Raw genomic sequence first — 72,089 nt, 5'->3', positions numbered from 1 at the left:
TTCTAGCTTCTACAAGCCACCTGCATGCTTTAGCTCATGGCCCTCTCCCTTCATCTTCAGAAGTTCATCACTCCATCCTCTACCTCTGTTGTCACATTATCTTCTCCCTCTGACACCTCTTGCGTGCCTTTTAAGAGGACTCTCGTGATTACATTAAACTCACCCGGATCATCCAGTATGGTCTTGCAATCTCAAGATCCTTCATCATATCTGAAAAGTGCCTTTTGAAGCATACTCACAGTTTCCAGGGATTAGAATGTGGACATGTTTGGAGGGCAATGTTATGTCTAACACATCTCCTCAAATTCACCACTGGGAAGGAGTGAATAAAAGAGAAAAAGGGTAAAAATTGTTTCACTAGTGTGGCTCTCTTCAAATGGTATCATAATATTAGAGGAAAGAGATTCCCTCCCTAGTCAACATTTTGTAGTGTGTGGTTTCTTTCTCAGTGGATTTAACCACTAAACTCATCCTTAATCAAAGCTAGTATTGTTTCTCTCAGAACAGGAAGTCATGAGTAGCTTTTACTTTATCAACCCAGTTTCCCATTGCCAGATAAGTTGCTTCATGTATCTTTTTGGAACCATTAGCACTTATTCCATTACTAAATGTGGGGTATTGAAGTTTTCAAGTATTATAGTTGCATTGTGTATTCACCCTTTTTAATTCTATAAGTTTTTGCTTCATATATTTTGGGTTCTGTTAGGTGTACATATGCTCATGATAGCCATACTTTCTTTTTTTCTTTTTTAATTTATTTATTTATTTTTGTCTGCATTGGGTCTTCGTTGCTGTGTGTGGGCTTTCTCTAGTTGGGGGCTACTCTTCGTTGTGGTGCACGGGCTTCTCATTGCGGTGGCTTCTCTTGTTGCAGAGCACGGGCTCTAGGCTCAAGGGCTTCAGTAGTTGTGGCTAGTGGGCTCTAGAGCACGGGCTAAGTAGTTGTGGCGCATGGGATTAGTTGCTCTGTGGCATGTGGGATCTTCCTGGACCAGAGCTTGAACCCGTGTCCCCTGCATTGGCAGGTGGATTCTTAATCACTGCACCACCAGGGAAGCATGATAGTCACGCTTTCATGATGGATTGACCCTTTTCACATCATATAATACTTTGTCTCTCTCTAGTAACAATAGTTACAAATTGCTGAATACTTACTATGTTCCAGGCACAGTTCTAAGCAAGTAGTATTTGTGCTTCACGTACAATTGCATTGTATTGAGACTATAAAACAAATTCTATTTTTTTCTTTGGTTTCTTACTGAAAAATAATTTTCAGTAGCATTTTTATTCTTTGAGCTATTGAGGATAATATTAAACGTTTCCTTGTGCTGAAGTATTTTTCATATGTCTCATTTTGGATTATTTGTTTACTGATTGTTGAACAGTCTGAGGTCTATCCCAGACTCATGTTTTCCATCAAGTGAAGAATTGGGCTTCCCTTAAGCCTTGGTCACTGTTAACTTGTATATGGGCATTAGTCCCAATTCACCTTAAAAATATAGAAAATTTAATGATAGGATGCACTTCAAAACCAGTGCTATTAAACAGACTTCAAGATTACTTTTGCTTGTTTCAGCAAAGTTCTTTTCTGATAGATTTGGTCACTAAAAAACTGCCCAATTTGCACAAACAAAAACTACATTTCCCATCAAATACTATTATCAGTTATATTTCTCTTATTCTTTCCAAACTATGAAACTTTCTTTAAAAATCAACATTTCCTGTCCCTCATCCCTTCCAAATAGGAGTAACACCACAAATCTACATTTAATTTCTAATGTGTGCGTGTGAGCGTATGTATGTTGCAATCTAAAGATGAATACCTATGTAGAGATTTTGATGGATGTGAAATGGGTGAAAGTAGAGAAAATGATATTGTTCGTACTGAATGAAAATGAAGAAGAGGGATGGTTGTTCAGTTCTCTGATTATTCTAAGACTGTAAGCTGGGAGACAGAGGTGGAGGAAGCTCTGAGTTTTCCAGTAAGACTTTTTCAATTTTGGCAATTCTGGGTCCTCTCAGGAGCAAAATAAGTGTTTCCCACTAACTGTGATTTTAAATTCAGTTCTACATATCTCCTACTTCGAGAACGGTTTGCTAATAGGTTTACTTTCAGGCTGATTTTTCCCCCAGTCTTTCGCAATTTTGTCATGTTCTGTCCTTTACAGTTATTTTAATGCACAGGTTTGTGAAGCATTTTTTGTCCTCATTTTTGAGATTCCCAAATTATTAATTTACCATGCTCAATTTTACACTTAATTTTGATTAGATCCTTTCTGTGGTAATAAATACATTTTATATATATATATATATATATATATGTGTGTGTGTGTATATATATATATATGATTTATATAAAGTTAATATAAATTAATTTTTTCTACATGTAGAACAGAGAGAAAAATTGTATAAATACAGTTTTATTTCACACTTCAGCTCTTTTGGCAACCAAATAGAGTAAATAATTTTAAATACAGTAGATCAAATTCATTAGGAAATTATTGTCTGTTTCACCCAGACTAAGAAGCCCTACATTAGTATTTTTGTATTTCTCAATATTCTTTACTTTTAAAAAAAAAGAATGATTCTTTTCATAGTATTGCAAGATGCAGCTCTCTGTCATGTATTATTTTTTGTGTCACAGAACAATAAAGCAGCATTCATCGGCAAACATTCATATGCCTGCTGCTGCCTCTGTCTTCTTTTCAGTACTAAAATCATCCGGAGAAAATAGACTCCAGGGAGAAAGTAAACAAATTATAGAGGAACGACACAATTCCTCAGTGCAAGCTGGCAGCATGGATTCTACATGCCAGGCTTGTTGCAGTCTGGTGAGAAATCTCCTTCTCAGGGATAGCATGAGCACCATGTAAAAGGTTGATAATCAGCCCTGAAAAACTGAACTTACTATTTTATTTAAAAATAGCATTGATCATAGTAGGAGTGGATTTTCAGGGGGATAATACACAGGGTTGTCACTTTGTTCATATGGGGCAAGAATGAAAAAATGAAAGAATCTGGATTTGAATTCATAAGCTCTAGATTTGAGTCCCAGATCTTATATTACTAAGTAGATGGGCAACATAATCATTCTTGATATTCAGATCCCTTTGTTGAATAAAGAAAATACTGATACCACATCATTGTGAAGACTAAAAACTCCCAGATGATGAGGGAAATAAAGAACAAAGTACTGTTTGAGCTCCATCATGGGTGTGGTGCTATTGACAGAGAGAACATGCAAGAGTGAATATTAATATGGGGAAATTACATAGTATTGTTAGAAGAAAGTAGCCATTTAAAGTTGTTTGGATTTAAGTTACAGGTAATAGAACTATAGCAAATAAATTTGGAAAAGAACATAGGTCCAGATCGTGAGTTCTCTTGAATGCTAGACTAAAGAATATTGATTTCATTCAATAGGAAATCAGAAATGGAAAGCTTTTCTGAAGAAAACGGGAAGCCAGAGACAGGTGTGGTAAATAGGAGGTTAATATGACAAAAAAGGGAATCAGTCAAAAGGTTATGGTTGAGGCAAAGAAAGTTCAAGTGATCTTAGTGCAAGTGGGAATGGAGGTTTGAGAAAAATACTGAGGAGTCTGGAACTCAACTAAGATAATCATTCTCATTTATTAGGTGATTACTCAGTGCCAAGAACTCCACATACATTATTTAATCTTATCTTCATGACAAGCCTAAGAGAAGAGCTGGGGCTCTATTTCAGAGAAAGGTAACTGGGGCCCAAGACCACACAGTGGGGGCCCAGGGGAGCTGAGATTTGAACCAGGTCATCTCTCTTCAAAACTGGTACTCTTAGCAATTGTGCTATTCTAGAACCCCATCACTCATAGGGAAGCATGAGAAAGGCAGAATTCTGATATCACAGCAGATGTTTTCCAGCCTTAGTGACTGCGAAGATGCAGATGATAATCACAGAAGAATGGCGTAGTAGGATAAAGGGAGACAAAGTGATTCTGTTTTTGACATTCTGAGTTTTAGTCCTTATGGATTATAAAAGTGGAGATGTCCAGCAAGCAGATAGAAATGCAGGATGAACTAGGAAATGGACATGCTTTAGAGTTTTCTAAAAGGAGGTGATGGATGATTCCAAGAAAGGGCTTGACAAAAGGGAGTGAATAGAGGAAAAGCAGGCCAAGGGCAGGTCCTTGGGAAAAATCAGAAAGGCAATTATAATTTCAGCATGAAACATAAGCATAATTTTAATCAAAGAATCTAAAGATCTTCTAAAGTAGCAATTCTCTCCTACTTGGAGAAGCCACGGCACTGCAGGGCACCATAAGTCTGTGAATCAATTAAACTCGAATTACAAAGTCAAATGGCATCTGTTCCCATCATGACATAAAACCTGCTAAGATGAAAAATCTCTGGCAAGAGTAAGCTAAATCTTTTATAAGTTGCTGTTCCACTGAATGTTTTTCTTCACATAGTTTCAATAACATACAAGTAGATTTGGGGCTTGGAAGTATCCTTAGAGATTACCTGGTCTAACATCCTTATTTTAAAAATGAAAAATCTGAGGCTCAGAGAAGTGATCCCAGGTCACGAAGCTAGCTTTTCTAGTGGGTTCATATATATTTACTCGCTAAATGTTTGGGGACCGAGCAGTTTGTATTTCATGATACTTACCTGAGAGTATTATTGAGAAGAAGTACTTTATATAAGGTGTGGGCACAGAGTTTATTGAGACTTTAATTTGTGTACATTTTCCTCTCCCTTTACGAAGAATATAGCCATCATTTTGTTTTGTTTGTTATTTTCCCCCAAGGACATTGCAGTTGCAGGGATTAAAGCAGAGACTGCCTACAAAACAAATGACTTTCATGTCTTTTCAGAATATTCTGAGGGAAAAGGGCGTGGTATCTTCAGTTGAGAGAAGAGAAAAGTGAAGTAGGGTAGGGGAAAAAAAGACTAGGAGGTGAGGTGAGAGAAAGAGGTAGGTAGGTACCTAAGTTCTGAAAGCACCTGTCCTCCACTCTCCTGAAGACCCCCACTGAGTCTCTGCCCAATAAGAAATGATTAATATATAACAATTCTTCATTTTACCAAAGTTCCTCTCTGCTATTCTACATGGTCTCTCCAGACACCCTGCCCTCGATACCTGTTATTCCATAATCTAGGAATAGAAGTTACCTTTCCAAACCTCATTTTTTCTTCAAGAGGATTCTATATAGACCCAATAGTATTAATCAGGAAACCATAGTGTCTGAAAAAAATTCATTCATATCAGTATTCCTTTTGTTGTTGATGCAATACTAATTTTATTTTAAATACCTCTAATTTTAATAATCTTTTATGAAATTTATTATTACCATTAATATTTCTCCCAAATATTCAGGGAAGTTTATGTTTTATGAAAGTAAACCATGTACTGTGGTAACAAGTATCCACACCCAGGATTGTAGGCACATCTGTTCAGGAAGAACAGGAAAGCAATCCAAGATACAAGTCACTTCTTCTAAGGTGTCAAAACAGTGTTGTAAGCAACTTCCTTTGAGTTAGGGAAACTGAATTAATGGTTATAAATAATAAGTAAGTATAAATTTGGAAGAGAAAGATAATACTTTTAAAAGTTTCTATAAAGAAAGTTTTGCAAAAAAGATGGGGCCAAACTGGATTTGAAAATTAATATTTTTAACCAAGGACAGATAAGAATGCTGAGTTTATGTTCGCACATTTAAGAGAGATCAACTTTTGTAAGACTGGTTAGAATAACTGAGTTATTGAGGCAAAACTGAACTATATTTGAATACACTTTATTCTTAGGAATTAAATCCATGGAGAAGAATTTGAGAATCATTCAATACTGTATAATAGACATGGTTCTTAACAGAGGGTGCCAGTGGGAATCTTTCAAAAAATATAGATCCCTGGGCCTCAACTCTAAGCCAATTAAACCAGAGCCTCTGGAGATGGGATGCAGAATGGGTAGTTTTTAAAACTCCACAGATCTTTCTCACAGTTAGCCAGGTGGAATGCTACTCACCTGGAGACATTGAATGGAGAATGAGGGTGGGATCACAGGCAGAGTAATGGCCTCCAAAGATGTTCACAAACTAATCTCCCAGAGCCTAGGAATGTGTTACCTTACATGGAAAAAGGAACTTTACAGATGTAATAAAGTTAAGTGTTTTGAGATGGGAAGATTATCCTGGATAATTTAAGAGAACCCAATATAATCCAAAGGTCCTTTTAAAAAGGAGTGTCAGAGCCAGATATGTGACCATGGAAGCAGAAGCTGGCGTGATGCAGGGCTATGAGCCCAGGAATGGCCTGTAGAGTGTATAAAAGCCAAGGACATGGATTCTCCCCTAGAGCCTCCAGAAGGATGCAGTTCTGCTGATTCATTTTAGCCTTCTGAACTCCAAAACTGTAAAATTATAAATTTTGTTGTGATAAGCAACTAGCTTTGTAGAATTTGTTGTAAGTAATTAAAGGAAACTAATACCTGTGGCTGCTTAAAAGAGTGAATACCTAAATGGTCATGCTTCATGGTAAGAGAAGAATAAAGATGAACAGACATTGCTACTTTGAGTCCTTTGTATCACTGGTGCTTTACCACTTTCTCTTCCTAGTCATTCTAATTCTTTTTTCATGTATTGGTATTTTCTGTTTTAGGTAAATTGAAATAATTTCCTGTTTATTTCTAGTTTCTGTAAACCCAAAGTGATTACTTGTGAAAATTTAAAAATATAAGCAACATGGATGGACCTAGAGATTGTCATACTGAGTGAAGTAAGTCAGACAGAGAAAGACGAATATCATCTGATATTGCTTATATGTGGGATCTTAAAAAATGGTACAAATAAACCTATTTACAAAACAAAAATAGAGTCACAAATGTAGAAAACAAACTTCTGGTTACCAAGGGGAAAAAGGGGGGTGGGATAAATTGGGAGATTTGGATTGACATATATGTGCTACTATATATAAAATAGTTAACTCATAAGAATCTACTTTATAGAACAGGGAACTCTACTCAATACTCTGTAATGACCTATATGGGAACAGAACCAGAAAAAGAGTGGATATATGTATATGTATAATTGATTCACTTTGCTGTACAGCAGAAAAAATTAAATGTATATATTAATATATATATTAATTTTATATAAAATATTAATTATATATATATAATATGTATATATATAAAACAAGAATGAACCAGGAAGAAACAGAAAGTATGAAGACGCCAATCACCAGTAAATGAAATTGATACAGTAATAAAAGACTCCCAACAAACAAAAGCCCAGGACTAGATGGCTTCACAGGTGAATTCTAGCAAATATTTAACGAAGAGTTCACACCTATCCATCACAAATTATTCCAAAAAATTGCAGAGGAAGAAGTGTTTCCAAACTCATTCTATGAATCCAAGATCACTGTCATACCAAAACCAGACAAAGATGCCGTAAAAAAAGAAAATTACAGACCAGTATCATTGATGAACATAGATGTAAAAATTCTCGACAAAATATTAGTAAACCAACTTCAACAGTACAGTAATCCCCTTCAACAGTAGGGGATGGGGGGGGCATTGGATGAAGGTGGTCAGCAGGTACAAACTTCCAGTTATAAGAAAAATAAGTACTAGGGTTGTACTGTACAACATGATGAATATAATTAACACTGCTCTATGTTATAAGTGAAAACTGTTAAGAGAGTAAATCCTAAGAGTTCTCATCACTGTGTTAACAACTTTCTTTTATCACAAAATATTTTTTATTTTATTTTTTTATTTATATGGGATTATGGATATTCACTAATTTATCATGGTAATCATTTCATGATGTACATAAGTCAAACCGTTATGCTGTATACCTTAAACTTATCCAGTACTGTATGTCAATTATATCTCAATAAAAGTGGAGGGAAAAAAATGTATGTATATAAAAGGAAGATCTGCTAGAAGAATAGATCCACAGAAGAAGGAATACAAATAAGAGCCATTACTTTGCTGAAAGCCTTTGAGAATTTTCTCCTCATCTGAGCTCTTATCTTGGCAAAAACAACAAAACAAAACAAAAACAACCAAAAAACATACTAAGAGGGTGTCTGATGTGTAAAAGAACTAGAAAATGGTATTTTTTTTTATAGGAGGCTCTCCAGAGATATCAGGAAAACTATCTTGGAATATTTTCACTGCCGAAGTATCTATTTCTCAAATAGTTCTATTGTAATACGGTATGGGGAAAAAAAAGATTTCAGTTTGGATAGGGCATGAGAATTATAAGTTTAAAGGTTGATGAAAAACTCTAGAGTGATGTTTTTAAGTTATTTCTGTGTAATGCAAATAGCTATTTGGAGGAAGAGTGTAGCTGACTGATCATTCCCACTTCTTGTGCTTTTTAGTCATTTTCTTTGCTGTATTAGGAGTTGTTTAACGCATTGTGAAAGGTAATGGGGTGAGAAAGCTTCCGCATGATGGAAAACAAACATCTCTCCTCCCCCGCATGCAGCAGGTTTCAAGAAACTGTGTTTGTAGGGAACAATCCTTCTTTGACTTAAGATAAAATAAAAGCAGAGCTAGTTCTCAGAGGTTAGTAATGGCATGAGTTCCAGATCCAGCACCAGAAGGACTGTGGAGGGAATGAAGAGTAGGTTTTTGTGTAAAGAGACAGGTGGAGATGTAGAAAAAAAAAACACTAAGGAGAAAAGACAGATAAAATACAGAATCTCAAGGTTCACTAGCCAAGCTACTGGTCCAAAAGGTGGGGCTGTTGCATAGGAAATGGCATATATGTTGCTTGTAGAGGGACCATGTCTAAGTATCTAGGAGCTGGTTGAGCAACCGTCATCAATAGATTCATCTGGTTATCTTATGTGCAAGGCCTTCATGTACCTCTAATTTTAGGTTTTCTAATAAACCATCAGACTTTATGTTGGTGAGCACTCTGAACTAATTGCCTCTGAAGACCTCTAAAATGTTCTCAAGTGGGGGAGCAATGGTAAACTAGAGGGGTTTTGAACTTGAATTAGGGGATTTTTATACCTTTTGTAGGGATCAGAGCCTGCTAGGTATAAAAATATAGATATGCGGGCTTCCTTGGTGGCGCAGTGTTTGAGAGTCCGCCTGCCAATGCAGGGGACATGGGTTCATACCCCGGTCCGGGAAGATCCCACATGCCGCGGAGCGGCTGGGCCCGTGAGCCATGGCCGCTGGGCCTGCGCGTCCGGAGCCTGTGCTCCGCAACGGGAGAGGCCACAACAGTGAGAGGCCCGCGTACCACAACAACAACAAAAAAAAGATATGGATGTTGGTATAGGTATAGATATTTATTTATAACTATGTCTAGGTCTAGATCTGTATTTATATCAAAATATATAATGTAAATAAATTTATATTAAAATTAATATAAATTAAAACTTTTATTAAAAGTCTTATGCAGATGGCATAGGATTTCTCCAGAATCCTTAGTCTATCTTGGTATTCTCATATTGGGGGTTGCCATAAACTCCACATGATATCTTTTTCTACCACAGACACTACTTATGCTTAGAATCTACTGTGTCCTATGAGTCCCATTCAAAGTTGCAAGTTTTTCATGCCACCAGTTATATACGATTTAGCTGTGGAATATGCTAACAGTATAGATGATGCTGCTTCCACAACCCAGGTAAACCGACCAACCTATCAGGGATTGAACTTCCTTCTTTATGTCGGCGTGTGAGATGAAATGATCTGTTCTATACTTTAGAAGCAATGTTCCAACATGCTCCAGACCACCAGCCCCCTACGGTTTCACTGATAGCAAACCCATGAATCATTGTAGGGTTTATCTCCCACCTCCTGGGTCACATATGCCCTACCAAGCCTTCCTTTGTTCTCACCACTTCCTGCTTATATAGGTTTATCAGCATGATGTCTTCCACATAGTGAACTGATTTGATGTTCTATAGGATGCACACATGGTCTGGGTTTCCTCTGACCATATTATAACAGAGGATGGGAAAGTTAGCAAAGCTTTGCTGCAAAACCAAAAATGAATACTGCTGTCCATTCCACGTGAATATTAACTGTTTCTGTTCTTCCTTTCTGATAGGGATGGAAAAAGAATGTGTTCAGGAGATAAGTGGCTAAATGTCATCTACATAAGATGGTATCAGTCTTCTCTAGCCAAGCTAACATATCTTCCACAGTAGCTTTAATTGGGGCTACTTCTTGGTTGAGTTTGTAGTAGTCTACAATATTTTCCAGGCTCTGTTAGGTTTTTCGGGCCAGCCTAGTGAACCAAATGCAGATATTTTGGATATACCACCTCTGCCTCCTTCATGTCTTTAAGGTGGTACCAATCTCTGCCATTTCTCCTGCAATATTGTCACTATCTTGTCTAAGTTGGTAGTGGGGGGGATGTATCAGAGACTTCCATTTTGCCTTTTCCACCATAATAGATTTTACGTTATTGGCTAAGGAACTAATATAGGAGTTGCACTAATTGCCAGGAATGTTTGCTAAAATTATACATTTGACAATTGGGGAAAAAGACCACATGCGAGTCATGGGATCAGTGGACACATTTTGAGCTGAACTTATACCAGGACTTCGTTTATTACCTGGCATCCATGTGTTCCTACCCTCACAGGGGGACTATGAAGATGGTTTTTGGCCTTGGGTATCAACGTCTACTTAGCTCTTATGTGCAATAATCCTCAGAATGTTTGGATATTCCATTTTCCCCAATGCATGGTTATTCAAGTAAATGACTGCAGGTCTCTTTGGGAAAAGATGAGGTAATCATTACAGCTGGAATGCTACAGGACACTTCCTGTTGGGGATCAAATCTGTCCTTCATTCAGTCGGTTCATAGTTGGAAAATTGGCTCACATCTGGATACTGGACAAGAGATTGAGACATTTTATTAAGATGGCTGCCTTAAGTCACCTTCCTTGATCATACTTTCTTGATTTTTGTTGTTGTTGTTAGAGAGATTGAATGATTGGGTGTGCATCTATCCTGAACCCAAGAAAGCTGTGTTATATTAGCCATATCTATGGTTCTGTGCTTGCCATGCTCCTCTGATTGTCATTACAACCTTGCTGCCCATGAGAGTCAGTGAGCCTGCCTTACTTTAAACTGTTAAGAGCAACCATCTAGACCCCATTATTTTGAGAACTTGCCATCCCCATTCTTATACATGAGACCAGTTCTCAACATCTTCTCCCCATGAATCCTAGTTTACACTTAGACTGTAGGCTCTAACACTGATGCCTCTCTCACCAACAGCATATTTTTTATTACTTTGTTAAATCAAGTATCTTCCTGGCCCTCCTGAAGAGCATATCATTCTGGTAGTTTTCCCACCCTTATATCATATAACCCCTCTGGCATGCTGCTTTCTCTGAACCATTCTTCTTTGACTATCGTTTGCCATAGCAATCCTTCCACTTATTCAGGGCCACCATTTTCTCCAAGTTTCTATAAGATATCCTAGAAAACACTAGCGTTATTTCCTTCAGTCTTTCTTTCCTTGTTTTTTCCCAGAATATTTTCCAAAAACAATTCCCCTGTGTCAATAAACCCTCCCTTATATGATTATATATTCTCTCTGAATTTAGCTCCATATGTGTTTTCCCAGTTCTTCTACAAGACTGGTTGGCTTGAAACTGCAGCTTATAGGGACATAGTCCCTTTCTCCCTTCACAATCCTGTCACTTCCATTGCCAGATTATGGTGTGGAATAATTCTAGCTATTGACCTATTTCCTAAGAGGAGATGGAGGTTCAGATCCTGAGAAGGGCACATGATGTCTTGCAGGAGAGAGGTTTTCTTCAAGACAAATGGTAACACTAACTTCTAACAGAGAGAAGTGGGTGAGTTCTAGGGATCCAAAGAATTCAAAGGATTCTGGGGAATCAAGATTTTCAAGGGCATGAACCCAGATGATCCCATATCTCAGAATCCCGTTTTTCCCCAATCAGGGCTCTAAACTTGGCATATTAGACTTCTCTAGTTTGAGTGTTTAACCTTTCCTGGAACCAAGCCATTTGGTCCTGAGCTTTCTGTGTCCTCAGTATCTGGGAATAAAGGCTGTTATATGTTTCCAAGGAGCCCCTCTAGCTTTCATGGTTAGCTTCTAATTGACAGTTAAGAACCCCTAGACCTTCATTTACTTTCTTCAGAGCATCATAACCCCTAGCAATAGTCATCCAGCTCCACTATCTTTATAAATACTGTTTATCTCATATTTCTCAAACACCTGGTGTATTGCACCTGCTAGTAAATTTCCATCTACCAGTTTACCTCTCCAGTTCACTACCAATAAAATTTTTAACAGTTTCACTGATACCTTGTTTCAGAAGCTTTCCAAGTTCCATCTACCACCAGTAATTTGGATCCTCATTGTGGGCTGGCTAGCAAGTGATCCAGTCCATCTGCTTTCCTAGATACAACTGTTGCAGGTCAAGTTACCCATGAAGCAGACTCTAAGGAGATTTTCATGTAGGAGGTTTAGTGGGCAGTACTCTTGGAATTAATGCCTGAAGGGAATGGAAAGGAATCAGATTTAGGCAGAGGGAGAACTTGGACTCTGACTAACCTCTTTCCAGCTCTGAAGCTGGCATAGATATTCAGAGTTGTCATGAGTTGGGGTAATGAGCCAACTCTTAAATCTTTGTATTAACCAGTTACTATATTTAGGCTGTCTGTGCCTGGTATGGGAACATGACCTTGAACAAGAAGGTTTTCTTCAGCAGAGGGCAATTTCTGATGGATTGACAGTTGAAGATTATTTGACAGCAGCACTTCCCAAACCTGGGTTAAAATATCCTTCAGTTCTGAAGTGTATATCTGGGTAACATAGCATAGGGTCCACAACACAATGCTTGAGGCAATTAAATTGAAAACCACCATCATAAAGCTGTATCTGTTTGTAAACAGGCGATTTCAGAACAAGGAACCAAAACTACATGTTCCTTGTCTCAAGAGAAGAACTGTTGCCATAGCAATAAAACACAAATATGCCACCACTACTACTAGCTCTCAAATGATGAGTCCACTTGTGAAATGATTAGCTAGAAGAAATAAACTGGAACATCTTTCAGTTACCGTACAGTTTTCTCGTGACTAAGCTTTATCAGAAGCTGAAGTCTGGAAGGAAGGACAAATACGATTACAAATATATAGGGGAGTCACTTGCCATACACACTCAGATGTATATTTTCATTTCCTGTAGCTGCAGTTGTTACCCTCACAATCCTCACTCCCAGCCCTCTACCCTCTGGAGGTAGGTATATAAAGTTTAAAATGAACTTAAACTTGGCAAGCAATGCCATACAAAAAGCTTCAGCAAACAAAATTTGCTAAAATATTTTAACACCTGAGCATTTTAAGAAAAAGTTAACAATGGCATTTTAATTAATGACCATCACTTCAAACAAAATATAACAGTCCCTCAACTCCAGTTATATGTTTATGTTGGGGACAGAACCATCCAAGCTGAAAGTTACATTCTGTTTTCCTTAGAGGGATGTTTATAAGACTATATTCTCCCCTGTATAAAGTTTAAAAGGCAATAAAATCTCAGTTGCACTAATAAGAGTGAGAAACAGTGACATTGCTGGTCTCCCCTGAAAGAAAAGTGTCCATACATTTCATCAGGATGCATTTTTCACTTATTAAACGAGTATTTCACTCAACTGGAGATACCATGATCGCAGTCTCGTGAGATGACTTTTACCCACTTGAAATCGGTACCCTGACATTGAGTATAAGAAATAGGTATAATTTTCCTTATTATAAATTTGTAGTTTGGATTGAATTTTACATCCATCAAATGTAAAATGTGTGCCCTCTAGTAGATGGAAGCAGATCTCAACCCTAACTGCAATTAGCATCACTTGGAGAGTTTCTTGTTTGTTTGTTTGTTTTTAATACTTATGCACAAGCCACACACCCTAAATGATTCTAATTCATTTGGGCTGGGGTGGTCTGGACACTGCATTTCTCCCAGGGTGGCGAAGCACTGTATCACAGAGTATGGGTTACCCTTATAATGTGAACATTTAACCTCAAGCTTCAAAATATCTCTTGAATCCCCAAAGTCTGATTATCTAATATTATTTGAAGTCTCAATAGATAAGATAACAAAACTGCAGATTAACTGCTACAAATTATTCATAATCATGCTTTCTGCATCATTCACTCTGGCTTTCTTTGCATTTCTCAACTTGTTCCTTAATCTTTGAACTTCAAAGTAAACTTTGAGATAGAAATTAATCCACAGAAGAAATACCAAGGCAAGAAAAATGGATTATCTTCTGAAAAATGTTCAATTCATCTGCACAGTAATACAGAGAATAGAATTTGGTTTTAGAAATTCATATGGTATATAGTAATGGGAAACCCAGTTTGCTATGTTTAAAGACCCTAGTCCTCAGGGACTGTCATTTAAGTTTTACTTCAGACATATGCTACTTGGATTTCATGAAGAAAAATTTCATTCACATTCAATTGTAAGATTTTAGCTTGATCAAAAACTTTCAAAATAAAGAGTTGGTTTACTATTTAAAAAGACATCAGAGATGATGTAGTGCCGCTTCAGACTCAATTCTCATCTTAAATCTTGTTGTGAGAACCAAATTCATTGTTCCCTCTTCTCTTTAAAATATTAATATTTTTATAGGCCAGTGAAACAAATAAAACAAGGAATACTTAATTCCTAACTTTAAACAAGTATGTTTGGACAATGTTGTCCCATCCCTTCTTGTTCTCTGAAATCCACTTAGTGTGACAACTTGACACAACAATTGTCTTTATTGATAAAGTACATATCACCCTGGACAAACTTGTGGGTTTAAAATATGTTCTTGTCATAGGAAAATTTATCCCTGGTCTTCCAACTGTATGTTCAGTCATATTTTATGATTTTGTTTTCAAAAGCTGTGGCTGCTAAAATTGATGAGCTGTACTGGTACCCACAGCATAAGCATCCTGTTTCTTCAACCAAAGATCCATCACTTTATGAGGAGCATCACGGTGGGGGAGTGTGTGAATACAGAGTCTTTTTCACTCAGATGTGGGAAAGGAGAGAAGATGTGGAGGCTGGTAGGGATAGAGTATCTTTCTGACTTGTTCTCAAGTTTCCAAATCTACTTTAAACCGTTTTTCTAGTTGGTCAGAAACCAAAGGAATAGGAAAGGGCGGAATGGTGAGACATTAAGTCAGTCTTCATTTTCCCAGAGAATATGAACTTCTTCACTAGGCAGTGCTTCTCAAATGTTAACATGCATGTGAATCCCCAGGCAGCTTGTTGAAATGCACACCTGTTTTTGTTTTGTTTTTTAATTTTTCAAAATGATTTTTTAACACCTTTATTGGAGTATAATTGCTTTACAATGTGTTAGCTTCTGCTTTATAACAAAGTGAATCAGCTATATGTATACATGTATCCCCATATCCCCTCCCTCTTGCATCTCCCTCCCACCTCCCTATCCCACCCCTCTAGGTGGTCACAAAGCACCGAGCTGATCTCCCTGTGCTATGCGGCTGCTTCCCACTAGCTATCGATTTTACATTTGGGAGTGTATATATGTCCTGTACCTGTTTTGATAGGTTAAAAATGGGGCCTATGATTTTACATTTCTAACAGGTGATGCTGAGGTTGCTGGTCCAATTACTCAGAACAGAACATCTGAATATAGTCTCTGTGCAGGTTTGCTTCCTTAACCCACCTTAGACCCATGTGCTTTTCCAAGACTAGTAGTCAAATGAAACAGAAGGGAACATTGGGCGTTTAGGGTTTGATTGTTTATTCTCTTGCCCTATGAGTGTGTGTATAAGGATCTGCCAGTCGTCTTTAATTAAGCACCTCATTACTTCTGATTAGAGAAGGAAAAGCATTCTCTTCAGATTTCGCTACCCTGCTCTACGTAGCTTATGCAGACCTTTTGTCATTAAAACATCATATTTTAGCAGGAAATTTCAAAGCATAATCTTCTAATGAGCTGGCGATGAAACTACTCTCTTAGCCACTGAAACAGCTATATTCAGAGTTGAATTAAGGTTTTGTCCATGTGTAAAGAAATGGAGTAAGTGGCAAGAAGTTAATAGGTTCTGTCACTAGTGGAGCAAACTAACTGCTTTTTAAAATTAACCCTGAACCTTGTCCTCAGTCAGTAGTTAATGGAAGTGACAGATTGAATACCATATATTATTTATAACATTAATAGAAAAATAAAATAATTATTTCTTGGCTTCATCCCATGCATATGTTTTAACTCTCTGCTTTCATCCTTTGGAGAGTGCATTGAATTTGAGGAAGAGACTGTCAAAGAGACTAATTAGCACCAACATTTATAGAGCGCTTTGTGTGACCAGGCAGGCACTGTTTTAGGTATTAGCTCAGTGAACCTCCGTGAGGTTTGTACAATTACTTTAATTTCCATTTTAAAGATATTAAAATTGAACAGTTTAGAAACTGACCCTCTATTACACAGCTGGAAAGCGTCAGGCAAGGCTTGAAACCAAGCGTTCTGCCTATAGTGCCCATGCGAGTAACCACTCTGCGATTCTGACTTGTTAAATTATATGGGTGCAAGGTGTGAGTTCAGAGTTCACTACCGAAAATTACTTACGCTCTTGGGTCCAGAAAAGTAACAGCCTTGTATAAATCCAATCGTTCATCTCTCCAGTCCTGGCACCCACATTGCTAAACCCTGGAGGAAAAGATCGATTGTCCTAAAGCCACTGCACATTCGTTGTGTCCAGCCTTAGTTGTATGCTCATGTTTCCTTAGAAACCTTTCCCTTCAATTGATAATTTATATTACTTTCACTTCTCGAGAATCCATGTACATTTCTGCCCAATCAGCCTTTCTTTGCTTCCTTTTGGTTTTCTTGGAAATAATGCCCCTCCTTCCATCAGACTTACCTTGTGCCTCTGTTATGGATCACAGCACCAACACTCTCCTTTCTCTGTCTCCATCGGTCTCTTTTCTCTGAAGCTTCTGTGCCTTCTATGCTCAAATCTCTCCCCACATTAAAAAAAACAAACAAGAAACACTACACTCAATCTTATTACCCTTTGTAGCTAGGGCTCTATTTCACCCCTCACCCTCGTCAAAATTATTTTAATGAATATACACTTATTATCTACCTTTATATCTTCATCTCTTGTTTTCTTCTCAGTCTTTGGATTCATTGCTTTTGTAGTCTTCAAAATCACTAATGATATCATACTAAAGTTTAATGAACATTAGCCAGTTTTTAATTTCTTCAGCTTTTGGCATTATTACTGCTTCTTTATATTTTAAATTAACTCCTCTGTTCTTTTCTATGATAGCACTCTACCTGTTTTTCTTCTGGTAAGAATGTGCAATGGTGAAATTGGGAAGTTAAAGAAAAAATGTGAGGACGTGACAGTGTCATATGTTGCTTTGGTATAGTTCTGTAGAATATGAACACATGTAGGCCGAGTGGAATAGACCATCTGTTTTAGTTTTCATTATAGACTATTGCTCTGACATCATCCTCTAAGTAACAGAGAATAAAGTGAAACACCCTTATTCTAAATCCCCCTGTTCCTACAGCTATGGTAAATACTCCATCCCTGAGAAATGGGCCCAGTGAAAAATAACCAGAAAGAAGAATATTTCATCTTAGGCAAAGTAATGATTTTGATCCCATGTGACCTTTGACCGTGTAGCAGTCACCTTCATAAGCAAAGTCAGAGAATTTAATAGCTGTGTTTACAGGGCAGCATGTAACACCTCCACTGCTAGCTATCTGAAGCCAAAGACCTTAATGTGGAACCTAGGAGTGCCGTCCCAGGAGATATTCTTCCAATTCTGGGAAAATCTGATAAGAATGCTTTCCAGAATTTTACATGTTCCTGAAGTTGTCTGTCACTTGAAGAAGCCAATTTGATAGGTTAAATATCTATTTCTAAAAGCTTCAAATAGTTCACTAATTTCTTTTAAATCTCCCTAATCTTTCTTGATTTCTAGGCTTAATTCTCTGCCTCAGCTTTCCCTTCAGTAAAGTGAAGAAGACATACATAGTGCATACCTCAAAGGGTAGTTGTGAATAATAAATATGTAAATCTATTGTATGTGTTTATTACTATTACTATTTTGTACTTTCTCATTTCTGTCAACTTTATTTTGAGTCTCACAGCCATAAAAAATCATTGAGGAACATAAATTTTCTCCTACTTATCAAATGGATTCATTGAATGCACAGCCACAAACAAGCAAATAAACAAATACCTTTAATCTTACAAAATGAGAGGCTAGGAATCTTGAGAGACTAGGAATCTCAAGTTACCTCAGGTTTCTCATGACTTGAGAGCAGGTAGGAAGGCTGCCTAACAGAGTTGTTGTAGAGCCTAAATGATAAATTATGTGATGTACTCAGTGTATAGAGTGCTTCCTTGTTTTAATTATAATAATTACAATAAGAAGAATCATCATTTAGTGCTGAGATTTCATTTTATTCTGTTTACATTAACAGAAGTTAGTAGTGGTGGTGATGGGAGTAATAATAACTGAAAGAGTAGTTTATTTTATTGCTCTACTCTATCAGATTTAGAGAAAAAAAGTCAATTCAGTCTGGCCAGTGCCCTTCTCGTGTGCTTGTATTTTTTTTTTTTTTTCTTCTTCTTATTGATCAGCCCTACTGTTCTTTTTCAGATGCTATCTCGGTTTCTTAGTCTTCGCCTCTATACTAAATACTAATAGGCAGATTTTTTACAAAATTCAAAGAAAACACTCAACCAACTTCATTCATCGGTTTCATTCACATATACTATGTTCGAAATCATTTTCTGTGGAAATAAACTTTTTAGCCTTCTGAATGTTTAATGTTTCAAAAAAAATTACCTTGTTAAACTTCTAGACTTTCTCTTGCTCTCTTGGTGAAGGTATATTTTCTTTTTCTCACTTTGTGAAAAGTTTCAGGTGTGTGTGTGTGTGTGTGTGTGTGTGTGTGTGAGAGAGAGAGAGAGAGAGAGAGAGAGAGAGAGAGAGAGATTGGAGTGGAGGAATAGATTCTAAGGGTTAAATACTCAACATTACAGAGAAGGAATAGGTTAACACCAATTAGTGATACTAAAGAATTAGCAAAGACTTAGAAGAAGCAGCACTTCCTTCTACTTTTTCACAATTCCTATGTAGTACTTTGATTTCTTGCAGGTATCAACATTTGTGTTACTTTTTTGAAATCAGGTCAGAGTGTTTTTTAAATAGTTACTGCTTTAATTCAATTATAGCAATATTCATAGAGTGACAACTAGAAGCAAAATAACCGCCATAAGTAATTTCCTTTGAGATACTCTGGATAGCTTACTTCTATAAACTTTAAAAGCTGAAAGAAAGGAGTATTAGATGGGGAAATTCATTTTCTTTAGAGCAGCATAATTTTCCCCCAATGTAAGATGTTTAACCTGCTCTGGAGCCAGGATGTATAAAAGTATTCACCCTGTAGAAAAGTGATTGAGGTTTTCCTACCAACAGGAATAAGAAAAGTTCATGCATTTCTAATTCCTTCTAATCATGTAGCATAGAATTATGTGGGGTAGAATAAATGATACCCTGCCTGATTTTATCACCTATATTTCCTTTCCAAAGTTGCTTAAACATGAATATTCATTACATGAAACATTCACTAGGACAATTAACATTCAAATCCTTCAAATGTCTTAAAAAGTATAAATTTCTTAGGGTAAATGCCACATTATGTAGTGAGATTTTTTTTCCCTAGGTAGTTCTGTGATTATTTTTTAAGAATTATTCTCCTTTTAATTTAAAGATATATTATTGTTCTTATTCCCAATATTTCATAATCACCCCTTAATATTTGCCTGATGTTTAAATTTTACAAAACACTTCTACTGTAGTATCTCCTTATCTTCACACCATTTCCCCACTCTACTGTTTATCAAGGTAACCATGTTCTGATTGGGCCTTCCAAGTCAGTTCTGGAGGATTTTGAGGGCATAGAGATACAACCTGCAATTTTGTTAGTTATTTCTTCCTGAAGTATACTCAACAGGGAGAGTACTTTTCTTTTTACTCTTCCATTTTCTTCATTAATAAAAAGTCGGAAACCAAGATAATTACCACATCACCCTAAAGCTTATGTTCAAGAAGTAGTATAGTTTTCCCAATATATGTATGTATGATATGTGGGCCACAAGTCTTATGAGATTCTTATTTAATATTGGTCTATGTTGTTTTCCTTTTCCCTCTTTTTTGTTCTCCCTCCTCTTTTGCTGATGTTTCCTGTCTTCCTCTCAACACATTACCATTACTAAATAACAGACGGACTGAATTTGTTTATCACAGCATTTCCAAACTTATGTGGTTTCTCATGATTCTATTAACATACCACAGAATTAGTGTTCCCAAACACAGAGTATAGGTCTCATGCAAGACATGGGGCTAAACCCTAAGGTGAGTGCTCCAAACATGCTTATAGAAAAGGATAAATGTACAATTAAAAGGATACATTAAAAATATCTAATGGTAAATAAATATCTAGTTTTAAAATAGCTAATGGAAAATAAATATCTAGTTTAGAGACACATCATTTTTCAGCATGGAGGTGTGTTGCTGAGCACTGAGAATTGAAGGATCAGAACATCTGGACCTCCCAACATATCCATCTGGATACTCTTGTTTTACTTTTTTTTCTATTGCTATTTCTATTTCTATTACTTGGGCCACCTGGGTCTCTATGCCATTGTCTAGACCTCCTGAGACTTACGAGCCATGCATCTTCTCCTTTAGGAAAGTGAGAAATCACTGGGTCCAGGGAAACAATCCTCTAATTCTTTCAGTATGTCTTTTCTTGAAATCCTTGAGCATATAAAGATAATTTGATTCCAACAAGTTTCATTACATAATCTCATTTTCTAACTGTATCTCTCGTTTTTAAATTTTATTTACTGACAATAAAAATAATCAACAGAAATGGGAGAAGGAAAGTAATGATTGTTCAACACTAACTTGTACCAAGCTCTACACTAGACACTTTAAGCTATTTCATTTATTCTGAAATGTAGGGATTATTGATAAGCATGCAGTTAGTACTGAAGATTTGAAAAGTAAATAATTTTATGCACACAAGAAATAAAAATCTTAAAATACTTCATACCTGTACTACAGTACCTATAATATAGGAGAATGACTATCATTCAATTATATTTCAAACTATGGCTTAAAATTTTTAATTAATGACCTATGGTTCAATTATAGCCAAATTTGTATTTTCAAGAAGTTTTTAGTTAGGCTACCAGTCATTTCTTTAAGATAAAATATTTTCCTGGTGAATTTTAACCTGAGTCATTGGCGATTTTACATTGTATATTCCTGAACACTGTGGACTGGTGATAGGACATTAATAACTTGAAGCACTGCAGCTTTACATAGGTTTCTAACTGGGAACTGTATGATACAAATTAGCCAGTTAATATCCTTTTATATAAAGGCATCAATTTATATATTTATAATACACTTTATATATTTTATTATATAAGATAAACTAAGGTATCATTTTCCAGGTAAACTGATGGATGCTCGATTCTGCTGGGAAACACTGGAGGCACATACCTCAGAGTTTTCCCAACTGAGATGTAAAGAGATAGGGTCTTTACCGTATAATACCCATCAGTCCTTGGTCAGGAGGCTGTTCCCAGGGAGCTTTAGTTCCCTGGTAATTCTAACCTGCCACCCATGTAGGCAGAGCTAACTCCTGGGTCAAAGAAAGTCCTCTGGCAACAAGTCGCAGGTACTAGATGTTGGAAGATGTGCTAGAAGGTGGGCTGGCATGTAGGGAATAGGTAAGCACTCAGAGAATATGGTAAGGCATTGACAGTATGCTATGATGTCTTCTAGAGGAAACATCCTTTTAAAAATGGGAAATAAATGAAAGACAGTATTATGTAATAAATAATATATAGCAGCTGATAGACCAGAAATAAAATACAGACTCTGAATATTCTGGCAGGCTAATCTTGGGAACATAATTTCTCTCAGGCTGGGCTTCCTTATCTATAAAACAGAGAACATTGTACTTACCTTAAAATTTGTAAAACTTAAAATAATATCTAAGAAGTCCTTACCACAGTATCTAGAAATCAATAACTAGCAAATATTAATGCATTCAGAAGGTAGTTGGTGTTTGAGATATTCTGTGTCATTTATCAACCTTATTCTAATGCAAGAAATCTCCTCTAAAGCATCTTCCTCTGACAGCTGTTCAATCTGGACTTCAGCCCTTCTAGTTACAGGGCATATCAGCCTAAAGAGTTTGTCCTTTCTGGTTTGGGGCAGCACTAATGGCTAACATGTTCTTTTTTATGTTGGAACTGAAATTATTTCACGAATAAATAGCCTCATAGATTATATTAAGATAAATAATTTCATTAATAAATAGACTCAGAGTCACCTCTAACATTTTTGTGAGACCTGTGGCATGACATCACATGGAGGATCACATGCCCTTTGTCTAAAAGCTACAGTCAAACTAGCAAAATTGATACATAAAATATTTTCTATTTTCCTGTTATAAAAAATATGTCTACATAATAGAAAATGGAAATTTATGTATTAAGATACCATTTTTAGTGGACTGAAAGACAGCAAAATGTAAACTATAAGTAAACTTAATTTCATTATGTTTCTCTGGATATCTAATTATTGATGATTCAGTGGTGTTTGGATGATTAATAAATTAAGGTGGATATAATTCGTAAATTATAATGTTTATCCTATGGAGTCGTAACCTTCATTTTATCAACATCAACATCAACTGTTCTTATAATCACAATTTTAACATATTTTTTTTCTTGACAGTAATACCACATTAGACAACTTTAAAAATGTTCAAATGGTCTTTAGATCACTTATTGAAATAAAGGTGTATTATGATTTTGTATTAGAGCTCAAAGAACAGATGTTGCAATCTTTTTTAAAGTCGATTTTATTGAGGTATACTTTGCAAAAAGTGGTACACTTTTTAAGTGTATGCTTGATGAGTTTGACAAACGTAGAAGGTCATGAAACCACCAAGACAATTAAGTTATTTGATATTTCCATCACTCTAAGAAGTTTCTTCATGCCCCTTTTTTAGATAAACCCCTCCCACTGCCCTCAGCCTCCAAAGGCTCTTATTGAGTTATTATAGTTCTTAGTTATTTTATAATCCAATAAGGAAAATTTCAGCCTACTGAGACAGTAATCACTGGAATTGTGAATAAAATTCTTAAATTGAAAGTTAGTTTAAAAAAGGAATTATAGATTTTAAATAATATGCTCAAACATTGTAATGGGGCAGCAAATAGTAAAGTATCATCATCATGGAAAATATTGCAAAGCATTTAAAGTTCATCTCATAAACTGCTATCTCAGATTGCCATTTTTACCATCCTTAAAGCAGCATATAGTTTCATAGATTATTGCTTGCATTCTTCTTTCAAAATTTCAATACTAAGATATTATAAAGAAAATGAAAATAGCAGTATGGTGCCCAAGTTGTTCCAGTTTCTCTGCATGTACTTTGATCTATAATTGCCAGAAAATATTATTCTCTATAGAAATCAGTGTTGAGATTATTTGTACATTAATCTTATAGTCATGGGTATGCTGTTCATTTCCTTGTTCTAATTATCTTACTTTTTATTGGAACATCACGCATGTTGCATTTTTTTCCATTCAGTCTGATAACTTACTTTTTGCTAAACTTTTAATGATATTACTAAAAGTAAATGAGGATTTATACCAAATAATGCGAATAGTGCACATTTAAACTTAAGTTTAGTTTCTGCCAAAGACCATGATTCACTCTTTATTTGCAGATCACTCTTGTTTCACTTTTTTTTTCTATTGCATCTCATATCTTGTGTAATGTAAATCTAGTTGTTTTATTTTGAAGATTATCTCTAGAACCACAGATTGGAGAAAGAAGCAAGCAAAAAAACAAAACAACACAACAAAAAAAAAAATGCTTAGCACAACCAGCCAAAGGTACTTCATTCTGTAAAACGTTATCACATTCTTGCTGTTGAAGAAGGAGGACTCACCGGTTAAATGTTTTTCTGCTTTTACCCAAGTGTGTCCACGGCTGAAATTCTCTTTTTAGTTTAAAGTAGTGACCTACAAAGGGGTTAGTAGCACAATCTAAACCTCCAAAACCTTCAGCCACAGTTGCCTTTTGTTTTGAAGATATAGGGCAAGAATATGGTGAAGAATTTCCTAGAGGCCTGAAAGAATTAGTTACAAAACAAATGTTTGGGTTATGGGTTGAGCTGGGCCAGCCTGCATGCCAGATTCTGAGCGACAGGGGTGCCTGAGTACTCTCTAATACATTTATTTTGTGTGTATGTGATACGTAGGGCCTCCTAAATCACATGACTCAGAGCAGGGAAATCCCTTGAATGGGTCTAAAGATGATCTAATCTCACTTCTTTTTGACAGACCTTTAGTTTTGAGGATGGCTATTAATGTCTTCTATTTTCATAGCTGAACACAGCTAATTTCAGCTTTTCTATTGAAAATCCTTGATTTATACCATAACCTATAATTTTAAGTAAGTCATAAACAACCATAAAGCTTCAGTGATTAGCACAAAATTTAGGAGGACTTTCCTTTTGTTCACTTTTCTCTCCACTTCCAACTTCGTTTTTGGTACCTCCCCAAATTCCTCCTGAATCTATCAAGCCTGTCCAAAGAATGTCGCCACTTAGTGTGACTTATGAGCAATGCATTGCCGCTAGCACAGTCATCCAGAAGCTCTATCTTTCAGAAGAGGAGAACCTTTCAGAAGGGTCTTACAGCTTTACAGCCACAGCTCAGATGTGGCCTGGATATGGTGAGGCCAGCCTGGTGGCCCCTTCCCCACATCAACCTGGAGCTCATACGTTTGGCTGCACCCTGTGCGAGTGGTAGGCAACCCCCGCCCCCCGAGAGCGGGGCGGGCAGCAGAGGTGTGGTGTCGGTGGTACCACTCTCTCAGTTCACAGATGTGGCAGGCCCATCTGATAGGCAGGGCAGTAAATCGTCCTGTACAGCTGTTCTCTTTAAAAACAGTTATGTATCTGTGCAGTAAACTCTCCTCTTATTGCATGTCGTTGAGCCATCACACTGGAGCTCCTTGTTGGACCCTTTTTCTACCTGGTTATTATTCTCAGCCACCTTCCAATTCCTTCCTGCCCTTGATACAGTTTCTTCTTTTTTCCTAACTGTTCACAGTTCTCTTTCCTACTTACATGCAGAGAAATGCATATCTAAACTTTACAGATAGAAATATAACTAAATAGAAAAAGCATAACCCTTGAATACAACATCTTTCTTATTTGACATACTTTCTAGATATAACCACCATTCTGGTTCTCCTCCTCTCTATAGTCTTGAGGTTTTGACATCTGTTCCTTAAAATGTGGTTGCCAGGGCTTTAGCAACTTCAGACATTGAAATTCAACATAAATTGGGAGCTAAAATCTCCCCATTTCTCTACACCGTACGTCTATTTTTGCAGTCTCCAAACAAATTAGCTTTATGGAGGTAGTGATCCCATGTTGCTGCTGCTATTAAATTTGTAATAAAAAAAGCTGTTAGAACATTTTTTCTTTTCATACAAATTGTTGTTAAAATAGATTTATTCATTGAAGTTTGGGTGTGATTAAAACAAGAATGTGGAAAGCATGGTGTAAGTGAACTAGTAGCAAAACTGGAAATTTAGATGGGCAGCAATAAAATTCTTTATTAGTGCAAAGAAGTGAACGGGATTCTTTGCATCAGAGTCCCAGTGGGAAATGTTCTCAAGGGAGAAAGCCAAGTATCTGTTCATGTCCAGTGACAGGCCACGTAAGGAAGAGACAGAAGATGTAGGGGAAGTTGCTGCATGATGGAGAAAGAAATCTTAGGCTGAACGGAATTTAGATTATGGTAACATGTCTGGAAAAGGAGGAAGGTAAGACAGAGATGAAAGTTTGAGAGAAGATAGCTATTAGATGTAGTTATTATTTTAGGCTGGCCAGGATGGGTGACTCGGTGCAGGAGACGAGGAGGGAAGTTAAACACTGTTATTATATATTAACAAGAAGGGAGGAAGCTATGATCAACTAGTTTTAACGGTTTCCACAGTGCCTATGGTGATATGCAAATATATTGCACATGCAAATTTGTATCAGTATTTGAGAATAGGATGGGATTAAATCCGATTTTCAGATGATATCTTACACTAAGCCATTTCACCTTTCATGAAAAGACTTCACTTAAACCAGACACATCCAGAAATCCTTTTATAACGTTGAGATTTATCAGGACATCATTTCAAACAGTGGAGAAACTCATAATGTTGGTTTTGCATATTATATTAACTTTTATACCATATTTCCTTATCTCATCAAGATGTTGTTGTTACATATGAATGAGGAAATGCAGGATAGTAAAGGAAAGACATCAATCCAAAAGTTACTCGAATATTGGCTTGTGATAAATACCACTGCATAAGCCCTGAAAACAGAACAAACCAAACTGAGTACATTGGCTCCTGGATAATAGACCAGCTCTGTTTTCCTGCTAGTGTGCCAAGGAAAAGTATATGCTAGGGCTAACATTTCCTGCTGCACATGGCGTAATACCATAGAGATAGTTGAATAATCCATATGCAAATTAAAGGAAAGAGCAACTTGGTTATTAAATACAGACACTGGAGGTCTCTGGGATCTGTTCTCCTTGTAAAAATCAGGGAATCATCAGTGCTGGCTCCGAAGTGTATTCTTAGTCCCATCTTATATGACTGCAGTTATTCTTATTCATCTCACATTTTCAGATGTCGGGTCTCCAGAGTCTTAAATGATGCTGCATAACTGCTTTCTTGTCAGATGGCACAAAAAACTCATTCTTCAACAAAAGGAAAATTAACCGCTTCTGCTCTGCTCAGACTGCATACCAGAACATTCATCTAAATCCACTTCATAGAACATCTGCTCAAATAATGTACACGGTGGTGAAGACCTGGAAGCTATTAACACATAGCCCATTGCTGACCTCTTCTGTGTTTTTAAGGACAATAGGAGTCCATAAAGTGAGCTGTTAAAGAAAAAAATCTTTCAAGCCTCTATCATGCACTTCCAACTGGCTGTTAGAGCCTTATTCATCTCATCCTGGACCTCTTTGAGAACTGTACCCTCCCTTTTGAGACTGAAATCATATAAAGAACATTTGTAGAAAAATGTTTACAGTCTGCTTCATGAGTCAACCAAAGATTTAAACTTAGAATATCACCCAGATTGGTGTTCTCGCTTTCCTTTATCTTGCCCAGTGATTGTCAACCGGGGTGATTTTACCCATGAGTGAACCTTTGCAAATGTCAGGAGACAGTTTTGATTGTCACGTCCTAGTGAGCATGGGGTAACACATTTAGTGGGTAGAAGCCAGAGGTACTGCTCAGCATCCTACAGTATGTAGGACACCACTTACACACACACACACACACACACGCACACGCACACACACACACACACACACGACAAAAAATTATCTTATCCAAAAAGTCAATAGCATCACTGTTGAGAAACCCTAAGCTAGACTTTTACATTTCTGCTCAGGGAGACCCACAAAACTTATTTCTTAAGTGATGTAGCTCTTTTTTGCCCAACAATCAGTGCACTCAGTTTTCTTCACTCAGTTATTGTGATTGTTCTATTTTGATTTGACAAATGAGGCTTAAACCAAAAAGATGGTTGGTAAGACATTGGTATGCATCAGATTTGATTAGACTGTTTGTTTGAATGGAGTGAGGAGCTGTTTTAACTGCTGAGATCTGTTTGCTGCCCAGATGGTGAAGCCAGCACCTCAATTAGTTATCACACATGGTGGGACAGAGTATAAAATGAGTTTTGGGCTTCTCTTGTTACTAACTGTGGAATCTCTGATGACCATCGAGGAAGTTTAGGATTGCTCCAGCCACATTCAAGAAAAGAAGTCCTAGATCCTGTCTAATCTCTGTGATGTCTGAGAATCAAAGCTCCACAATTACCACCTAGGCCTCCATGGGAGGCAAAACACATTATTTTTGAGACAAAACCTCTTCTTATCTTTGAATATCAAAAATACTGTACATCCACGTGTGCCAGACTACTTTTCATCATTTTTATTTACCTGCCCCTGCCCATTTATTCCAGATCGTTACCATACCCAAAAGTTTCTTCTTGGTTTTGTTAGTGTTGTTGTTTTGTTTTTTGTTTTCCTTTTTTTCTGCAGCTAGAATGCCCTGTGCTTTAGTTTTCCATCTGTCTGATTTCTAGTCTTAAGAATTTCAGCTCAAGTACAACCAAATTCTCTAATTTGATACTTGGTCTTTTCAACATAAATGAGATTTCCCTCTTATTAAACTGTTTTTCCAGTGGCTCTCTACTTTTGAGTAAGGGGCAGGATCAGAGTTACTTGAAGGGGAGAAGAGTTTACATACTACTGCCTTTCATCATTTACCCTGTTCTCCAACCCTGTGTACTCTGACACTACCTCAGACTCTCAGTGAAAACCACTCCTCTTTAGAAATGATGGACTGTAGTACTCTTTTGAGAGTATGTTGTTTCGTTTTTTTTTTTTTTTTTTTTTTTTTTTTTTTTTTTTGCGGTACGCGGGCCTCTCACTGTTGTGGCCTCTTCCGTTGCGGAGCACAGGCTCCGGACGCGCAGGCTCAGCGGCCACGGCTCACGGACCTAGCCGCTCCGCGGCATGTGGGATCTTCCCGGACCGCAGCACGAACCCGTGTCCCCTGCATCGGCAGGCGGACTCTCAACCACTGCGCCACCAGGGAAGCCCTGTTGTTTCGTATTATTATTTTTTGTAGGTTATTGTCTCCCTGCTGTAAATGTCAGAGACTATTCTATACCCCTTATCTACATTCTTGCCTAGTACAAATGTGCTAGAACATAAAAGTATATCAACAATAAATACTTTGTTGTAGATCATATGGATGAGGAAGTCCCAATCCAAAAACATCTCCTGACCATTTTAGGATGAGATTTCCAAACTTACATATAGGCAGTTAAACAGCTTGACTCATTTTAATAAAATAACTTTACAGCCTGACCCAGGACAAGAAATAAAGAGAAAACATTTTAGGTTTGACTGCATTAATATTTTATTAGAAGCAAATAGGCAAATTATAGATGGATTTTATTAAACAGCATACAATCAGTGGCTATGAAGAATTTTGGCATCCAATAAGACTTTAGCTTCCTCAGGATGCAGTAGCAAATTTGCAGAAAAAAATAATTCAAATTTTTAATTTCCTAATTTAAACAGTATCGCTCATTTAAGCAATTTAGCTGATTATAATTATGAATACATGCCATGTATTTAGCAGCAACTTTCAAGTTCTCCTGTGGTCCAGATTACTAATAGATTCAATGATGCTCTTTTTCAGGACTAATGTTGAGATTTTTAATACATGAAACCATTGACACTGAGATCAAACATTTTATCTCAGGAAAAAAAAATGCGTTCTCCTTTTCTATCAATATGACAGGAAGCAAAATGATTATTTATGGCTATTACTTGACTATGCTGTCAAACATATTTGCTACTTTAACTAGACCATCTTGAATTAACAGATGCAAATGCAGTTGATAACCAAAAGGGTGGCTCTTTGTGGAATGATAGTGCTTTGCTTGAGGCTCTCCCGCAATCCGTGCTTTTATAGGGAAACAGTGATTTTGCCTAATTTTACTCAGCTTGGAAAACCAGGAGATCAAGGTTCAGATAGGGTACTTTCAGTTCACTTAATGTCAGTATTTACAGAAAGCCTTTTATATGTCAGGGACTATGTAAAACCAGGGAAACAAAAGATGAATGAGATGCCACTGCTCTCAAGGAGAGCATGCTTTAGAGTTGGGATAAAGTACCATCTAGAATAGACAGTAAGATAAGAATTGATAAGCAGGCAGGGAGAGGCTAGAGTTGATTCAAAGAGAGGAAAAGTCACTTTTGGACTGAGGGGAAGTATAATTTTTTCCTTAACTCCAAGTCAACTATTCCTGGGAAGTGTCTCCATTTGTATTCTCTCTCTCTCTCTCTCTCTCTCTCTCTCTCTCTCTCTCTCTCTCTCCCTCTGTCATAAAATTCTTACACTTACAGGCATTAATGGGTATCAGGAACTATTATTAGACAGTGAGCTTTTACATTCTTTTTCCCCCCTCCCCTTCAACATAAAGTAGAAGGTTATTCTTCCCTTTCCTTCTCTTCAACTCTGTACCCCCATCTCTTATTCTGAGATTGAATTGCTCAGATCCCTGAGTTCCTGCCCATCCTCCTTGACATACTCCCCACTCCTACCCACCCTACCCACTGCTGTCAGGTACCATCTGGTACTGTCTTTGAAGTATGTCCCATATTCTGAACCTTTCTTACATCCAAACTCCCAATCCAAATATCTCCCTACTATGCCCTATTCCCTCACATTCCAGGGTTCTGCTAGATGAAAACCAAATACTCTGATGTCACAATTGGTATTGATAGCTTAATCAATGTTCCCACATGACACATGTCTGCTCTTTGAATCTCTCTGAGAAAGTAGGAAATCTAAAATCTCCCATTTTAGAATTTTTTTTTTTTTCTTAACACAGGAAGGGCATCTAGGCCCAGATAGGTCTCAGACTCATCATATAATATTGTCATTCCTCAAGTTCATCGTTTCGTCAGCCTCATGCCCCATATGCACTTACATCTGTTGTTTAAGGACATCATAATGTTGCATACACACCAATGAGGAAGTGGATATATTTAGCCCATGAATGAAAACTACTGTAAAATCTATTAAATTAAAATCTCTTCACAAAGCTCCTCAGCCCTTGATCATATCCAAAAAACATTAGCAAAGACTATTACTATTTCATATCATTATTAACACATATATATGTGTTATAGCACATCCTATCTTAGTTTCCAAAAAGTTATTTAAAATGTTCAGTAGCATAGGAAACAACTCTCTCACATATAGTGTTTCTCTTTCTCTAGGGATTTCAAAAGCCCCAGTAGGCCAAAATATAACATATTAGTCTGCCTTGTATATACCAGTTATAATCAATTACTGTATATTACAGAGAAATCAGCAGGTGAACAGTTTCTAAGACAAAATAGTTTCCATCCACTTCAGTTTGTGGGGAAAACAATAGGCATCTTTCAGTAAGTTCCTGTGCTTGAAAGCTGGACTTTTTATGCAAATGTAAAAAATATAATTAGTTTCTTTCAGAAATAGTAACACAGTGTCTCTCTTCCTCTGACCTTCCAGAGTCTTGTAGATTAGTGGTTCTCAATCTTTATAAGTACATTAAGTACATAATGTACATAAGTACATAGACTATCCTGGGGAGCTTTACAAAATTACAGTGTCTAAGCCACACTCCAGACCAATGAAGTCAGAATCTAAGAGTGGGGCATCAGCACTTTTTAAAGCTCCATTGAGGGCTTCCCTGGTGGTGCAGTGGTTGAGAGGCCACCTGCCGATGCAGGGGACACGGGTTCGTGCCCCGGTCTGGGAAGATCCCACATGCTGCGGAGCGGCTGGGCCCGTGAGCCATGGCTGCTGAGCCTGCGCGTCCGGAGCCTGTGCTCCGAAACGGGAGAGGCCACGGCAGTGAGAGGCCCGCGTACCGCAAAAAAAAAAAAAAAAAAAAAAAAAAAAAAAGTTCCATTGAGGTCAAGAACTACTTTTCTAGAGTGACAACAAAGCAGTCATCCTAATGGGCATTCTGGCCTTCGGCATGTGAGAAACACTAATAACACTGAGAAACGTGCAAGAAAAAAAATTCCATCCCCAGATGGAAATTGAAGAATAGTTGGTGTACCTGGTTTCTTAGCCCCAAGCATCTTACCATGATGTGGGGATGAGAGAACTATGAGAGGCAGGTGCCCAACACAAGAGAGTGGAAGCAGCATATAAGTAGCTAATTATCTAATGAGCAGAGAGAATGGGTGAGGTTGAATACAGTGACACAGAGAAGGGCAACCATTGCTGCTCACGGTCAAAAGCCACCTCCTTCATGACCCACAAAATGATGGGATTGAGTACTGATTTTTAGGATCAATTCACAGAGTAATAAAAGGTCAGGATCAAATGCAAAGGCTTTGACTTATTTTCCAAAGATTTGAAAATCATTATCATCCTATGAGGTAAATAGCACAGGGGCTAAAATTATGGTTAACAGTGAGGGCCTGAGAGAAGTTTGTCCAAGATTACACGAAAAGAAAAAGGCAGCATTTGAAACAGATTCACTTAATCCTACTTCCCCTATATATCTGCTATGCTATTCTGACAGTGAAGGAATTGATAGACTTAATTTCACTATGTTAGAAGAAAAAATCTAATATGCCTTACTTTAAATGTATCTAATAAATACCTAGCTGAATGTGTTTCTGGTATAAAATCTGGATTTGTCCATCTACGCTGGATGTTGGTATTGCTATAAAAGGAATACTACAAAATCATAAAGCAGGAAAATAAAGGATAAAACACCTAGTCCTTGAACTTCGGATAAATGTATCCGCAATGTATCTCTTATGTATTGGTGAAGTGAAAACACTGAGTTTATAAAAGCAAATCTAGATCTAGATTTTTCACTAAAGAAACTCTAAAAGTACCTGTTTGTTTTCCTGAATTATACTTGGGAGATTGGGATTTCTAGAATACTCAGCACTGATTATCGCTAAGGGAATGCTCTAGAATTAACTGCATGATTAGGTGAGATGGACTGTGCCCAGAAGAGCAATTATATATACCCCATCCTGCCAAATTCAATTCACTCTTTTTTTTTTTTTCTTTCTTTCTTTCTTTTTTTTTTTTTTTTTGTGATACGTGGGACTCTCACTGTTGTGGCCTCTCCCGTTGCGGAGCACAGGCTCCGGATTCAATTCACTCTTTAAACAGGTTTGGTCAAAGTGTGTACAGATCGTCCATTTCACTTGGCATTATCTACAAGTTTCTTATGCCCTGCTAGCACTTCTTATAATAAATCTGAGCAAGAGATTGTCAGTATCAAGCATGAGCTTTTATTACTCACTTGTATCTTTTAGATTTCTTTTATAGATGAACCTTCTTGATAAAGAAACAGTGGCTAGAGGCAAAATGGCACAGGCAGCACTAGTTAGATGTCTTTGCTCTACCCTTCAAGGGACAGAATTGTGTCTGTGAAGTAACTCCGATGTACCATTCCCTATGATGTTTATTTTCATAATTTGTTTTCTAATTAGAATTTCCATGTCATATATTCGTGTATTATATTTATCCTGAATATAAGATATAGTTCTTCCTTTTTATCTATAATTAGACAACTTAGACACAGATTTTTTTTCTTCTTAAAAGTGAATTAAAAAATTAAAAGGACTTTCAATTTCCAGTACAGCATGTAAGAAGCTTGGAAGTCACCACCCTATCCTAACAAATAGAAAGCTGAACAAACAGAAAACTTAATAATTCTTCTTAGCTATGTAAGAGAATGAGGTAACATGGCTAACCACTGCCCTCAAAATTGGAGAGACACACAGGCAGATACAGAGCACCACAATTTACCAGAGCAGAAACCCATGAGCAAAAACTTCCATGGGAACAGGTGCCAAGATAGGGAAACCTGAACTATAATTGACAAATTGCTGGAGGCTCAGTGTGGACAAGTCTGAGATAAAAACTCCAGAGCGACCCAGTCATGGTGGAGAGGTGGCGGTGGAGGGGTACGCAAATTTTTGTATTTTGCTTCCTGGAGCTCTAGCAGATTCTCACAGCAAATAGCAGAGAAAAATCCCCTTATGTTTCTGGAAGAGGGAGAGTAAAATGAACCATTTTAAAATACACCAGAGCATTCTGTTCTTCTTAAAAAGGTCTACCCTCAGGAGAAACTATTTAACCAGAGCCTAACCTGCTGGAATTTTATCAGAGCTTAAATGACCTCGGGGAATATAAATATACAACTCCAACTGTCTCTAGCCATCCCTGTGGAGGAAAATAAATACCCAACTCCAGCCAACTCAACCTATTCTATCCTACATGAGTAGGAGGTGGGGAAACTGAGAAGCACTTGTGAGGTTCATTGTCCAGAGTCATAGGCTCACTAAAAGACTGAGACCTAATTATAGGACTATAGAATGTTGCCCCTTCCCCCACACCTTATCACCACATTACTAAAGGCATATATACAGTAGTTCCTTTTACCCAATGCATCATGTCCAGCTATCAAGAAAAAATTATAAGGCGTACTAAAAGGTTAAAGAACACAGTTTGAAGAGACAGAGCAAACATTCAAACCAGACTCAGATATGACAGTGATGTTGGAATTATCCAACTGGGATTTTAAAACAACTGTGATTTTAAAACAACTATGATTAATATGCTAAGGGCTCTAATGGCTAAGGTAGACAGCATGTTAAGAATAGACAATGGAAGTAGAGAGATGGAAATTCTAAGAAAGAACCAAAATATATACATATATATACACTAGAGGTCAAAACACTGTATAGAAATAAAGAATGCCTTTGATGAGCTATTAGTAGACAGGACACAGCTGAGGAAAGGATCTCTGAGCTTGAGAATATCTCAGTAGAAATCTACAAAACTGAAAAGCAAAGAGAACAAAGACTGAAAAAGCCCACCACCAACAGACCAGAATATCCAAGACCTGTGGGAAAACTACAAAATGTATAGCATACATGTGATGGGAATATCAAAAGAAGAAGACAGAGAGAAGGGAACAGTAGATATGTAAGAAACAGTAATGACTGAGAATTTCCCCAGACTAATGCCAGAAACCAAACCACAGATCCAGGAAGCCTGAAGAATAACAAGCAGGATAAACGCAAAAAAAAAAAAAAAAAATTACACCTAGACATATATTAGAACCATAGACTATCAAAGATAAAGAACAAAAATTCCTGAAAGAAGCCAGAAAAAAAGACCTTACCTACAAAGTAGCAAAGCCAAATTGTCCTTAGAAACCATGCAAGCAAGAAGAGAGGGGAGTGAAATATTTAAAGTTTTGAGAGAAAAAAACACCAACCTTGAATATTTTACCCTGCAGAATTATCCTTCAAAAGTAAAGTATAAAGACTTCTTCTGACAAACCAAAATTGAGGTAATTTGTTGCCAGTTGAGCTGCCTCATAAGAGATCTTCAAAGACGTATTTTAGAGAGAAGGAAAATTATATAAGTTAGAAATATTATCTATATAAAGAAAGGTGAAGGTAAAATAAAATCTCTTATTTTTCTTATTCTTAATTGATCTAACAGAGAATAGTTTGCTCAAAATAATAATAGCAACAATATATTCAACCATGTTTATATATGTTTTCTATGTAGAAAATCTGAAGGAATTAACCAAAGAAAAGACAAAACAAACAACAACAAAAAAACCCAACCCTAATAAGTGATGATAGCAAGGTTACAGGGTACAAGGTTAATATGCAAAAGTCCATTGCTTTATTATATACCAGCAATGAGCAAGTGGAATTTGAAATTAAAAGCACAAGCATTTACTTTAGCACCCTCCAAAACAAAATACTTAAGTATAAAACTAATTAAATATATACAAGATGGACAACTATAAAACTCTGATAAAAGACATCAAAGAAAAACTAAATAAATGGAGTGATAGTCCTTGTTCCTGGATAAAAAGACTCAGTATTGTCAAGATGTCAGTTCTTCCCAACTTGATCTATAGATTCAATGCAATCCCAGTCAAAATTCTAGCAAGTTATTCTGTAGATATTGACAAACTGATTCTAAAGTTTATATAGACAGGCCAAAAAAAAACAGAATAGCCAACACAATATTAAGGTATAGAGCAAAGTTGAGGGCTGACACTAGCCAACTTCAAGACTTACTCTAAAGTTGAAGTATTCAAGCCAGTATAATACTGGCAAAAGAACAGATGGATAGATCAATGGAACAGTATAGAAATCCTAGAAATGTAGTCAACTGATCTTTAATAAAAGAGCAAAGGTAGTCTTTTCAGCAAACAGTGCTGGAAGAACTAGATGTCCACATGCACATGTTAATAAATGTATACACAGACCTTATATTAGTCACAAAAAATAACTCAACATGGATCACAGACCTAAATGTAAGACACAAAACTATAAAACTCTTAGAAGATAACATACAAGAAAACCTGAATGACATTAGGTATGGTGATAACTTTTTAGATACAACAGTAGGGGCATGATCTATGAAAGAAATAATTGATAAGCTTGACTTCATTAAAATTTAAGAAGTCTGCTATGCAAAAGACATTGTCAAGAGAATGAAGAGACAGGCCACAGATTAGAAGAAATTACTTGCAAGAGACACATCTGGTAAAGGACTGTTATCCAGAACACATAAAGAACGCATAGCTCAACAAAAGAAAAACAAACAACCCCTATTAAAAAGTGAGTCAAAGACCTTAACAGATATCTTACTAAAGAAGATTTAAAGATGGGAAATAAGATGCTCTCCATCAGGGGTCCCCAACCCCTGGGCCATGGACCTAGGAACTGGGCCACGCAGCAGGAGGTGAGTGGCTGACAAGCAAGTGAAGCTTCATCTGCCACTCCCCATCGCTTGCATTATCACCTGAACCATCCCCCAGCCCCGTCCGTGGAAAAATTGTCTTCCACAAAACCGGTGGACCGCTGTCCTACATCACATGTCTCAAGGGAAATGCAAAGAAAAGCAACAATGATATACCACTAACACCTATTAGAACCTCAAAAATCTAGAACATGGACAACACCAAATGCTAGCAAGGATGTAGAGCTATAGGAACTCAGATATATTGCTGCTGGGAATGCAGAATTGTTACAGCCAATGTGTAAGACAGTTTGAAAGTTTCTTACAAAACTAAACTTATTCTTATCATACAGTCCAGCAATCACACTCCTTGGTAATTACCCAAAGGAGTTAACACTTATGTCCACACAAAATCCTGCATGTGGATATTTACAGCAGTTTTATTCACAATTGCCAAAACTGGGAAGCAACCATGATGTCCTTCAGTAGGTGAATGGATAAACTGTGGTACATGTAGATAATGGAATACTATTCAGTGTTAAAAAGAAGGGAGACTGTAAGCCATAAAAAGATGTGGAGGAATCATAAAGCATAATACAAAGTGAACAGAGCCAATCTGAAGAGGCTACATACAGTATGACTCCAAATATATGACATTCTGGAAAAGGAAGACAGTAACAAGAGCAGTAGTTGCCAGGATTTGAGAGGCAGGAGGGGTGAATAGGTGGAGCACGGAGGATTTTTTAAGGCACTGAAACTACTCTTTATGATACTGTTATGGTGGATACATGTCCTCATATATGTGTTCAAACCCATAGAATGTACAAAGCCAAGGATAAACCTTAATGCAGACTAGGAACTTTGGGTGTCAGTGTGGGTTCATCGACTGTAACTAATGTCACACTGTGATGGGGGAATGTTGATAATACCTGAGGCTATGCATTTATGAGGGCATGGGTATGGAAAATCTCTGTACAGTTGACCCTTGAGCAATGTGGCGGTTAGGGGCACCAATCTCTGCAAAGTGGAAAATCCGTGTATAACTTTATAGTTGGCCTTCCCTATCCGTGTTTCCTCCTTACCCAAGGTTCCCCAACCATGGGTTCAACCAACTGCAGATCATGTACTTCTGCTGTATTTACTACTGAAAAAAATCTGGGTATAAGTAGACCCATGCAGTTCAAACCCTTGTTGTTCAGGGTCAGCAATTAAGTACTTCTTACTTAATTTAACTGTGAACCTAAAACTACTATAAAAAATAAAGTCTATTTAAAAAAGTGAAGAAAAACTCATGAACTTGTCTGTGAAATAACATCAGCATTTTGATACAATTATACTGGCTAAGAGAAAACAATTCTCTCTCTCTCTTTCTCTCTCTCTGTCTCCTCTTTTATTTTTCAACTCTGCTCCCACTACCTCTTCTAAGGCAAGGGGAACTCAAATGTGGAATTTAGTACCAATGACCTTAATTAGATAACAAAAGTGCAGTTTTGTAGAGTTTTAGTTGACCTACAGACAGTACACATAAGACTGAGCTGGGTTCTTAGAAGTGCACTGTCACGAATCAACATGTTCCCTTGGTCCAAGGAACATATAAGGCAACAGTTTTTTAGAGAAGTGTAAATAGCCAAAACTTAAATAGAATATTTTGCCAGTCCTCATGGCTCTGAGGATTTTTCCAGCCTCACTTAATTCAGAGTTTATAAGCCTGAAATCAAGAAAACTTTTCAGGCCAGTTCTCTACTTCAGCAGTTTTAAATGTGGTTGTAGGCAGCCATTGGGTTCGTAGGCATGAAGAGCTTTAAGTAACTTAAATTCAAATATTTCAAATCCCATATGTCTCTTTCCTAAAACTGTTCTGCCTGAGAACGTACCTACTGTCAAGACATGGTATGAATTCTCCTTTCTTATGGCCTCTTTTTCAACTGCCATAAAAGAATAATTAGAGATACTGTTGTTAGTGTTGAGAAAGTGAGTAACTCTAATGATTAACAAATTATTTTGCAAGGCAGGTTGTTTCAGTGTTTTATTTTTAACAAAATTGATTCAGGGCTTAATTGAGCTCTCAGCATATAGATCATTAAAAATAATTTTTGATGATTGATCACTATGTGATATTTGGCATAGAACTTCTTTCTATTCTTATCTAATAATTTATATTGACAAGATTTTCAAAGTTTATAATAATGAAAAATATATAAAAATTAATATTTAGCCATGTGGTATTCAATTAAAAATTAACATCTGTCCACAGATACATGTAATCAGTTTTTTATAACTCTCCATCCACCTCATAAAGAGATGCTCTTCTAGTAAAATTTTCCTTTTATGTTAAATAATTATTTTTAAATATATTTTTCTGTTATTTGATGAAATGTGTTCTAATCTTCAATGATGAAACAATTCATAAGAAAATCATAATATTTAGAACTTTTGGGTCATACAAATTAATATATTAAATCCAAGTTTATATACATGTTTTTGTTGCAAAGGAATAGGATAGGATGATCAAGGATGACTTTCAAGCTCAAAATATATTAGGTTGGAATAAACTTCTGTGGACTAAGTGTAAAGAAAATATGTGAAAGAAGAAAAAAGAGCAGTGTAAAATAGTTGATTATTAAAACATTTTGTTTATATATATATTTAAATGAATAATAGCAGGCCTCAAAAACTATAGTATTTTTATGTCACAGTTTTTTTTAAAGATTGATATAATATTGTTTCAAATTATATATCCGTTCCTACTATATAAATTTTTAATAAAACATTTTGAGTCATCTTGAAATATCTGAGTGGGTACATACATTTAAAAATTATTTTAAAAGATACACAAACAAAAAGGAGGTTTCAGATGTATAAAGTCCTGAGTAATGTGGCCTCCACAAAGATCTGTTCATGGGCCAACCAAGCCATTTGTCCCAGAAACTTCCAGAGGAAAAAGCTCAATTTGAAGATGACTAGTTGAGTTGGCTTAAAAGCAGATCTCAGTCCCACTTTCTTGAGCTAGACAGCTCTTGAGTTGCAGAGATCCAGATACATGCAAATTTGTCTAACCCCTCTGCAATGATTCGACATTAATAATAGAGGAGAATTCTGTAGGATTCTCTATTGTCCATATGTTTGACGGTTTCTGAAAGTCAGACATCAAATGAATCAAATGAGGACTCTGATTGGAATGGATTTCAAAGCCTAGGCAGCCACTAGACATTGTGTGTGTGCTTGTGAAGAAGCATGTTTAGTAGCAGGAGAGCCATTTAGTGCTCAAGAGACATTTTTCCAGACCTCATTGAAACTCTATGCATAGGGCATAGTGTAAGAATGAAAAAGACCGGAGCTCTCATGCTCTCATTTGGAGGAGTTGCTGTGGCTTAATCACCATTTTATTAGATTATTTCCTAGAGCACTCTTAATCCAAAGTGATAATAAAAAGAGTTTTGCATAATTGCCCTATAAATCAAATTTATGGAGTCATACTCTAGAATAAAGTTTAAAAAAAAATCCACTCTATGGAAATTTTATCTTATTATACTAAGGAATGTAAATATATAAAATTAATCTCTATATTCTTGTCATGAGTATTTTATATAAATAATCCTTCCGTGAAGAAGAATTCCTAATATAAAGATTAATAAATCAAATAAGAAAGCTTGAGATACATCAAAACACTTGTATTTTAAATAAGAAAAATGCATTTCAGGCTCTAAATGGCTTAAATGCCATTTTTTTCTTTCTTGGTGTTTGGATTAAGTACATTGGGAAGCTCAGTGGAAAAAAAAAAAAAAAATTAAAGAAATCCTGGACAAGACTTTTACAAAATTTGTGTCAAACATAGATCTCCAATTTAGCTCAGATTGCTTTGGGTCAGTAGTGACACAAAGCTAATAAGGCAAGTCTTCATAAGGAGAAAATAGATGCAGATAGATGGGTGACAGATTAAGTGATAGATCTGATAGATGATAGATAAGTTCATAGACCCAAAGAGACAGGTGTGTGTGTATATATATATATATGTATATATAGTATTAATTATACCATGCTGCACACTGAATCATATGGCAGGGGACCCAGATAAATCTGAACTGAGATTTCGTTATAGAATTTGACATCCCCCAGATCTATTCCCAGCCTTCCCTTCCCCGCCCCCCGTGGGGACTATGGAGACTTTTATGATAAGAATCTCAGTCATGTCTGAAGACAGAAGAGTTTGCAACAGAACATTCATTTTGATGAGAGACAGAAGGCATGCCCTGGGAGAGGATTTGTCCCAATGTTACAAGGAAATTGCAATGACGTGCAAAATCGACAGCATGTTTAGTGGTGATTATTCTTGATGTATCCCAAGTTTGCTATGCTGGTGGTAAACACACGCACTTGGGAATGAATGAATTAGAGTAAACGTAGAGAATTTTGGACCTTGGGAGCTAAGCACAGATAATGGGCTAAATGAGCATAATTTAGAGAAGTGGGAATTGCTTCTAGTCAATTCCTCCAAAGAATGGGGAACATCAGAACTCTGGCCAAGAAAGATGGAAGGAGCCATGAGGAAAAAAATGATATATGAGGGTGAATATATGACTGATAGTGCCGTAGAAAGATGACAGTGTCTTCAGCGTTGGAAGGCGCTGCGTGGCATAGGGAATAGGGCCCAGTCAAAATCCAGAGACAAAGCCTTGAGGAGGCTGAAGATACTCCCAAGCATACAGAGTGGAAGGAACTTCCAAAGAGAGTATCTGAAGTACAGCCATCTGAGAGGTGGTCATTCATGGAACTAGCAAAATTCTTCTCTAGATGTTTATGTGACCTTATTTGCTAAATGCTTGGCCCTGTAATTCTTACACTTTTACCGTGATCGTGAGGAAAGGTCAGAAAAAAAGAATTACTGTGAATAGACATAGTAAATTACATTTATGTATGTACTATTCATATTATTCAGAATAACCTAGATTGTTTGCTAACCCAGAACCAATGCTGATAGGGAAAATGGGTGTTAGCTCATTTTGGTGGCTATCAAGGGAAATAAAGACAACTTCCTGAATAGTTCTAATAGTTTTAAAAGACATTCAAAAAGATTTAATATGGCTGAAGATGAAGATAATATGATGATAATATCAAGTACTGAGTAGCCATGTGGCTGACTGCCAAGGTTCTGAAAGCTTTTTATTTAGAGGCTACAATTCAGTCATGCCACAGATAGTTACTTTACACCTGTGATATGTCAGGCACAGTGTTGTGTGCACTGGCCATGCAGCCACCAACAAAGCGCACAACAATCTCTGCCTTAGGTCTTAGTGCACTTGAGAACATCTTGGAGGGATATTATCAATGACTCTTTAATAAAATAAACTTCCGCATTGTGAAACCCAATAAGATAAACACGTATCAAAACTAAGGGTGGGCATACGTTTTTAAAGATCTCTTATCCACAACTGTATATATTGTTTACCAGTTGTGGAAAATTGAAATTCTTCTTTGGGTTTTAGAGGTTACTGTGGGAACAGCAGAATCAAAGTAAGGCTTTTCTGTTTCATTGTTCTTGAATCCCACATTTCCCAAACCAGGGCTCTCATTTAAAACTGGGTACATGGCTTAAGCTTCAGGCTTAAGCCAACCGCCGCCTCCTCCCAACCCAAATTTAAACTGTGGGAATCCTATTCTCAAGGACAGAAGAGGCCTACGAGAAAATGTATCCTAAAAGTAAAAGGAGATAGATGTGAAAACAGAACCATCGGCATAGGTAGTGGTGATTCTTTTTTTAATTAGGCATTCTGATACATACAGAAAATGGTAGAGATAGAGATCGGAAGGTAGACCTTGTCCAAATTAGCTTCTCAATTAAGCTGAAAATAAATAAGAAAATGCAAAACAAGAATATTTTAAATTTTCTTTATGGTTTTTAGCTGTATAGAAGTTTCTAAATGTATGTAGTAAAAATGTCATGCTTTCTTTCGGATTTCCTCCTCTGCTTTTAATCTTAAAAACACTTTTGTCAAGTTGAGAGAAAATATACGTCACTTATATTTTATCTGTTATTTTATTAGATACATTTTCCCACACTCTGTAGCTCTTAAATCCATAAAGTTATTTTATGACAGTGGATTGCTTTTTATTTATGTAAAATAAAAGATTGCATTTGAGTTTGCTCCATCTTTAGTATCTTTCTTTAATGTCTGTGCTGTAGAGATATGCTGACACTGCACTATTTTCCAGTTTACTGAATTGTCATGATTTTTTCTTATTTATCAAATTGACTGGCTCCTTTAAATTCCCCTAAAGTTGCAATCTTGAAAGCATAATCCCACATCCTTTCTCCTGCATTTTCCTCTGCTTAGCAGAGTGTCTTGTGGAGTGGTTTTATTGATGCCTCTAGATCCATCCAGCTGAGTGATGGAGTTGGTGGGGATTCCAGTCCTCTTCTGGGCATCTGCTTCCTGGAGCAGCCCCATCCATCACCTTGACAGGCATGTGTATAGGCCTCCAAGTGTCAAATATTCTCAGCTTTTTTTTTTTTTTTTTTTAAGAGTTATGTTTGTAAGGCTTTTATCACAGGAGAATAATTTTGGAGAATGTTTAGGTCCAGGTAACTATTTTGTAGGTAGAACTCTAAAACTGCACCCCCCCACTAAAGATTTTCTGCCCTAAAGCCTATGACTGTGAATATGACTAGATATCACACCCACGAACACCTTGTTATCTGTCAAAAGAGACTTTGAAGAGGTAATGAAGATACTAATTCATTGACTAAGAAAGGGGGATTATCCTGGATTATCTGGTTGGGTCTAATCTCGTTACACAAACCCTTTAAAAGTGGAGAAGTTTCTCTAGCCAGCAGTAGAAGGGAAGTCAGAGGTTTGAAGCACGAAGGAGATTTGATTTGATGCACAACTGCTGACTTTGAAGATGTGGGGACCATGTGCTAAGGGGTGCAAGTGGCCTTTAGGAACTAAAAGCAACCCCAACTGACGGCTAGCAAGGGAGTGCATTCGGCCAATAATCTAAATGAGGCTGGAAGTGGGTTCTTTCTCATGTCCTCTAGTTAAGAGCCCAGCTTGTCTGATACCTTGATTTTGGCCTTGTGAGATGCTATGCAAGGAACCACAGAAACCGTGAGATATTAAGCCACTGAATTTGTGATAAGTCGTTTTGGCAATAATAGAAACCTCCTACAATACCCACATTAGGGCTGTTATTTTCACAAAGGCACAGGTGACATATGACAGTGGGAAGGGCCGGCAGACTGTGATTTGGAGCCCATGTCTTCTCCAAAGGAGCCCCCCAACCCACAGCATTGCAGTGCAGAGAGGTGAGTGGGACAGGAGGGCACTGACAAATGCAGCCAATGGCATCCCCTCTTTAGATTTTATTCTTTTAATAGGCAGCTCTGTAACCTAAACAGGGGTAGGGCATCTTCTGGAAACCCAGGCAATTTGCCACTTGGTGGCACTGCTGACTTTTGGAGGCTGAAAGAGTGATGCCACACACCACCAATAGCTTGCTTGGCAATACTGATAAATAGCTTCGTCTGCAGTTAGTACCAGAGAGGAGGTTTATGAGAACAAAACAGGCTATGGTGACGCCCCCCCCAGGTCTGTGACTGCAGGGGGCAAAGTTGAGCTTCGTCTCCAGGTGCTGCTTTCTGAAACCCATCACAGTCTTGACACCGGTGCCATGCTTCCTGCACTGCTCCCAGCCAATGACTGAGTGTGATAGAGATGCTCAGGCAGGGGCACTCCTGTGAGAGAGTGTTCTGCTTCGATGGGAGACTGTCTTGAGCATGACCCAATGGCCATGCAACTTTCCTTAGAACTGCCCTGTAGTGTAAAACTCTTCCCACCAACCTTCCTTCCTTTCTTTGATCCTTCCTTGGAGTCAGACCTGCACTGGTGTCTGCAAGTTCTCATGGCCTCTATTTATTTTTCCCCATTTTCTCTCCCAGGCATTTCCCCTAATAAATTCCTTGTACATTTAGTCTTGTCTTGACATCTCTTTATTTACTGGAAGGCCCAGCCTACCACGCAAGGTATGAGTGAAGCAACTCCTTGGGAATGAGGCTCTAGCTCCCTTTGATTCAACAAGGACCATGCAGGTCACACAGACACAAGGAAACTTTTAGGTCTGTGCGGAGAGGCCCCAGCTGTGAACCACAGGCTTTAAAGGGCCCTGAAGAGCACACACACTGATGATAATAGTCAGTAGACCTTCATTTGTACCTTTGTCCCAGGCCCTACAAGTGTCATGCGCAGGCCTGCACAGAGCTATGACAGGTCTGACCCACTTCCTCATACCCAATTGTATATTCTCATCATATAAAAGGAAAGTCAAAACTATTCTTTTGGTTGCTATGTGTAGTTGGCCCTCAGAAACTTCATTTGTGAGTTGCCTCCAAAAAGACTCTAGCTAGGGTATTAGCCTTTGATTTCTGGATGTCAGGGAAGGTCTGGGAAACCAAATTAACTTAATGAGGGTAATTAGTGTTTATCAGGCTTCCTTAACTAGGCAGGGAATAGTTGTTTAAACCGATCACAGGGTAATATTTTCCAGAGAGTATTATTGTATAGTTTCTGACATTGAAGCTTTTCAGTGTGTGGTGTTCAGTCAGCTTCATTCTGGTAATGAAGGATGTAGTTAGTGAACCATAAGATGTTTCTTGTGAAGGACATACCACAGCATCACAGAACCTTTGCACTAAAATAGAGATCACTTTACAGTTGTGGAAACTGAGACTCAGAAAGGTTTGTTGGTGTGGAATAAGTCCTACAGCTGGTTACTCATAGAGCAGGGGCTGAAGGCCATTGTCCATCAGATCATCGTTCGCTGAGTGTTCTCCCATGCTCTGGACTGAAGGCATATTTGGTTTGAAGCAACGCGAACAAATGAGCCATAGGTCAGAGGCAACGTGGAAGGGAGTGTTATTTAGAGTCCGGTGTCACTTTCCGCACGATTATTTCAGCTCTGTCACTTGGGTGGCCATAAAACCATCCACTGATTTATTCTGGGCTCCTGGCCCTGTCTCATAAAGGCGTCTTTGTAATTCTCACCAGAGATCATCCTCTGTGATGACAAATAACATCGATCATTAAAAATGACATCTGTAATTTTGCATCCAGGGAAGATGATCTTTTAAAGGTGTCAGTGAAGCAAAAGGGATTTTAGGAGATGCTGATGCAGTCTCTTTAAAATCTTTGCAAGTTGTAAAGCATGAAGATGAACTCTCCATTTTGGAATTGCAGGATGAATTGTGTGCCAAGGCATGCCCCCCACGTGCCCTGCTGTCAGTGGAGGTGAGGTTTGAGGCAACCAGGGTTCCCTGCGGCTCAATCATTAACTTGCTGAATGACCTAGGAGTCAAAGGAGTTAATGGGCTTCATCCAGAGCTGGAGGAGTGGAGGGCAGGCAGAGAGGCAGGGCAAAAACTGTCTATTGTAATAGGAAGAGGAGGTGAGAAGGAAAGCCACACAGAGAGGCAAGGGAGACACAGACACTCAAGAATACCACCTCTGCTTTGGGACCGGTGGTCATGTAAGCAATGAAAAGAACCCTGCATTACAGACCCTCGATTTTACAGAAACCGAAGTCACCGTAATGAATAGTCTTGTCTCCTCTCCTCTTCATTAAAATTTCCAGGACATTAAAATTGCTGCATCGTCAGCCGTATCAATCTCTGCAGCTCTGCAAAAAATAAAGGGGGAGGAAAGAAAAGAAATTAGGTACATGTTTTCCAAGAAAAGGGAGCGGGAAGATGAGAGGACGGAGCCTGGTCCTCACGGCCTTTTCTCACCAGAGTCAGGGAGCTAATTAGTCTTGATAAGCAGATGCTCAGAGCACCGGGACTAATGAACAGACTTGCTCTCTCCAAGTGGAAAGCAGGAAGCCTGGAAACAGCTGCAGCTACAGAAGAGCTAAAGCTGAGGGGTGGGGGCTGCCTGTCCTGGGAGGCGTGGCGGTACATCTGAGGGACACATCTCCACTTGGAGGCAACATATCTGAGTGAACTTTCTAGGTGACTGGAGCAGCAATGCAGACTAAATGCATGTCATCCACACCAGCTTTGCATCTCCATGCCAATCCCAAATACGGTGCTTTATTTATTCCGTTGGAGAGTTTTTAGAGGAAACTCTAACTGCAGCAATTATTGCACAAGAGTCTGAGCAGCTGATGACCTACAGGGCTAGTTGCACTTGGTTTCTTGCAAGCTTTCCCCTGTTTTGTTACCTGATTTGATGGTTTTTTATCTTTGTTCTGCAGTGAATTGTGTGCTTGCTGCTGACCCCCTGCAGTCCTTGGGATTCCCAGGCTGGGGGGCAGGAAGGTGTGCAGTCAGCCTGTCAGACTCTGGGGCGGAAGTCAGCACAATGGGGTGGAATAATTTTCCTGTGCTGTTGTTTGCTGAGTTGGCATTCAGTGTAAATACCTCCTGTTTCCAAGATGTCTCTTCCATAATTACCAAGCATGATTCTATTTTGGGTGCAATAGCTGAGAGGGTGTAATTGGAAACCACAGAGGCAGAGTATTTCCTCTTTCTTTAAGGGGCTCTTTGTTATCATCATATAATCTTATGCTCCCACTCACTCATACCAAGTATTTCCCATGCTGAATAAGAATAGGTACTTGTTCTGAGATTCTTTCTGCTTATAGGTTGTATTGCTTAAAAACTGCACAAGTGGGGAAGTATGGTTACTCAAGATGGTCTTAATGTTCCCCTCAGTTTGACTAAATTTTAGACAGTCGTCTTCCTAACTAAGGCTCCTGACCTTCCTTTTCTTAGAGCATTAACCTAAAACAACTTGCAATTGCAAATTCTTTCTCTGCCCCATAGAGATGTAAATCTTCTACAGCCCAGGAATAGAATCTTCCTCAAGGGTCTGGGAGCCATCCCTTTTAAATGTAATCAAGAAAGACAATGTCCCTGTTTCCCAATTTCTGTGGGAGGATAGGAGTCTAACTTTGATTAGTGACAGTTAGCAAACACTGATGGCCAATCACGTTGACCATCCTCCCCCCAACATCCTCCAGTACTTTGCTACTAGCTAACTCCAGTACTTAAAAGCTCTTTTGTTTTAACAGAGTTGAATTGAATCTCTTTTCCCTATTGAATTAATCCTGACCGCTACTGCAATATTCTTGAATAAAGTCCTCCTTACCTTTTTTTTTTTTTTAACATCATTATTGGGGTATAATTGCTTTATAATGATGTGCTAGTTTCTACCCCATAACAAAGTGAATCAGTCATACATAAACATATGTTCCCATATGTCTTCCCTCCTGCGTCTCCCTCCCCTCCTTACCTTTTTAACTTTGAGTTTAGCTGAGTTCTGTACGGAAGTGACTCTCTCCTACTGCAGTAGCTGGAATAAAATCTGTCTTGTCATTTTAAACAAGTGTCAGATGCAATTTTTCTTTATCATGGTGTACATGGAATATCACATTTTCTAAAATGGCACAATCTTAGATATTATTTGTTAGTTTGTGGAGCCAGCCCTTGGCTAAGCCACCCAACTCTCATAAGTTAGGGATATTTATTTCTGATTTTTAAAAATTTATTTGCTCAAAAAATATCTGTTGAGTTCCTACCATTTACTAAGCACTGTGGATGCAGTGGTTAGCAAAGATAGACATGAGTCCTGCTCTCATAGGATTTATTGTATGAGAGGAAAACAAACATTAATTAAATAATCATACAACTAAACATAAAATTGCACATGTGAAAAGTGCTGTGAAGGGAAAGTATAGGGTTTTATAAGAACGTGTGTTAGGGTGAAGGTGATCTTGTCAGGGAGGTCAAGGGTTCCCTGAAGTATTTAGTTGAGTTTGAAAGAAAAGTGACAGGGTTGGCGTATATGCAGGCAGAGGGAATAGCATGTGTGAAGGTCCCCTCTGAGAATTTTGAAAGGAAAATTTGAGAAGAAAAGTCAGTGAGACTAGAGTGCAGGCTCTACAGCCATGTCAGTGATGGTTAACATTATCTGGTCTGGTCAGTGATCAAATGTGCACCCTCCCCTACAGCTTCCTCCCCACTGATGTGTGTGGTTCCTTGAGGATTCTCTCCAGGCTCTACTTTTCCTTTATTTGATTAGTTCTAGACTTTGGAGTCCATTCCTGTTCTCCACTCATCTCTCATGGTTTGATGTTTTACATGATGTGCTGGTTACTCTCCGTTTGACCTCTCATCCCGCATATTCTGTATCCTTTATCACCCTGTTCTGGGCCCCAGGAAGCTAATTTCCCAGGTCCGTGTCACCTAAGTTCCTTGTTGTTGACTTGTTGAGTTCAGCCAAGGGGAGGCACCTGATGGAAGTAAACAGGCAAGAGGAAAGAGAAGTTGGGGATGGGTCTTGCTTTGGGCAGAATTTCTAGAAGTACTGTATCACTTCATCTATACAGCTGCTATCCTATCAGGAAAGGACCAGTTCCACTGAGCTTCTGTAGTACTGTTTCTTCCTTCCAATACTTCAAGCCTGGGTTGGTAATGGCTTCTAGCTATTGGTAGTCTGTGGGTGCCTCAACATCCTTTGATTTTTTTTTTTTTTTTTTTTTTTTTTTTTTTTTTTTTTTTTTTTTGCGGTATGCGGGCCTCTCACTGTTGTGGCCTCTCCCGTTGCGTAGCACAGGCTCCGGACGCGCAGGCTCAGCGGCCATGGCTCACGGGCCCAGCCGCTCCGCGGCATGTGGGATCTTCCCGGACCGGGGCACAAACCCGTGTCCCCTGCATCGGCAGGCGGACTCTCAACCACTGCGCCACCAGGGAAGCCCGACATCCTTTGATTTTCAGTGGTGCCCATACGTCTATGAATATTCCTTTTATTAAAGCTTCTGGTGCCATCTGAATTTGACTTTGTTTTCTGCTGGGATCCTAACTGACAAAGCTGATCTCACTAAAGCTATTTCTGTTTATTATGGTAAGCTATTTTTCTCTTGCTCCACCTCTATGTTGAGAATTAGTCCTAATCATTCATATACCGGTCCCTGGCTCTTGGGCACCACAACCTAGGTTTCATCCTCAAGTCTTACCTAGCCCAGGAGGAGAGATTGGGTAGTTTCATGATGTTCTCTAACATGGTGAGGCAACTTCAAAGACCTTGCTCTGGAAGAGATGGCTCCTACCATCTTCATGCTTCTCTGAAAATGCCTGGATCCTTTTGCTCTTGAGCCCAGGAACCCCCAGCAGTCCCGATAATGCATTTTAGCGTTCCCTTGAAGCAGGTTTTCTCAACACTTTATTTGTGGTTGCTCAATGTTGGTGCCTCACATGCTTAGATGTTTTTGCTTCCATCTCTCCTTGACACTGGGCCTACCAAATGGAGGCTAGTAGCATACTGTATAGGATGAAAAATGACCAAAAAACACAGCCCTAGTTTCCATGATTTGGGGGTATCTTGCTCTCCCCAAATCCCAGGGCTCATATGGGTTTGATAGTTGAATAATCCAGATAGATTCCATAATCCAGTACTGCTTTCCAAAGCAATGCCTCAGTTTGAGGTTTATGTATTAACTTCCCACTCTCCCCTTGCCTGTAGGGGGCAAACAAAAAGCTTACCTGTCTCAGGTTCCATTTCTAAAGAGTTTTGTCTTCAGCTGGACATCAAACTAGAAAGGCTGTGCTAGATGAATTCAGATGGAATTGCTGAGAACTATTGTCCTTGATACTTTTATGCAACAGATGGAAAGCTCTTGTACGTGACAGATGGAAAAAATGCCGTAATTTCTAATGTGTAAAATTTTCGCATTGTGACAGTTTAGTAGAAGTAATAACAGAAAGGAAGGGATAAGAATCTATATAAATAGGCCTTCTTGGTGAAGTAAATAAAATGTCTACTCTACCTGTCTGGAAAAATATTTTCTGTTGGAGGGTTAGAGGGAGACTAGGATGTTTTAGCCTTGCCGTAGATTCTTTGTTCCCAAGAATCTTCCATTTCATAATCCCAGCTAAAAAATATATTTTTTAAAAAGTAGTCAGAATATTACATAGAAGACTGAACTCCAATTTGTGTCAGTTATGATGCTGCTGATATAATTGAAATTTAAAACTTGATAAAACAAAAATATATGTAATCAATTTATTTAGATACGTATATACATATATGTATGTATATTTTATCTATGAATCCATCACTCTTCCCAATGACTAGAACGTAACAGGCACTTTATAACTTTCCATGTGCTCCTCCCTCATCCCACCTCTGCTTCCCCACCAGCAGGCACCACTGTCCTTCACAGACTGTAGATTTGTCCCTGACCCAGCCATTCTCAAGCTCTTCCTTCCTCTCTGAGAGTCCCTTCTAGGACTTGTCCCTCCCCGTGCTTCCTCTCTTCCTAAGGAAAAGAGAGGTAGCACAGATAGAGGTGATACAGATATAAGATAAGGAAAATAGAGATGGCCATTTTTATGGGACTGAAATAAGGTTATCTAGTTTCCTTTAAGAATGCTCTTTATCTGCTAGTCCAATTAGTCATTTCTTAATGTAACGTTTGAAAACGAAATCCCTTCTTTGGATTGTTTGAGAAGGTTTTTTCATCAGTGTAATTTCACTTCCTTGGGAGTAACCTTGCTGCCTCTGTGATAAACTGTGCATGGCTCAATTCACTCAACACAATTAGCTGCTAATGTTTGCCTGGCATGGGGAGCAAAAGTCAAAGAAAAAGTAACATTAAAGCACAGGCCAAATTATGTATTATATAGAATAGCTCTTACCTAGGAGACTCTCAAGAAATTAAAAATAAGTCAAATTTGTAAGTCAAAGTGGTTATAGGATGAAGGCATCATTAGCCTGATTATTTTATACAATAATTTGGATTTGCCTGCATTTGAGGATAAGAGGGGAGATGAAGAAGGTGTCTGACTGAATTATTAATCCAAGTGCTTTTTCGAAATGCAGGAGAGCTACCACTCCATATTGTTCTGTCCCTGTAATGTCAAAGAAAAAACAAACAAGAAAAGAACACACCACTAAGCTTAAACCACAGGAGAATTAATGATAGAACAATAAACTGCTACAATGACTTAGTATCAACTTGTTCTTCACCCATCGATGTCCTTCAAGAAACTTAAGAACAAAAGACGGTTAGGAGAAAAGATTTATCTACCGAGAACTATATATGTCTCTGATGAGTTTCTAAGGTATGTGGCCAGGTGGAATATATTTTTTTAACCTCGACTTTTTCAGAGTTTACCATCTATATGGTCTGTGTATACTGTGTGTGTGTTTGTGCGTATCAACAGAGGGACATAGCGCATGGCTGTCTGAGAAAGGCTTTGTATTCTAACTCCACGTCTGAATTGATTCTGTAATAAGCACAGTGCCTCCTCCTGTCCTCTCATGCACCCTCATCGCTCCATTTTCCTGCCTCAAAAATGAGGACACTGCTAGCCTGACTCCTGAGGATGGTATCAGGGTTAAATAAGTAGTTGAGTGATGGGAGAAGAAGGGCTATGAAAGTATGAAAGTGTGAAATTGGACTGTAAAGCAATACATGGCTGCGAAGGCAAGAGGCAGATTTAAGTGCTGAATGAAATACGGCGACACAAACTGGAACCTGTTTGTTCATGATATGCTCTTGAGATTCCAGGAGAACCCAAGGGTCTATGGGTTGGGATGTGAGACTCCCTTTCCCAGTGAAACAATCTGTATTTCAAGAAGCAGCACTAATATTTATAAAGAGACACTGCTTTGTTCTTGAGGAGATGGAATTTCAGGGGGTGAGCTGAAGTTCTGTTTATGAGTGTAGACTTGTCAGAAAAAACCAGCAGCAGCTACAACGGCTGGCATACGGCAGAGAGAAAAAAGAAAGCTAATGTAATCAAGGGTATCCTTTAGCTTAAGAGACGTAAGGGCTAAGAGGCCAGCATTGAGAAACCCTCAAGAGTTTCCCACCCAGTGGGCTAATATTGCACACATATTTTGTCGTGTGGGAAGGCCACGCCTTGAAATGCAACTCTCTAGAGGGATCTAATTCTGTCCTTGTCACATAAGCCCTTCAAAGGTTGGCACAGAATCCCTCCACAGGCTCTGGAAACAGGGAACACATCTGCCCCACCTACACTGACTGATGCTCCATAATTTTTGAGAACCCCTGGACTGTGGCCAGCCCCTGGGTATGGCACTAGGGTGGAGAGGGCTGTCACAGTCACGCAGCTCCCACCGAGCTGTGCCTGACACTTATATTTGCTCTTCTCCAAAGGGAGAAGGTGTAAGAAGATCCGTTTTATCCTTGTCAACCATGTGCCCTCCATGGCGTGGAGGATGAAGAATACAAGTTTCAGTCACTTTAGTGGGGGGAAACATAGAGGTTTTTCTGAACTCCATTAAATCCATTTATCAAGATGCTTTGACTTTGACAGTTTTGAAAATGATGATAAAGTTTTGCTGTGTCCTTCATGCTTGATCTTAATCAATACAATTTTATACATTCTTTTGCTCTTCTGCGTCAGAAAATAAGACAGGAAATCACTGAAAATTTTTCCATGGTTACTTTGTTTTGAAAAATCTATTCTTTTGCCTCTGTGGAGAGGAAGAATGGAAGTTGCAGGGAGAGTGTAATAATTCTAAAATAACTTCCCACCATAAATAAGCAACCAAGAATGCATGTTTTTCATAAATAATTTTTTGAGGAACAAAATTCCCTTCACTTTGACAAAGTGACGTTATAGCAAATGATGTGAATAATGGACTCTTTCTTTGTTTGCAGCCGTGTTGCCACTGTTGGGATACCACAGTGCTGGGCACAGTGGTCTAATCCCACACTTAGGGATTAGTTCAAGCTTTTCTTTATAGCTGAATACTATAAAAATTCCTAATAGAGCCATCTTTCCTTGAAAAACACTATGAGCTGAAGAGACCAAACTTGAAAAGGACACCAGGTCCTCAGCCCGCTTCTGATGGGATTCTCACACAGCCTGCTGAGAGAAGCATCCCTCAGGGATTCCTACAAGTAATTAACTGTCAAATTATTCTGACAAGTCATCCCTGCATCATGAGGGCACCCCAAGTTCACAACAGGATAATTGCTAATATCTTTCTTCTGGAAGATGACATTAGAACTTTACTTTTCTCCTATCTTATATTAAAAAAAAAAGACAAAACCAAATGGCGTTATGGCTCAGTAGGTTCTGAAATCAGACCACTTGCCATTGACTCCTGACCACAGGACCTATTGGTTTTGTGTGACTTTGGACAAGTCACTGTGGCCACCCCTCCCTTGCTCCATTGATATTTCCAAAGGATGATCACACAGACGAGGGCCCGAGTGGGACGCCACCATTGCTGATCCCATTAAATCTTCACAGTGACTCTCAAACCAAGTCACCAGATCTTCAAGAGCCCCCATTGCCATTCCTGAAGTATGGAACAGGTCTCTCTAGTCTTTTCTGCTTAGAGAAATCACTGCTAAGTTCTCTCTGGAGAGCTTGGTCTTTTGCCTGCAAGCATAGCACACACCACAAGCTTAATCCTTTTTTTTTTTTTTTTTGCGGTACGCGGGCCTCTCACTGCCGTGGCCTCTCCCATTGAGGAGCACAGGCTCCGGACGCGCAGGCTCAGCGGCCATGGCTCACGGGCCCAGCTGCTCCGCGGCATGTGGGATCTTCCCGGACCGGGGCACGAACCTGTGTCCCCTGCATCGGCAGGCGGACTCTCAAACACTGCACCACCAGGGAAGCCCGAGCTTAATCTTTTTTACTGGCCTAAAGCAAACATTAAATTCTTTGCTGAGAGGGGAGCTGAATTATAGAAAATATGAATTCTGAGTTTACTACAAGCAAATTGTGGTGGTCCCCTCACACATCCTCTAGATGAGCAGTTGCTTTTATTTTGTATGTATCAGAACTTCACAGTGCATTTGTCTTATGAATGTAAACTCTTGCCGTCTTCTCCTCACAGGGGCCACCTAATAGTGATAGTGATAACAATTACAATAGCTAAACTTTATTGGGCACTTATAGTGTTTAAGGGCCTCTGTAATGAACATAAATAATCTAAATTAATCTTCTCAGTAATCCTACGAGGAAGATATTATCACTTCAGTTATACAGGCAAAGAAACTGAAAGAGAAATAAAGGCTGTACACAGGGCTTTTTTACCACTAGGCCATCCTGTCTCGCGAAAGTCTTCCAGCTTCCAGACGAGGAGTCTGAGGTTCTTTTCTGCAGGCTAATCTCAGGCCAAGATTCAGTGATATTGAGATGCCCCTCACCCCCACCCCCCCACACACACAAGTATTTATAGTGGATGCCATTATTCCCATTTTATAAAAGGGAAACAAAAATGTATTAAAAAGATGTCTCGTGCTTACACGTTTCCCTAGGCCCTCAAAATGATTAGGGTTCCATTTATGGCAAGGATAGAGTAAAAACTTGGATTCAGCTTTAAATCTGGAAACTCCAAATAGGGCTGTAACTACTTTTCCTAAAAATGAAACAAACCTGGCAACCACAAAATTACATGTGTCAAATCTCGGAAATAGCACCTTAATTATGAGTGTGGCCATTCACGAAGGCTCATAAATTAAATGGAAGCTTTCCAGTCCCACCCCCTCTACACACACGCACACCACACACACACACACACACACACACACACACACACACACACACACCACACACACACACACACACACATTTTAAATCTAGTAGCCAAAATAGGACAGGATTGTGCGCTTTATAGCGGCTCTGCCTGCCAGCAGGAGTGAGGCCGGGGGAGCTCTGTGCTGTCCCCTGCTAGTGGTGGCCGAGGCCTCCTACTGCCTTGCTGATGCTGGTGAGGAAAGACAGGCTTTGAGACTGTTTGGGGCCTGGAAGACAGGCTTTGAGACTGTTTGGGGCCTGGGGTTCACCTTGAACCTTCTGCTGTGTTTATTTACTCTTACCTATGAGATGTTAAAAATCCTGGGAAGAACTTTCCTCAAGGCCATATGAACAAGCTCTGGGGAGGAGGATGAGTGAACAATTGCATTTTCTCTTTTTCTCCTCTTCTAAGGCCCTTTTCTCCTCTTCAGAAGCCTCTTCTGTGTTCCTTTCAACTTCCAAAAGGATGACCATGTCATGGCATCATGTGGGGAATTCCACCAAACCTTACCAATCAATCCCCTTCTTCCTCCCTATGATGGTTCTATCCCTTCAGAGTAATCTGTTTAGTTTGGGTTCTGCTTCCAACCAGCCATGTGTCCTTGGTTAGATCACCGAACCTCTTTCGGTGCCTCAGTTTCCCTGTATAATGCAGACGCAAAGTACATCAGACTTGAAGTCACAAGATCTGAGCTCCTGTCCCAGGTTTACCCATTACTACCTCCCTGGCTTTGGACAAATCACTTTATCTCTTTGAGCCCCACCTTTCTAATCTGTACAAAAAGGAATAAGGAGCACTGTTTTCCACAGTTTTTATTGTTTTTATGAGGATTAAATGAGGGGTATATATATATATATGTGTGTGTGTGTGTATATATATACACACACACATATATATCTACACATAAAGATATATACACACACACACGTGATGCGCTTTGTGCACTGTAAAGTTCTGTATAGCTATAAGAGATTGATATCACGATTGTTATTTGCAGACCTAGTGATGTCCAGTCTGAGAGGCACAATGAGCTCTCCCCTTTGCTCCTACCCACTTCTTCGTTACAGCTTTGTACTAAAGCTCCTGAAGATGGATAGAGAGCCAGATTCCTTGGCTGCCTATTAAGTCAACAACCACCAGATTTTATTCCTTTCTCAGCTGTTTTGCTTCTCAGGAGATTCCTGTAAGGCAGAGGCATTAATATGACATAGATGATTGTAAAAATAGCCCTCCCAGACCTCATAAAGAAACCCATGCTGGGACCCCATACACGCTTAGTTCCCAAAGCTTAGGTCGGGATTTCTGTGTTTAACTTGTACCCAGAAATGCATTTTCATAAACAGAAATGAGAATTCTTTCTTGAAAGTTACAACACACTGTTAGAATTAAAAGAAAATAGAAGGGTGTTTTCTTCCATCATGACTAGTAGGTAAGTAACTCTTCAAACAGCACTTACTACTGAAGAAACCTCATTGAACTTCTCATCTTCTTCCTTTTCCCTCCCTGCCTTTCCTTTTTATCCTGTCTCCCTCCCTTTCTCAGATACCTCTGTACTCACTTTTCAAGAAGGGCTACTGTATACTGGGGGAAAACTTGACAACTTGGCCAGAGCAAACTGATTCTTCATTTTGATCCTGTCTAGCATCTCCCAGTTGGCATGTTAAAGACAAAAGCAAAAACAAAGCTGCCTCAAGCCTTTTGCAGCAGGAATCCCAGTTGCAGGAAAGAAAAATGCATTTCCCCTCCTCTGCTGTGAATGCCTGCATGCCAGGCTACCCCTCTATCTGCTCAGTTGCTCAGGCAAAGTGGCTTCCATTTTGGGAAGAACTGGCCTTCCTGTATCTATTGTCTTTGGTCTGTTTGCAAAGAGGTTTTGCCTCTTAGGTTGACAAAGCTCTTGGGCTACCTGAGTTGCCAGTCTCCCAGTCTCCATGAAAAGAACACAAAGAGGTAAATCCTCTGAAGCATTTAAAGGGATTCTGATCTTATGCACCATCTAGAATCTGGGATTAGGGATGATTGCCTACAGGCTCTCACGAGTCTGAAAGGAACCTATTAGGTGGTTTCTAACTAGATCTTCTAACAACCCTCCCACTTGCCCAGGAAATGCCAACATGCCCTATGTCTGGTCTCAGCAAAGCAGCGAAGATCACCAACTTGTCTACAGAGCACTTCTTCATCTTCTTCAGAACATTCCTCTCTCTCTCTTCCCTTATCAACAGGGTTTATTACACATAGCTTACACATAATAAAGCTCAGCAAAGGGCTTCCCTGGTGGAGCAGTGGTTGAGAGTCCGCCTGCCGTTGCAGGGGACGCAGGTTCGTGCCCCGGTCTGGGAAGATCCCACATGCCGCGGAGCGGCTGGGTCTGTGAGCCATGGCCGCTGAGCCTGCGCGTCCAGAGCCTGTGCTCCACAACGGGAGAGGCCACAACAGTGAGAGGCCCGCATATCGAAAAAAATAAAAAACTCAGCAAATATTGTTGATTTCAGAAAAAAACATTCTGGTTTGTTTTTTTAAGAACATTGGGTGTAAGGTAAGAGGTGGAGGATTTTCATTCTAAGTCTCATTTCAACTATGAAATTAAAACGTCTATAGTAAATTTGTCTCTGTGAAAGTGATTTCACTAGAGAGTAGATGGAAGAAGGTTTTGAAGAGCAGAGGCATTCAGGCAGTGACTCAGGGAAATAGTGAATGGAGGTAAAGTACGCGTCAGTCTTCTTTACTGGAAAGTAATTTGACACTGAAAGATGAGAGATCTATTATGGATAGGGGCTCTTATCTCATTTTCCCTGTTAGTCTCCATGAGAGTTGCCCGAAGTATATTCCTTGGGACAGTGATTCTGTGACCAGCATGAGAAACATTTTGGTCAGATGTTCTTGAGAAGCACTCAGTACTGGTTCTCCTTTCCATAGATTTGTAATGTGCTCTAGCTTATCAAAAGTCCTGTACTAAAGAAAACATTTTAACTTAATATTTCCTCAAATGCTGTTCACAGAAAGCCTTCTTTATGTGGTAAAATATATAATACCCCATGGATCAAGTATTGGCTAATGTTGGTTTGGATCAGCTCTTTCTAGGAGAGTTAAACCATCCCCAGTTTAGGCCATCATCAAACAACCAGTATCATAATCTGTTACAGAGGAACATGAGGCAGAATTCTGGAACAGGGTCAGATTGAGGACAGATATATAGCCTCCTCCAGGGCAGGGGCAGCCTTCCCAGTCACAGAGCTCCAGGGAAGAGGCCAAGTCAGGAAGCAGGATCTTCAGTGGTATCAGCTCAGCCCAAGAAGACACATCTGAGACAACGGCAGTGCTGACTCTGACACAGCTCCTGCGGTGGGAGATGCCTGACCTTCTCCACTTACTGACATGCTTCATGGGAAAGTGAGGAAATGCTTGCTGGCCACAATTCCTTCTGAGGAATATACAGGAACAATAAGACACATACCAATAGCAAACACAACCTGTTCAGACACCGTGGTAATCTTTATCACCCTTTGCACCCAGTCAAAACCTTGTAAAAGTATATGTGTCTGGGACTGTACTGCCTACTCTGTGTCTGGAACTGTACTGCCTACCTTTTAACCTGTAAGAGTAGTATGTTTATTTGGTATGTGATTTGAGTGTTTCAGAAAGATACTAGTGAGGCTACTGACAGCCAAACAATCTAAATCTGCACATAAGAGCAGAGGACAAATACACAAGCACATTCCATAATGGTTCATATTTAAGGAGCTGGGCCGGGATACTATTCACATATATGAATAGCAATTGGCCACCAACCCAGTGGCCTCAGGTGGGCCCTTGCCATTGCCACTGGTATCTCCTTATAGCTGAAATAGCCAAGCTACTCCTGTAACCCTGAAGCACAGGGGTTTCCCACATGAAACACCTCTTGACCAGGATCTCGGCTGATGAAGAAGAGCCCAGAGGATGGGACTTCCCTGGTGGTACAATGGTTAAGAATCAACCTTCCATTGCTGAGGACACGGGTTCAAACCCTGGTCACGGAACTAAGATCCCACATGCCGCGGGACAACTAAGCCCACGCTCCACAACTGCTGAGCCCTAGCACAAGTTGAGAGCCCATGTGCCACAACTAGAGAGAAGCCCGCGTGCCGCAGTGAAGACCCTGCGCACTGCAACGAAGAAGACCCGACATAGCCAAAAATAATAAATAAATAAATATTAAAAAAAAAAAAAATGAAGAAGAACCCAGAGGAGGAGGGCTTCAGGGAATGGTCTAAGCTCAGCCCAAAGAGTTTTGTTTTCGTCTTTCAGTGTTTAGTAAGGAAATACTATTTGTTTTAAGAGGGCTATCAATGGCTTACACGTAAAACATGTATCAGCCAATCTCCTGTCTCCTTCTGGGTCTGGTATTTTAATGAACTGTGTTTGTGTTTGTGTATGAAGAAAATGTAACTTTGCTGCTCCACATCTCGTAGGCTTGTTATTATGATGAAGATACTCTAATGCTTTGTGATCTGCAGAGCTTAGGAGGAAAACCTGAGGTTGATATATTTGGATGTGTGAAAACACATTTACAGATGAATACAAAGTTGTGATGTTCTTGTGCTAGGAGTGTGAGAGAGTCTGAGTGTGGAGTAAGGGTGCTCACACTGAATATATGCCCATAGTATATTCTAGACAGTCTATATATGTTCTTTTATTTAGAACTCATAAAGTAGAAACATAAACTTAGAAAGACTAATGGATGCACCTAAAATTAAAGGCAGTAGAAAGTAACAAAACTAGGATTTGGACCTGGACCCAGGACCACATGTTCCGAAGCCCATGCTCTTTCTCCTGCTCAACGTAACATGGACTGAATCCAGTTGGATGTTACTTTTTTATGCGTTCAGAGTCTGACTGTGATAATTGGAGGTCAGCAGGTGGTGGCTATGAGTCCTTTTCTTGCCATTCAGTGGCTCTGGTGGTTGGGCTGTTATTCATGGGCTGAATTGTCAAAAAAGCATCAAGAGTAGCCCTGGGAAACTGGGCCTGGCAGTGAGCCACCGGCCCGTTTCTGTCTTGATGGGAGTCTCCTCGTGTTCCTTCAGTACCTTCTAACTTTGCTGGACTGTGTCTTTTTGCAAAACACTAATTCCTGGAGAGTCCTTGCTTCTAGACGTGGATGATATGATGATAAGAGATGATGTCATTAACCATGGCTCATAATCCAGGGAAGATGCAGAACTTGAGAGACAAGGGCTCAGCCTGGAGCTTTGACCCTGACCTATGGTGCCAGCCTGTACCTCTTATTCTAACAGTGTAAAGTGTTTTGAAGACTAAGCTCTTTGGTCCTATGGCCTTGAGATTTTAGTGTCTGTTGATTTTCTTGGGAGAAGGATCCATGCAAGGGTAAGAGAAGATGGGGCACAGATAAGTGTTTAACAAGTCATAGACCGGGAATGTCCTTTGAAGAAAGGTTCTGTTTAATTCAAAGAATTTGAGGTTGATGCTATGACGTTTGACTTTAACTTGATTGAACAATGGACTGAAAACAAAAATTAGCTTGGAATTTGAGGTTAAAAGATAAAGGAACAAAATTTGTAATGTGAAACTATCACCTTTAAAATATCAGACTTGTCCAATGATTTGTCTATTGCTTTTCTCTTAAGAGCAGATGTGTTTTGGGCTTTGACTCTCAGAGTTTATGATAAAATATTCACTGGACATTCTTATTCACTGAGAAAGAAACTGATCATGTCTTTCTAGATTTTCATTTTGAAAGAAACTTCTCTATCTAACATGGGTCACTTTTCACTGTGCTTACAACTCTCAGAGGAGCTATTCACTCAGGAAAGAAAAAGCATAGATGTGGTCTGAATATGGCCACTGGTCTGATTAATTTCCTGTTGTGTACACATTATTCCTGAGGGCGCTGGTGTGATCACACTATCTGGATATGGGCTTTACTGTTTGGTTGGAGTGTAATAATCTCTGTAAGTTCAGGTTGATTATAAAAGGCAGACAGAAAATGGCATGAAATACCCTGTGGCAAGTGTATAATTCCAAGAGGAAAGTGAGGCATTTACAAAATACCTGTACGTTTCCCTCCAAAGTGGATTTACAATCCTACCCTCACCTACTAGGTGAGTCCTTTGTGAAGCCACCTGGGCCTTTAGCTCACTTTGCCCTTTACCATAGATGGATCAAGACCTTTAGGTTTGAGGACTCTATTCCTCTCCCCACAGTGATTTTGATACGCAGTATGCTTTCAAAGTCCTGGTCTAACGCTGGTATGTATTATGCCACAGGAGCAAACCATGGATGGGAAAAGATTTTGCAAGGAAAGAAATGATGCCTTTGGAGAGTTGATTTAACATTTCTGCTCTTGCTTCATTCATTCATTTGATATTCAAAGTTGTACTTTTCCATAGCCACTGTATACCTTAGATTCTGATAAGTGTTAGAGATAAAAAGATTAATTAGACACTGATTGTAACCTCACAAGGTTAGGATAGACGAACTGTTACCATGCAGTATAGAACTGTTTACACTGTGCTTAGGTAGTACGAAAGAGGGGGCCAGTAGAGATAGTGACTAAGTTGGACCTTCGTTAACATTTTATGAAAATATAAATGAAATAGAACCTGTCAGATACAATTACAGACCATTTCCCCCCTTCTCACTCTCAGTCTTCTCTCTAGTAGAGGAAACTGAGTCTGGAAGGACAAGTTAGAGTTGATCAAATACACCAATGGGAGCAAGTATTCTAGACTGAGAAAATGGTATATATCAGGCATGGAAGTGCCACTAAGGTCAATATGGCTACCAAGTATGGGAGCTTGACGGGGAGGTGGCAAGTATAGAGTTAGAGAGACAGACAATGAAGAATATCCATCTTTGGGATGTCGGTGATGCGGAGCCATGGGATCATATTAAACTTGAGAGAAAGTAACAAGCAGATTTATATTTTAGAAAGATTATTCAAGCAGAAGGGTAAAGGAGGGAGTGGAGGGACACCACTCTTACATTCCAGATAGAAATACCAAGGCTCTCAAACAGCGGTTCTCTATCCTGGCTGCATATTTGCATCACTCAGGGAGCTTTTAAAATCCTGATGCTGGCCAGGACCAGACGGTTTTACTGGTGAATTCTATCAAATATTTAAAGAAGAATTAATGCCAATTCTCCTCAAACTCTTCAAAAAAATTGAAGAGGAGGGTACACTCCCAAACTCATTTTACTAGGCCAGCATTATCCTGAAGTCAAGTAAGGATGCTATAAGAAAAGAAAACTGTAGGCCAATATTCCTGACAAATATAAACTCTCAACACAATACTAGCAAAATGAATTAAATAGTACATTAAAAGGATCATACACCACGGGCAAGTAGGAGTCATCCTTGGGATGCAAAGATGGTTTGGCATATGCAAATCAATATGTATAATACATCACATTAGTAGAATGAAAGAAAAAATCATATGAGCATATCAATAGATGCAGAAAAAGCATTTGACAAAATGAAACATCCTTTCATGATCAAAACTCTCAGCAAATTGATACAGAAGGAACGTACCTCAACATAATAAAGGTCATATGTAACAAGCCACAACTAACATCATACTCAGTGATGAAAGGTCAAAACTTTCCCTCTAAGATCAGGAGCAAGACAAGGGTTTCTACTCTTACCACTCCTGTTCAATATATTATTGGAAGCCCTAGCTAGAATAATCAGGCAATACAAAGAAATAAAAGATATTCAAATCAGAGGGGAAAGAGTAAAATTGTCTCTATCAGCAGATGGCATGATCTTATACACAGAAAATCCTGAAGATTCCACTAAAAACAGAATTAATAAACAAATTCAGTAAAGCTTCAGGATACAGACAAATACTGTATTATCTCACTTACATGTGGAATCTAAAAAAAAAAAGTTTTCCCACTATCATTTATTGAATATACTGTCCTTTCCCCATTGAGTATGATCAGCACCATTGTCAACTATTAGTTGACCATATATATGCTGGGGATTATTTCTTGGCATCTATTCTGTTCCATTGGTCTATGTGTCTATTTTTATGCCAATATCATACTGTTTTGATTACTATATTTTCATAGTATAGTCTGAAATCAAAAAGTGTGATTCCTTCAGCTATGTTCTTCTTTCTTAGGTTTTTTGGATTATTTCGGGGTCTCTTGTTGTTCCATATGAATGTCAGGATTGGTTTTTTGTCTATTTCTGTGAAAAACACCATTGGAATTTTGATAGGAACTGCATTGAATCTACAATGGTTTTGGGTAGTATAGACATTTTAACAATATTAATTCTTCTGATTTATGAACACAAGATATTTTTCTAAGGAATACATAAAAATGACCAACAGGTAAATGAAAAGGTGCTCAAGATCACTACTCATCAAGGAAATGCAAATCAAAACCACAATGAGATATTAACTCACACTTGTTAGAGTGGCTATCATCAAAAAGACAAGAGATAGCAAGTGTTGATGAGGATGTGGAGAAAAGAAAATCTTTGTGCACTATTGGTGGGAATGTAAATTGGTGCAGCCACTATGGAAAATAGTATGGAGATTCCTCAAAAAATTAAAAATCGAACTACCATAAGGTCCGGCAATTCCACTTGTGGGGTGTATCCAAAGGAAATGAAAAGGGATATCTAAAAGAAAAGATATCTGTACTCTCATGTTTAATGCAGCATTATTCGCAATAACCGAGATATGGAAACCACCTTAACTGGTTCCATTCAATGGATAAATGGATCAAGAAGATGTGGTATGTATGTAGAGAGTGGAATATTATTCAGTCACAAGAAAGAAGGAAATCCCGTCATTTGCAAAAATAGATGAAACTTGAGGGCAATATGCTAAGTGAGATAAGTCAAACTGAGAAAGACAAATATGGCATTATGTCACTTAGATGTGGAATCTAAAACAGCTGAACTCATAGAAACAGAGAGTAGATTTGTGGTTTCCAGGGACTGGGGGTTGGGGGGATTTGAGGAGATGTTGGGCAAAAGATACAAACTTCAATTAGAAGATGAATAAATTCTGGAGGTATAATGCACAGCATTGTGATTATTAACAATACTTAGTGTTATATACTTTAAAGTTGCTAAGAGACTAGATCTTAAATGTTCTCACCACAAAAAGAGAAATGATAATTAGGTGACATAATAGAGGTGTTAATGCTCCAGTAGTAACCATATTGCAGTGTATACGTGTATCAAATCAACACGTTGTATACCTTAAACTTCCATAATGCTGTATGTCAATTATATTTCAATTAAAAAGGTGTACAATGTAATGATTGATACATGTATATATTGAAGGATGATTACTGCATGTTAGTTAACACATCCGTCAGCTCACATAGTTACAGATTGTTGTGTGTGATAATAACTTTTAAAATTTACTCTCTTACATTTCAAATATACAAGACAGTATTAACTATAGTCACCATGCTGCACATGAGATTCCCCAGGACTTATTCATCTTATAACTGGAAGTTTGTGCCATGCACAAACTTTGTCTACTTTCAACTATTTCCCCCCACCTACCCCGACGCCTCACCCCTGAAAACCACTAATCTACTCTCTGTTTCTATGAGTTCTGTTTTTTTAGATTTCAAATATAAGTGAGATCATACAGTATTTGTCTTTCTCTGTCTGATTTATTTCACTTAGCAAAGTGCCCTCAGATTTCACCTGTATTGTCTCAACTGACTGGATTTTCTTCTTATAGCTAAATATCTTCTTTATCCATTAATTCATCGATATGAACACTTAGGTTGTTTCCATGTCTTGGCTAAGAAGCTCCACTTTTGTGCTATTTAGCTCAATTTGGAATATTGAGGTGAACAAATGCATCTCAAGACAAAAATCTCCCTGAAGGGCTGCAGGGAACTAGCTAGTGAGAGCTGCAGGACACAAGCTGTTCTCAGAGTGCAGTCACTCAAGCCCCAGGCTGTATGGTAACAGGATTTATTTCCTAGTAATGCAGATAACCTTTATCTGAGATGTAGGCCTTAGACTCCTCTGAGGAGCTGCTGAGCTATTCTTTCATTTTTAACATCGTTATTGGAATATAGTTGCTTTACAATGGTGTGTTAGTTGCTGCTGTATAACAAAGTGAATCAGCTATACATATACATATATCCCGATATCTCCTCCCTCTTGCATCTCCCTCCCACCCTCCCTATCCCACCTCTCTAGGTGGACACAAAACACCAAGCTGATCTCCCTGTGCTATGTGGCTGCTTCCCACCAGCTATCTGTTTTACATTTGGTAGTTTATAATGTCCATGCCACTCTCTCACTTCATCTCAGCTTAGCCTTCCCCCTCCCCATGTCCTCAAGTCCATTCTCTATGTCTGTGTCTTTATTCCTGTCCTGCCTCTAGGTTCTTCAGAACCTTTTTTTTTTTTTTTTTTAGATTCCATATATATATGTGTTAGCGTACAGTATTTGTTTTTCTTTTTCTGACTTACTTCACTCTGTATGACAGTTTCTGGATCCATCCACCTCAATAAAAATAACTCAATTTTGTTTCCTTTTATGGCTGAGTAATATTCCATTCTATATATGTGCCACATCTTCTTGATTCATTCATCTGTTGATAGACACGTAGGTTGCTTCCATGTCCTGGGTATTGTAAATAGTGCTGCAATGAACATTGGGGAACATGACTCTTTTTGAATTATGGTTTTCTCAGGGTATATGCCCAGTAGTGGGATTGCTGGATCATGCGGTAGTTCTCTTTTTAGTTTTCTCTTTTTTTTTTTTTTTTTTTTTTTTTTTTGCGGTATGCGGGCCTCTCACTGTTGTGGGCTCTCCCGTTGTGGAGCACAGGCTCTGGACGCGCAGGCTCAGCGGCCATGGCTCTCGGGCCCAGCCACTGCGCGGCATGTGGGATCTTCCCAGACCGGGGCACAAACCCATGTCCCCTGCACCGGCAGGTAGACTCTCAACCACTGCGCCACCAGGGGAGCCCTGTTTTTAGTTTTCTTGAGGAACTTCAATACTGTTCTCCATAGTGGCTGTATCAATTTACATTCCCACCAACAGTGCAAGAGTGTTCCCTCTTCTCCACACCCTCTCCAGCATTTATTGTTTCTAGATTTTTTGATGATGGCCATTCTGACCAGTGTGAGATGATATCTCATTGTAGTTTTGATTTGCATTTCTCTAATGATTAATGATTTGAGCATTCTTTCATGTGTTTGTTGGCAATCTGTATATCTTCTTTGGAAAATGTCTATTTAGGTCTTCTGCCCATTTTTAGATTGGGTTGTTTGTTTTTTTTTAAATTGAGCTGCATGAGCTGCTTGTAAATTTTGGAGATTAATCCTTTGTCAGTTGCTTCATTTGCAAATAATTTCTCCCATTCTGAGGTTGTCTTTTCATCTTGTTTATGGTTTCCTTTGCTGTGCAAAAGCTTTGAAGTTTCATTAGGTCCCATTTGTTTGTTTTTGTTTTTATTTCCATTTCTCTAGGAGGTGGGTCAAAAAGGATCTTGCTGTGATTTATGTCATAGAGTGTTCTGCCTATGTTTTCCTCTAAGAGTTTTATAGTGTCTGGCCTTACATTTAGGTCTTTAATCCATTTTGAGTTTATTTTTGTGTATGGTGTTAGGGAGTGTTCTAATTTCATTCTTTTACAGGTAGCTGTCCAGTTTACCCAGCACTACTTATTGAAAAGGCTGTCTTTTCTCCATTGTATATTCTTGCCTCCTTCATCAAAGATAAGGTGACCATATGTGCGTGGGTTTATCTCTGGGATTTCTATCCTGTTCCATTGATCTATGTTTCTGTTTTTGTGCCAGTACCATAGTGTCTTGATTACTGTAGCTTTATATTATAGTCTGAAGTCAGGGAGCCTGATTCCTCCAGCTCCATTTTTCTTTCTCAAAATTGCTTTGGCTATTCGGGGTCTTTTGTGTTTCCCTACAAATTGTGAAATGTTTTGTTCTAGTTCTGTGAAAAATGCCATTGGTAGTTTGATAGGGATTGCATTCAATCTGTAGATTGCTTTGGTTAGTATAGTCATTTTCACAATGTTGATTCTTCCAATCCAAGATCACGGTATATCTCTCCATCTGTTTGTATCATCTTTAATTTCTTTCCTCAGTGTCTTATAGTTTTCTGCATACAGGTCTTTTGTCTTCTTAGGCAGGTTTATTCCTAGGTATTTTATTATTTTTGTTGCAATGATAAATGGGAGTGTTTTGTTAATTTCTCTTTCCGATTTTTCATTAGTGTATAGGAATGCAAGAGGTATCTGTGCATTAATTTTGTATCCTGCTACTTTACCAAATTCATTGATTAGCTCTAGTAGTTTTCTGGTAGCACCTTTAGTATTTTCTATGTATAGTATCATGTCATCTGCAAACAGTGACAGTTTTACTTCTTATTTTCCGATTTGGATTCCTTTTATTTATTTTTTTTGACTGCTGTGGCTAAAACTTCCAAAAGTATGTTGAATAATAGTGGTGAGAGTGGGCAACGTTGTCTTGTTCCTGATCTTATTGCAAATGGCTTCAGTTTTTCACCATTGAGAATAATATTGGCTGTGGGTTTGTAATATATGGCCTTTATTATGTTGAGGAAAGTTCCCTCTATGCCTACTTTCTGAAGGGTTTTTATCATAAATGGGTGTTGAATTTTGTTGAAAGCTTTTTCTGCATCTATTAAGATGATCATATGGTTTATATCCTTCAATTTGTTAATATGGTGTATCACATTGATTGATTTGCATATATTGAAGAATCCTTGCATTTCTGGGATAAACCCCACTTGATCATGGTGTAGGATCCTTTAAAGGTACTGTTGGATTCTGTTTGCTAGTAGTTTGTTGAGGATTTTTGCATCTATGTTCATCAGTGACATTGGCCTGTAGTTTTTTTTCTTTGTGACATCTTTGTCTGGTTTTGGTATCAGGGTGATGGTGGCCTCGTAGAATGAGTTTGGGAGTGTTCCTCCCTCTGCTATATTTTGGAAGCATTTGAGAAGGATAGGTGTTAGCGCTTCTCTAAACATTTGATAGAGTTTGCCTGTGAAGCCATCTGGTCCGGGCTTTTGTTTGTTGGAAGATTTTTAGTCACAGTTTCAATTTCAGTGCTTATGACTGGTCTGTTTATATTTTCTGTTTCTTCCTGGTTCCGTCTAGGAAGGTTGTGCTTATCTGAGAATTTGTCCATTTCTTCCAGCTTCTCCATTTTATTGGCATATAGTTGCTTGTAGTAATCTCTCATGATCTTTTGTATTTCTGCAGTGTTAGTTGTTACTTCTCCTTTTTCATTTCTAATTTTATTGATTTGAGTCCTCTCCCTCTTTTTCTTGATGAGTCTGGCTAATGGTTTATCGATTTTGTTTATCTTCTTAAAGAACCAGCTTTTAGTTTTATTGATCTTTGCTATTGTTTCCTTCATTTCTTTTTCATTTATTTCTGGTCTGATGTTTATGATTTCCTTCCTTCTGCTAACTTTGGTTTTTTTTTGTTCTTCTTTCTCTAATTGCTTTAGGTGTAAGTTTGGTTGTTTATTTGAGATGTTTCTTGTTTCTTAAGGTAGGATTGTATTGCTATAAACTTCCCTCTTAGAACTGCTTTTGCTGCATCCCATAGATTTTGGGTTGTCATGTCTCCATTGTCATTTGTTTCTAGGTATTTTTTGATTTCCTCTTTGATTTCTTCAGTGATCTCTTACTTATTTAGTAGTGTATTGTTTAGCCTCCATGTGTTTGTATTTTTTACAGATTTCTTTCCTCTAATTGATAACTAGCCTCATACCGTTGTGGTCGGAAAAGATACTTGATATGATTTCAATTTTCTTAACTTTACCAAGGCTTGATTTGTGACCCAAGATATGATCTATCCTGGAGAATGTTCCATGAGCACTTGAGAAGAAAGTGTAATCTGCTGTGTTTGGATGGAATGTCCTATAAATATCAATTAAGTCCATCTTATCTAATGTATAATTTAAAGCTTGTGTTTCCTTATTTATTTTCATTTTGGGTGATCTGTCCATTGGTGAAAGTGGGGTGTAAAAGTCCCCTACTGTGATTGTATTACTGTCAATTTCCCCTTTTATGGCTCTTAGCATTTGCCTTATGTATTGAGGTGCTCCTATGTTGGATGCATAAATATTTACAATTGTTATATCTTCTTCTTGGATTGATCCCTTGATCATTTTGTAGTGTCCTTCTTTATCTCTTGTAATAGTCTTTATTTTAAAGTCTATTTTTTTCTTATATAAGAATTGCTACTCCAGTTTTCTTTTGATTTCCATTTACATGGAATATCTGTTTCCATCCCCTCACTTTCAGTATGTGTCCCTAGGTCTGAAGTGGGTCTCTTGTATGCAGCATATATACAGGTCTTGTTTTTGTTTCCATTCAGCCAGTTTACGTCATTTGGTTAGAGCATTTAATCCATTTACATTTAAGGTAGTTATTGATATGTAGCTCCTATTTCCATTTTCTTAATTGTTTTGGTATGTTATTGTAAGTCTTTTCCTTTTTCTTGTGTTTCCTGCCTAGAGTAGTTCCTTTAGCATTTGTTGTAGAACTGGTTGGGTGGTGTTGAATTCTCTTAGCTTTTATATGTCTTTAAAGGTTTTAATTTCTCTGTCAAATCTGAGTGAGATCCTTGCTGGGTAGAGTAATCTTGGTTGAAGGTTTTTCCCTTTCATCACTTTAAATATTTCCTGCCACTCCCTTCTGGCTTGCAGTGTTTCTGCTGAAAGATCAGCTGTTAACCTTATGGGGATTCCCTTGTATGTTAATTGTTGCTTTTCCCTTGCTGCTTTTTATACTTTTTCTTTGTATTTAATTTTTGATAGTTTGATTAATATGTGTCTTGGCATGTTTCTCCTTGGGTTTATCCTGCACTTCCTGGACTTGATTGACTATTTCCTTACCCATATTAAGGAAGTTTTCAATTATATCTCTTCAGATATTTTCTCAGTCCCTTTTTTTTTTTCTCTTCTTCTTCTGGGACACCTGTAATTCGAATGTTGGTGCATTTGATGTTGTCCCAGAGGTCTCTGAGATTGTCCTCGATTCTTTTCATTCTTTTTTCTTTATTTTGCCCTGCAGTACTTATTTCCACTATTTTATCTTCCAGGTCACTTCTCCGTTCTTCTGCCTCAGTTATTCTGCTATTAATTCCCTGTAGAGAATTTTCTGTTTCATTTACTGTGTTGTTCATCATTGTTTGTTTGCTCTTTAATTCTTCTTGGTCATTGTTAAACATTTCTTGTATTTTCTCCATTCTATTTCCAAGATTTTGGATCATCTCTACTATCATTACTCTGAATTCTTTTTCAGGTAGACTGCCTATTTCCTCTTTGTTTGTTTGGTCTGGTGGGTTTTAACCTTGCTCCTTCATCTGCTGTGTATTTCTCTGTCTTCTCATTTTGCTTAACTTACTGGGTTTGGGGTCTCCTTTCCACAGGCTGCAGTTTCGTAGTTCCCGTTGTTTTTTGTGTCTGCTCCCCGTGGGTAAGTTTGGTTCAGTGAGTTGTGTAGGCTTCCTGGTGGAGGGGACTGGTGCCTGTGTTCTGGTGGATGAGGCTGTTTCTGGTCTTTCTGGTGGGCAGGACCGAGTCTGATGGTGTGTTTTGGGATGTCTGTGAACTTATTATGATTTTAGGCTGCCTCTCTGCTCACTGGTGGGGTTGTGTTCCCGTCTTGTTAGTTGTTTGGCATAGGGTGTCCAGCGCTGTAGCTTGCTGGTCATTCAGTGGAGCTGGGTCTTAGCGTTGAGCTGGAGATCTCTGGGAGAGCTTTCGCTGTTTGATATTATGTGGGGCTGGGAGGTCTCTGGTGGAGCAGTGTCCTGAACTTGGCTCTCCCACTTCAGAGGCTCAGGCCTGACACTGGCCAGAGCACCAAGACTGTGTCAGCCACACAGCTCAGAAGAAAAGTGAGGGAAAAAAAAGAAACAAAGAAGGAAAAAATAAGTAAATAAAATAAAGTTATTAAAATAGAAAAAAAATTTAAAAATTAAAAAGTAATTAAAAAAAAGGACAGTCAGAACCCTAGGACAAATGGCCAAAGCAGAGCTATACAGACAAAGTCACACAAAGAAGCATACACATACTCACTCACAAAAAGAGAAAAAGGAAAAAAAAAGTGTATATATATATATATATATATATATATATATATATATATATATATATATATGGAAGAGAGCAACCAAATCAATAAACAAATCTACCAATAACAATAAGCTCTAAATACTAAACTGAAATAAACATAAAACCAGAATCAAATTCGATGCAGAAAGCAAACCCCAAGTCTACAGTTGCTCCCAAAGTCCACCACCTCAATTTTGGGTTGTTTCGTTGTTTATTCAGGTATTCCACAGATGCAGGGTACATCAAGTTGATTGTGGAGATTTAATCTGCTGCTCCTGAGGTTGCTGGGAGAAATTTCCCTTTCTCTTCTTTGTTCGCACAGCTCCTGGGGTTCAGCTTTGGATTTCGCAACCCCTCTGCGTGTAGGTCGCCTGAGGGCATCTTTTGGGATGTCTAAGGTCTTCCGCCAGCGTTCAGAAGGTGTTCTGTTGGAGTTGTTCCACATGTAGTTGTATTTTTGATGTATTTGTGGGGAGGAAAGTGATGTCCACGTCTTACTCCTCTGCCATCTTAAAGGTGCCCCTTCTGATCTATTCTTTTGAACCTTGAATCTCATACTTTAAACCATCACCAAACAATATAAATTACAGAAATATTCATATTGACACTAATACATACAAGCATTTGTTGAAAAATTATTATGTGCTAGACTCTGGGATATGTACTTTACATGCATAATCTCATTAATCATCGAAATCACTCTCTGAAGGGGATTCCCTGGCACTCCAGTGGTTAGGACTCTGTGTTTTCACTGCTGAGGGCCCTGGTTCAATCCCTGGTCAGGGAACTAAGATCCCACAAGCCACAAGGCATGACGAAAAAAAAAAAATCACTCTCTGAAGCATAATATTGTTATCATCATTTTATAGCACAGCAAACTGAGATGTTGAAAGGTTAGACAGTTTCTCAAGGTCAAAAAGTC

The sequence above is a fragment of the Grampus griseus genome (genome assembly GCF_964374135.1).
Source record: "Grampus griseus genome assembly, chromosome: 15".
NCBI lineage: Eukaryota > Metazoa > Chordata > Mammalia > Artiodactyla > Delphinidae > Grampus > Grampus griseus.
Note: the sequence above shows the minus strand (reverse complement) of the source record.